The following is a 72089-nucleotide window of genomic DNA, read 5'->3' on the forward strand; positions in this document are numbered from 1 at the left end:
TTCCCAGTCAGCTTTTTGAAAGAATTCTCTTGTTTTATCAAAAAAAATTCATACATCAATCTTCCCTCTCTATATTGTTCATTTTTTTTTTCCTCTTTTAGTTCCAGTTCAACCAATATGTGGTCACTTTTACTTATTGGTGTCTTATATTCAATCTTGTCCACTATTTCGGATTCTGATGTGATTATTAGGTCCAGTCTCGATGATTCTTCCTCATTTCTATACCTAGTATTCTCTTGTATCCATTGCGTCATTGTATGTTCTATAATCATATCAAGTAGTACATTTCCCCATAGGTCGTCTCCATCCTTCACTGTCATCTCTTCCCAGCAGATTTCTTTACAATTAAAGTCACCCGTTATAACTATTCTTCCTCTTTGTGTCTTCTAACATATTTTTGTGTTCTTTCTCTTCCCATGAAGCCGTTTTAGGAGGCACATAATTTACTACAAACTTCCTGCTCTTCCCATCCTTGTCCTCCACTTCTATCGTGATCACCTCTACTCTATTCTTTCCATATGTGACATTCCTCACATTTATATCCTTCTTAGGAACATAACTCCACCCCCTTGTTTTACCTCTCAGTTTCTAGTCCAATAATTATATGCACCATGTCCTACACTGTTGGGTGGTAGTGAACCTTTCAATTTTGCCTCTATAATTCCCATTATGTCCGGTTCTTTTTCCTTCAGAAAATCATTCAGTTCGTTCAATCCTGTTATTAAGCCATCTTTATTTGTGTAAGACACTTTTAATTTTCTGCTACTTCCATTGTGTTTTCCGTTTCCCTTCTGTTTTCCTCTGCTATGAACTATTTCCTCACTTTCATATTCACTACTCTCCAATAGAATTTCTCTTTTTCTGACTCTGTTCTTTTCTCGTTTTTTTCCTTGGCTTCTAGTCTTTTTGTTTTCTCATCCTCTCTTTCCTCTTTATTCATTTCTCTTTTTATCCATACCTGTTTATATTTCTCACTGTTTGCTAGTTTCCCTATTTTTGCTAAGATATTCTCTGCTGTCGTTTGTGACCTAAATTTAACCTTAATTGCTCTGGTCTTATCTGTATTGTATTTCCTTAATCTATATATTTCTTCTATCTGTTTCCCTATTTCTGGTTCATCTTCTTGAACTACTTCTAATATCTTATCTATTTTTTCCTTTTCCTCCTTCATTCTTGTAGTCCTATTTTGATTATACTTCTCTTCCATCCCTAATATAATTATACATTTCTTTTTGTCCGCTAAGTCTCTTACTATATTCCCCTTCTCCCTCATCACTTTAATAATTGTGTCCGTAGTTTGTTCTTTCATCTGCTGTTCCATTATACCTCTAAATTCAATTTTATTGTTCTCTTGTACTTTTTTTCCAACCACTTACCTCTTTTGCTATGGACTTTTTATTGTCTTTATTATTCCTCTTTAATTCCTCATTCTCTTCCTTTACTTCTTAACTGTCTTTTTAATTCTTCTATTTCTTTAGTTAAATTTTGATTATCTTTCCTTAGTTCTTCCAGTTTATCAACTTTCTCGGCAACTAGAGTTAATTGGTCAAACCTAACCTCCCATTCTTCGTTCTCTTTTTTTTCTAGTTTCTCCTCTAGATTTACTAGTCGGGGGAGGTTGTCACCTCCCTCATTAAATCCATAAAATCAGTTATCTTCTCTTTCCATTGAGCTGCTATTATCTATATATCTGCTCTTGACACCTCTGCTTCCTTGTTGTTCGTCTGTGTATTCTGCCCCCCGTTTGTTTACGCTTCTCCTAAGATCCGGGGCCCGTTCGTCCCCCTCCTCATTTCCTTCCATTTTCTTCAGTAATCCCTTCCCTTCTCCTTTTTTCACCTTCCCACTTCACCACGAGCTTTCCCCTTCCCTATTAATACAACACAGGTACTTCCTTGTCGTTGTGATCCTCGTATGTGGAAAAAAGCACAAACCCTTTGATACCCACAGAACCTTGATATCACTAGAATATCATTCCGCGTCCCACAATCCAATTTCTTACAGCATTAAAACCTCAGCTGCCTCTCATGATTTTATATACTGTACACGATCTCCATTCACGTGCATAAAACAAATGTGGACCTGCTATCTGTATTGGGAACTAGCAAGAAAATTCTTCCCATAACACCCTACCAAGCTCCCTGGTCACTTCCTCCACAACAACCGTTTTGCCTTATAAATATTAATTTGTTGAAAAGGAAAGAGTGTAAGCAATAGCTTATAAAATGTTCTCCCCTACTCTGTCTTCAAACAACAATGACCCTGATCTAAACCAAACCTATTACCTAGGGCGACAAAACACCAATACCTTCATCTATCCACAACTTCCTGAAAAGGGACTTTCAACCAAACCATCGACTAATTTAACTAATGTATGGAATACAAGCTTTAAGAATCATTTAGATAAACACCTAAGCAAGATGCTGTAATGATTACCATTTATTTTATACTATTTGTTATTGTTCTGTTATCATTTGTCTGTTTGATTCTCATTTATTATTAGTTATATGTCAGGTTATTATTTTCTATTTACCTGTTTGTTTAATATCTAACTATACCTATGCATTTATATATGAATTTTATTTGTTATTTACATTATCATAGTTTTTATTTATTCATTTATTATTATTATTATTTTTTTCGCATCCGACCTAGATATGGACCAAAAGGTCTCCTGTCGGCATGCTCCGCCTTTGTAATCCTTTGTAATTTTAAAGATTTCACCGGAGTCCAGACTTCGCTGCCACCCCGACCGACGCGTGCGTGCGTGTGCGTGCGTGTGTGTGTGTGTGTGTGTGTGTGTATGTGTGTGTGTGTGTGTGTGTGTGTGTAGTCTGTGTAAAAAATTCACAAGTGTCTGAAATCTTATCGTGTAAGCTTTAACTCAAGTGGTCTTGTGGTACTGTTATAAATTTTCAAAACTGAAACCATGAAATTCAATTTTGCAAAACTCATGGAAGCAATGTACAGTATATATATAAGCTAATGAGACTTTTTTTTTCTAAAATATCCATCATGGCTGAGTTAGTAACAATATGACAACAACAAAGTTAATTTGAATGATACCATTCTAAGACCCAAAAGTTCAGCAACTAGAAAAGGTTCCTCCCGCAAACTCCAACACCATGAGAAAGATGAGTAACTTACCTGTTGTGTTAGGGAAGGCCTTGATTGCATGGTTGGGTTGTTGGGTGAATACTGTGGGCCACTAGGACTCATCATTGCAGTCGACAAGGTCATAGGCCTTTGGAATCTACCTCGTTGTGGATTGGGCGGAGGGCAATTACCACCAGGCGGTGACGTTGGCGAGACTGTCTGTGTGTGTCCTTTGGGGCAAGTTTGGGCCAAATTGCCCGACCTGACGATTTCGGTCAAAATTTATAGGTACCCTTAGTTTTTGTATGTGTATATGTGAGAGTGTGCGCGCCATGTGTATCTGTGCTTGTCGAATGCGTGTGCGCATGCCGTGTATGTGTATGTGCATGCCGTGTGTGGGTGGGGGTTCTTAGATCATGTGTTGGGCTCGTGATCGACAGCTATATTCCTTCCGGATGAGAGCTCAGAGCTCATATATGGCTCGATTTATGGGTAACGCTGTGACCTTGCAAAGCACACGCACACAACTCCTTGCTCACAAGAGTTGTGAAGAGCAGCGATACTGAAATTATTTCAACCCTGAGCGGGAATAGAACTCGGTCCGCTGGATTAGTGGCCGCGATCGGTACTACTGTGCCGTCGAGTTGTGTGTAAATGTAGTGATATTGAAATATGGCAGAAGTGCATAATTTATGTGCACATTAGCGTGTTCTTATTCATGCAAATGCGTCAGCGCCACGTGACATTATGTCATGTCACGTGTGCTTAAATATATTCTTTTAATCAGGTCATTTGTAGCCTTAGAGTACTAGTGTTTTCTCTAATGATTTCTTTATAAGATCATGAGAGGCTCTCTACCTTTATGTATGAAGTGCAAGGTTTCCAATCCAAGCAATAATCTACGGATGTGAAACTTCGAAACTGACGAAGGCGATGGAGACAACTAAGGAGTGCACCGAGGAGAATGGAGAGAGCAATGGTGGGAATAACGTTGAGGGACCGAAAGAGATCAAGTTGGGTGAGAAACCAGACTGGAGTGAAAGATATTGTGGAGGCAGTAAGAAAGAGGAAGTGGAATTGGCCAGGTAAGGGAGAAGGTAGGAGACAGGGGTGAGTGGAGAGTGGCTGTGTATGGATGATACTGTTATGCAGGGAAGGGAAATGCGGAGGAGTGGGGGATAGGTGCTTATGTGTGAATGATATTTTGACACAGCCTGAAGGGATTTCTCCCTGTCTTCTCCTTTTCTGCATGAGGGAACGGTGAGGTGGGGTAGTCGTTTAAGTGAAGCAGCATTGCTGTGGATGTACTGTGTTTTGCTACATTGCTTCTGACCCAGGGCAGTGGGTAGGTTACAGGGATAACCCATCATCCATGAGGAGCTAAGATGAGAGGGGGGAAAGGGTGGTGGGAGTAGGTACGTGCCTTTGACTTGGCTAACTCCCTTATAAGGGGAAAAAGCTCTTATTATACAGATAGAAGACAGTGCAAACGATTGATGAGCAATGGAGCAGGTATGTTACTGAGTGGATGCCGCGAGATGGGTAACATCCAAGAGGGAGACCAGACTGAAGGTGGAGAGACGAGATAGAGAAATTTGGAGGAGTGACGTGGCAGACGTTGGCTCAGTCATGTGAGACGCCTTTGTTCAACAGTGGACTCAGGATGGCTGATTGATTGATTGACTATACCTAAAGCCTCAATTAGCCAACCACAACCAGTGGAACCACAGTTCTTCATTATTTCTAAATCTACTGTTTTCTTTTACCCATTGTGTCATTGTATGTTCTATAGCCATTGATTTTCTCTACTGTTTTCTTTTACCCATTGTGTCATTTTATGTTCTATAGCCATTGATTTTCTCCACCTTTCACTGTCACCTCTTCCCAACAGGTTTCTTTGCAGCTAAAATCTCCCATAAGTACCAGGTTACTTCTATCCTTCAGTATCACGTTTAATGAAAGTCTCATATCTAACGTTTTGGAATAATCTCTCCAAGACCCCGTTATTGGGGCACATAAATCACTGCAAACTTTCTGCTTTTCATGTCACTATTTTCAACTCTTACTGTGATCATTCCACCCTGTTCTCTCCATATGTGACTTTCGTCACATTTAGGTTTTTCTTAACCAGGAACATGACTCCACCCTGTTTCTCCTCTCTATTTCTAAGCCAGTGATAATACAATCCATGCCCAACATTGGTAATCGAGGACCCCTTAATTTTGTCTCCACAATTCCCATTATGTTATGTTTTTCTTCTGACAGGCAATCACTTAGTTCGTTTAATCCTCAGATTAATCCTTCCATATTGGTATAAGCTAGTTTTAATTTTCTACTCCATCTCGTTCTCTGAACCTTTCGTTTTCTTCGTCTTTTTGAATATACCATTTTTCAGTCTCATTTCTAACACTCCAATAGAACTGCGTTTCCTTGGTCTCCGTTTTTTTTTCTCTCTCTCTAGCTTCGCTTTCATAATGTCTTATCTCTTTCTCTTTCCTCATCATTTCTGTCTCTTTTTATCCATTTACTTGTGTAGTGTTCGCTTTTTGCTAACTTTCCTGTTTTTTTTTTTCTTTCAAATTTCGCTGTCATTTGTGACCTTAATTTGATCTTTAGGGGTCGACTTTTTCCTTCTGTATATTTACCCATTCTGTACACTTCCTCTCTTTCCTTTTCTATTTCTTGCTCTTCATCTTGTACTGCTTTTAGACCTTTCCCTGTCAATTCTTTCTCTTCTTTATCTCTCAGGAACCAATTTAATTTGTTTTTCCTTTAGACCATATACTACTATACATTTTTTTCTACTGTATCTCTTACTAGATTATTTTCTTCGCTTTAATGAGTGCATCTTCGCCATTCTCCTGCATTTGTTGATTGGCTATTTCTTTAAAAATTATCTAATCTTTTTCTTAGTCCGTCTTCCATTCATTCCTGAGTTGTTATAAATCATCCTCTCAGTTTTCACGGTCATTGTTTTTATCTGCTCGTTTTCTTCTTTATGGTCTCACTATTCGTGTTATCATTATTTTTCAACCTTTCATTTTCGCATATTAATTCGGCCAGTTCTTTTTTTAGTGCACTTATCTCTTCTTTTATTTCAGTATTTACTTTTTAAAAGTTACTCACTTCTTTGTTTTTTCATGATTCGCCTTCCGTAGATCATAAGTCTCTTGCTTCCATGATTCGTTCATAAATCTCATCTCCCTCTCTATGTCTATAATTCTACTATTTTTTTTTATATCCACTGTGTGTGTGTGTGTGTCTACCAAGTTGTATTATACGGGAAGGGGAGCTATGCTCGTAGTGACCCATCTTTGTATCTTGCAACATCTAGTTTGTTCTTAAATTCTTGTATGGTGTTTGCACACGCTATTGTTTCATCCAATTTGTTCCAGACATCCACCACTCTGTGTGGATTTTTTTTTTTTTTTTTTTTTCAGATCTCTTCTATAACTATTCTTTTGGGTTTCTTTTCGCGTCCCCTTGTTTTTCTTTTATCCACTTTAATAAGTCTTCTCTGTCAAGGACTTCCATGTCTTTTATGATTCTGGAAATGGTAAATAGATCTCTTTCTCTTCTTTGTTCCAGGGTTGGTAGCTTCAGGATGTATTTATCCACTACAAAAATTATGAAAGTGTTGGGGCCATCTTTGTCAATGCCCTTTTGATTCTCTCTCTCTCTCTCTCTCTCTCTTTTTTTTCTGGGTGTCCTAGTGTCGCAGCGCACTCAAATTTTGATCTCATTAGTGTTACTAATATACATATGTATATTTTACCATCACCTCATCCACGTAATTAAAAGCCACCTTTATTGATCTTAGTAAATTGTAGGTTTCTCTATTTTGTTTATATGCTTGTCTGGGGACATGCGTTTGGTGATAAATACTCATAGGTCCTTTTTGGAACTAACTTTCTTTACTTCCTTTGTACAGATTTGATTTTGTCCTGATTTTTTTTTTTTTCAAACTCCATTATACATTTCTTAATGTTGAAGTTCACTTTCCACTCTTGGCTCCATTCCCAGACTTCATCCAGGTCTCTCTGTAGCGATTCTTTTTCTGTGCTTTATTAGTTTTGCGTCGTCTGCAAAGTAGTTCATATATTCTACACCTTCATCCATGTCATATATATTTATATATATAATTTTTATTATTATTATTTTTTTTTTCATGCAAGAAATCCTCCATCCATATCAATAATTTTCCTTGTACACCTGTTGTTTCGAGTTTTCTTAATACGTTTTGTGGTACTTTATCAAATGCCTTTTGTAAATCCAGGAAAGCACAATCTGCCTATCCATCCCTTTCTTGCATTATATCTATTAACTTGAATAAAAAACAAATCAAGTTTGTGACACATGATCTTCCTTGTCTAAAACCGAATTGTTTTGGATTCATTATATTGTTCTCTTCTAGATGTTTTGTTCATCTACTTTTGATGACTTTTTCACAAATTTTAGCCATTGTACTTGTAAGGGAGACTGATCTATAGTTTGTTGGGTCTTCCTTGTCTCCACCTTTATATATTGGCATTTTTCCAGTCTTGCAATACCTTTCCTCCTTTGAGTGATCAATCTATTATCTTATATATTTTGTCTGTTAGTTCATCTATACTTTCTTTTATTATCCAGTTTGCAATTCCGTCCGGGCCATGCGATTTTCTGACATTAAGGTTCATTATTTGGTCCCTTATTTCTTTCTGCATCACAATTATTTTTTTCATCGGGGAGGATCTTTCTCCCTTTCCTTCATCCCAAATGTGTGTATTTTCATTTGCAAATAGAGATATGAAATATTTGTTCATAATTTCAGCCATTTCTATATCTTCTATATATTCCATATTCCCTTGACATAGTTTCACTATTTCCTGTTTATTTTTTAATTTACCATATAAATATCTGTAGAATAATTTAGGCTGATCCTTACATTTGTCTATTATGTCTTTTTTCATATTTCTTTTTTCTGCCCTGCATATTTTCACATATTCATTTCTTAGTGTAATGTATGCCACTTACCCTTTTTTTCCCTTTTTTTCCATCTTTTCCAAGCTTTGTCTCTTCTATCTTTTGCCAAACTACATTTTCTGTTGTACCAGCACTTAATGTATACCTTTACCTGTTTTTGTTTTATTATGTATTTATCCACTCCATTATAGATTTCTTTGAATATTGTCTATTTCTCTTCCACCTGTGTTATTTCATTAAAAAAATTCCCAAATCACTTTTTGAAAGAATTTTCACAAAATCCATTTTGTTATACATTAGTCTTCCTTTTCTGTGTTTCTCGTTCCCAAATAAATTTCCTCTTTTAGTTCAAGCTCAAGTAGTATGTGGTCACTCTTCCCAATTGCTGTCTTGTATTCCATTTTATACACAATTTCTGCTCTGACATAGATATTAAGTCTAGTCTCAACGGTTCTTCATTATTTCTATATCTGGTATTCTCTTTTACCCATTGAGTCATTGTGTATTCAATGGTCATGTCCAGTATGCTTTCCCAAAGGTCCTCTCCACCTTTCACTGTCATCTCCTTACAGCATATTTCTTTAGAGTTAAAATCACCCATAATTACTAGATTTCCTCCTTCCAGTATTTCATGAAATGCATGCCTTCTGTCTTCCAACATTTTGGAAGGGTCATTCACTTTCCAAGAACATGTTTTCGGGGGCACATAGATTACCACAAATTTTCTACTTTTCTTGTCACTACTTTAAACTTTCTTCATGACCAATTCCACATTGTTTCCTCCTTCTGTGATATTCGTCACATTTAATCCCTTCTTAGTCAAAACATGACTCATCCACTCTGTTTTTCCTCTCTATTTTTTATCCAGTGATTATATAAACCTTGCCCAACACTATTTGGTGGTGGTGGACCTTTTAATTTCGTCTCCACAATTCCCACTATACCTGGTTTTTCTTCCGCCAGATAATCATTTAATTCATCTAATCCTGAAATCAGACCATCTATATTGATATAAGTTACTTTTAATTTTGTTTCCTTTTCCTCGTTTTCCGTTTCCTGTTTTTCCTTTCTTTTGATATACCATTTTCTCAGCCTCAAGTGTGTGTGTATGTGTGCCATGTGAGATCAAATAGGAGGAGCTAAGGGAACAGATTCCATTTAAAGAATTAGGCTAGCTAGGCCAGAGTTGAACTTTTATATAATTGCAGGTTATCTGGCTACAAGCTCATGTGACTTCTCCAGACTGAATGTGGAATGTAGTCAAATATTCTATTTTTTTTTACTATATTCATTTTTTATACTTACTGGCAAGATCTCATCTCTTTTATGGGAATTATGCTAAAGGATGTGTTTCCACTCTTGGTAACAAAGGCTATATAATCCAGACTGAAGATTTTATGAGTCACACCTGTGTAGGACACCATCCCAGAAAGTATGTGGGTAGCATTTCTCAGTTTGAGTAGTATATACATAAAATAGGTAGCTAATATTGAAGTGGATGCTCACTGGCCAAGCAGGTTAGGGCATCGTTACTTGCAGTGAAGGTCGAGATGATGACAATTTGAATCCTGCTTGGGGCAAGTTGAACCAAGGGCATGGTTCATTAAATTCCACACTACAAAGTCCACTGTTAGGGGTATCATCCTAGCCTCCTGATAGGGTGAGTTTGTGACATTAAACCAAATCAGTCATCAATATTGAAGCCACTCTAGAGAGAGGCAAAATCAGATAACTGAGTTCCAGACATGCATGATATTTCTGTACCTCTTAAATACTAAAACTGTCTCCTTCAGAAGCTAAAAAGGGATATTAGCATTCTTGACATATACATATATATATTGTGTATTTGTGTGTGTGTGGTACCTGCATTGTTCCACACCCAGGCTGTGGGGCAGGAGACAGGGATGACCCTTCATCAACAAGGAGCTAAGATAGAAGGGAATTGGCTGACGGATGGGAGTGGGATGGGTGAAGGCAGGCAGATGCCCCTTTGATGGCTACCTTCCTTAAGGAGAAGCTTATTGGTATATAGATATTCATATATTCATATTTGTGTGTATAAATTATTTGGGGGGCTGATATACGAGAGAAAAGGATAATACTAAAGGCACAAGTAATATCATCTGCTATATACATTTACTTGTTATCTTTATAAATATACACAACTAACAAAATCACAATCATGAGTGAAACTGATCCATGGTAACAATTCTTATTGGATATCCTTTCAAGACTTGAGAATTGGCCTCCGTTATTTGTACTTCTACATACTCTCCAGATGTTGGATTCTTGAGACAATTTCCACCTTCAACCGGTGTCTCCATATCAGGAAAAATTACCTGTGAGAAAATAAACATGTGATTAATGTGGTATTATCTTTAAAACTTATCTACATATACAGTAAACCTTTAATAAATATACATACATATACCAACAGCTTTTTCTCCCTTACAGGGAGGTAGCCAACAAAAAAATGTAATTTTTGCAGGAAAATTAATTTTTCCCTGATACAAACCTGAGGTACTCCTTACAATAGGATACTTCACGTAGCGCAAATATTTCTACTGCTAAATTAAAATCTTCACTCTGTGGGTCTGGGCAATGCTTATCCTCAGTAAGGGGCCCTATTGGGGCAAGGGGGCCCTTGCCCTCCACCACAAGTCTCGCACACTATATTCCATTCTCTGAGCCAGGTATGAAATTAATCACAAGGTTTGTCAGGCAAGGAGAAGGAACTTTTTAGGGGGGTGGTTGAGAAGAGCCATTAGAGGTAAGGAGTACCTCAGGTTTGTATCAGGGAAAAATAAATTTTCCTGCGAAAATTACATTTGTTCCAAAGAATACAAACTCTTCGGTACTCCTTACCCAAGGAGACTCGGACTTATGAGGGAAGGAAGTTGTTATCTAGCCTGGAAAACCCCCGTAAGGAAAATTTAGTGTGCTAAGACTACGTTGACCAGACCCCTATACATTCCCCTAAACTTTGAAGTGCACCCCTTTCTGTTCCCAGGAGTGGAGACAGACAGGTTATACTCACTTTTGTACCACTGAAGGGTTTGAATTGATTCCCTTGGAATGCTTGAGAGCCCTCGGGTGAGGTAAGGGAATGTAGGAGTATGAGAAGGACTTTGGAAAGTTATCACCGTGGATGAGTTGTCAGGGTCGGCTGTGTGCTATTGGGGAGGGGTATGTCATCTCAGGACTTCTTGGGCGGCCACTATGGGGCCCAAAGAGAAGTTCCCTAAAGATTCCCACATTACTTCTTTGAGGTAAAAGGAAGTGAACGTATTCTGGCACTTCCATATACCTGCTTGAAGAACCTGGTTGACTGACAGATTCTTTCTGAAGACTAGGGAGGTCCCCACTGCCCTCAGGTCATGGGCTTTCGCTTTAGAGCAATCTGTGTGGTTCATGTCATAGGCTCTGCAGATGACTTCCTTGATCCACTAAGAAATTGAATTCTTAGTGATGGGCTTCGGCTTAACTTTAGCAGAGACAAACAACTTCTTTAATTCTGGTCTAAGATGTTCAGTTCTCTTGAGATAGGTCCGGATGGCTCGTACCGGGCATAGTAGTGTTTCAGTCTGTTCTCCCCCTACAAATTTGTCCAAGGACAGAACACTAAAGGACCAGAATCTAGGGTCGGATTTGGCAATGAATTGAGGCATGAAAGTGAAGGAGACCTCTTTCCATCCTTTGGAATGGGCGATTCTATAAGAGATGGCGTGTAACTCCCCTACTCTCTTGGAAGATGCTAGGGCTAGCAGAAAAACTGTCTTCAAGGTGAGGTCCTTCAGATGTGCCTCTCGGAGGGGTTCGTAAGGGGGACCCCTCAGAGAGTTCAGGACTAATGCCACATCCCACGGAGGAGAACCGATTTCCCTGGGGGGGCACGATCTTTTGAAGTGCCTGAAGAGCATGGAAATTTCTGGTGAAAGGGCTAGGTCCATTCCCTTCAGAGAAAACACCTGATTTAGAGCTGCCCTATAGCCTTGCACTGCCGAGAGGGAGATCTTCTTGGACTTCCTGAGGAAGTGGAAGAAGGAGGCAATCTCAGGAATGGTGGCTTGATCTGGGACTATTTTCCTGGAGTGCCACCATTCTACTAAGGCATTCCATTTCCCTTGATAAAGGTTAGCTGAGGAAGAGCGAATAGGAGCGGACATGTCCTCCGCCACCTCTCTGGGAAAACCCTTCTTTAGGAGGATCCGGACCATAGTCTGAACGCGTGAAGATTGAGTGCTGAAGGGTTCTTGTGCCAAGCCCCGTTGATGGGTTGATGTAGAAGGTCTGGTCTTCCCTGAAGGGCCAGGGGCTCTTCTACTGCTAGATCTGCATCTGATCTGATCTGCATCTACTGCATCTGGAAACCATGGGGCTTTTGGCCACCAAGGAGTGATCAAAGTCATCCGAAGGTTGGATGCGTTTCTTGCTCTCTGGAGTACCTTCTGGAGCAAAGGAAACAGTGGGAAAGCGTAGGTGTCCAGGCTGTCCCAACTTTGTAGAAGAGCGTCTTCTCCTGCTGCCAGAGGATCCGGGAGAGGGCTGAAATATATTGGGAGTTGGTGATTCCATCTCGTGGCGAAAAGGTCCACTACTGTAGAGGGGAGACCCATTTGCTGAGGATGAAGTTCACTACTTCTTGATGGAGGGACCATTCTGTGCTGATTATCTGATTCTTCCTGCTGAGGTGGTCCGCCCAGACATTCCTCTTCCCTGGGATGTAGCAGGCTTTGAGTGACACTTGGAGATTCTCGGCTAGATTGAGGATGTCCATAGTCAGAAGGCATAGGTCCAGGGAGACTGTGCCCCCTTGCTTGTTCAGGTAGGCTACTAACGAGGAATTGTCTGACATTATGCCCACTACTTTCCCCGAGACTTGATCCTTCAAGTGACGGAGAGCCAGGAGTACTGCTTTCAACTCTAGCCAGTTGATATGGGCTGTCCGGTCGACTGTGGACCAGGAACCGCTGACGTGATCGTCGTTGAGGTGGGCTCCCCAGCCCTCCTTGGAGGCATCGGAGAACAGGAGGACTTCGGGGGGAGATGGGCTGAGGGGCATCCCCACAAGCAGGTTGCACGGGTCCTTCCACCAGAGAAGAGAATCCTTGACTTCTTCGGTGAGGGAGATGTGTTGTAGGGGTTCTCCCTCTTGCAGGGCCCACTGAGACTTGAGGAGCCACTGTAGTGGTCGCATTCTTTGTCTGCTTCTGGGGATTAATCTCTCTATGGAGGCCATATGGCCCAGGAGGATTTGGCATTGTTTTGCTGTCAGGAACCCGGTCGATAGTGCCTGTGCAACTAGAGAAGTGAGATTCTGGATCCTCTTTTCTACTGGGAAGGACTTCATTAGGGAGGAGTCCAGGACCATACCCAGGTACGTGACTCTCTGTTTTGGTAAGAAATCTGACTTCTCTGGGTTTACTACAGTGCCCAATTTCCAGACGAAGGTTAGGACCATTCTCAGATGTTCTTGGCATAGCTAGGCGGAATGTGCAAGGATCAGCCAATCGTCCAGGTAACGGAGTAGGCAAATTCCCCTGGAGTGGGACCACGCTGAAACGAGTTTGAACACTCTGGTGAAGACTTGGGGTGCTGTGGAAAGTCCGAAGCATAGGTAGGTGAACTGGAAGGTGTTGCCCTTGTGGACGATTCTGAGGAATTTCCTGGAGGAGGGATGCAATGATATTTGGAAATAGGCATCTTGGAGGTCCAGTGACACCATGAAGTCCCCTTCCCTGATAGACGCCCTTACGGACTCTGGGGTGTCCATTCGGAACTTCATCAGGGAAAGGAACTTGTTGAGTGGAGACAAATCGATGACTGGTCTCCACCCCCTTGTTGTCTTTTCTACTAGGAATAGCCTTGAGTAGAACCCTGGGTCCGGAGTCGAGACTTCCTCTAAAGCTCCTTTCTGGAGCAGAATGGAGATTTCCTCCGCTAGGGCCCCCCCGCGAGCCGAGTCCAGGTGGTAGCTGCTGACTTGGATGGGATAGGGGGAGAGGTTTGGGATAGCATGAAAGGGAAGACAATAGCCTGTATTGATGACGTGTAGGGTCCAGTCTTCCGCCCCAGCCTCTTCCCATGCTCTCCAGTAGAGAGAGAGGTAACCCCCTATCTTGTGCGGATGGGCTGGCGAATTCCTAGAATTTTCTGTGGGGGGGGGGGGGTGGAGCCTCTATGGTGTTTGCGTCTAGGTTCTCTATTCGGAAAGGGGCGGGGCTTTTCTGTCTGCATTTTCGACTTGGAGGGGTGGCCTTTCTTCTTTCTTAGAGTGAGGAAATGGCTGTCTTTGCATCTGAGGGGTCCCCGGGGCTGATGGGGGGAGGGGGGGGAGGTTGGCCTTGGCCTCGGCCTCGAGGTAGGGACGGCTTCTCTCTCGAAGGCTCTGTTATGCATCAGTTGGTTTTTGCTTGTGATTGCTGAATCCACCATGTCCGGGGGAATCAGCATGTGGGTTAGAGCATAAATTTCCCTGAGGAGGGGGTCACTGGGGTCCTCTAGGATGGTGTCTCTCCTGCGTGACTCGATGTTGGCCCAAGACGTTGAGAGGCAGGCCGCTTGATGCTTCAGGGCTCTGCTCGAGCTTTCCAATAGAGCCAGGAGGTTGCATTCCTCCAGGGGTTGCAGCTCGGGTAAAAACTCCCTTACTGAAGCCAAGACGCGTTCCAGCCAGGAGTACACCACGAGAGAGAGAGCCAGGCCCTGAACGAGGTCCCTGGATTCTCTGCCGGAAAGAATGACGTCTCTTCTGAGTAGTGAATCCACGTCCGCTTTGACAAGCTCTGGTAACCTAACCGGGATCGAGGCTTCTTTGAGATTTGTCCCTGATGGGATGTAGAAGCGTTTTTTATTTTCCACTGGAACAGAGCACCAGCGCGCTTTCTCAGTTGTCCGTTTTGTAAGTGTGTCGGAGGCCTGGCTCATGGCTCTTACCGTCTGTGTACTCCATGGGAGTTGGATAGGAGGTGGTTTTGTTGTCTGAGAATTGCCCATCCTGAAGATTTCTGACTCGAACGTGGCTTCCTCTTCTTGTGGAGGGCCCAGTTGAATAGCTCTCCTAACTTTAGAGAGGATCTCTGAGAAGGAGGGTTTAACAGCCATCTGGGATTCCGACTGGGAATCCTGCGAGGTTTGGTAACTTGCCCTCTCATCCCAGGTGCTTTGGACGTCGTCGTCGTCGTAGCCGGAGTCTGTCTGGTCAGCGAGAAACACCGCATCTTCATCCTCATCCCTGATTGGTTCGGGGGGGGTTCTAATCAGCTGGAACATGTTCTAGGGGGGCTCTTGTGGGCGTTGAATCCTTTCAAACTTCGGAGTTCAACAGGAACTTTTCTTGAGTTGCCCGGATGAATTCGCGTTGTTCATCCATCATCTGTTCTTTCATTGTGTGAAAGAGGGAATAGATAGTGGGGAGAAGTTCCTGTAAATGCCCGCTTGGAGAGTCGCGATTAGGTTCAGATGGTCCGGGGGACCCTAAGGAGAGGCTCTCTCTTCTGGTAGAGGTGGTTTTACCCGCAAGTAACGCACGCGTAGGCTCACCTCTGTCCTCGTGATCAAAGGGCATGGAAAGGTCTCCGTTGATCACCCGGCTCTTCCTAGGATGGGTTTTATGCGTACTGCGGGATTCCTGAGTAGAAGAGGCTGAGGGGCTCTTTGTCTTCGAACCCGGGTTCTTTGTCCGTTTCGGCGTCGAGTTTCCGGGAAGGGTCGAGGGCAAGCCACAAACGACCTCATCCGGGAAAAATCTCGTACAGGAGCGGTAGCTAGATGTGGCCGGAGGCGCATGTCCGTCTAAGCTAACTGCCCTGGTTGAGGGAATAAAGGACAACTTGCCCTGAGAATGACTCGAGGTGGACATTGTACAGCCTTCTTGTCTTCTACGCTTTGGAGGAGGGAGAGAATTGCTCGTCTCCTCTGAAGTCGTAGTCTGCCTTTTCTTGGTTTTGGGGGATGAAGGTGGAAGCCATTTTCTATGCTTGCACACCTTTTTCCCTGCATGCACTTTCCTGTGAACATGAAAGTACACGGACCACTGACTATCATCCCATTGAATGCACATCTCACATGGGGATGAAGGTGAACACTTGAGAGCTATTCACTTTAAACACCAAATATGAGGGTCCGCTTGTGCTGGCGGTAACGGGGTGAGGCAGGGATATCTCCCTTCGGTGAAGGCACACAACCTATCTTGAACAACAACAACACTGGAACAAGATTCCATACTGACAGTGAGGGGTAGGATACCCAGTGGCGGTTAGGGGAATAATACAGGAAAGGGAGAGGGCACTCAAGAAATTCCAGGACACAGGATGGGTAGGTAAACCCCGATGAAATTGAAGGACGACAGACTCCTTAGCGTCCTGGGAGTGAGCTGGTGACGATCGAAGCAGGTTGCTTGATTTTCGGCACACAACTTAAATATTGAACCGTTGATTAATTAACGGTTTGCTGCCGTGCTAATAAGGGACTTTGACTTAAAATTGGCCCAATAAGGGGGAAACCGATAAAAGCTAAATAAGATCAGGTATAGTTGAGAGATGTTGACTACCGCAAAGAGAATGGTGTATAGTGTGCGAGACTTGTGGTGGAGGGCAAGAGCCCCCTTGCCCCAATAGGGCCCCTTACTGAGGATAAGCGTTGCCCAGGCCCACAGAGTGAGAATTTTAATTTAGCAGTAGAAATATTTGCACTACGCGAAGTATCCTATTGTAAGGAGTACCGAAGAGTTTGTATCAGGGAAAATTTAATTTTCCTGCAAAAACAAAGGCATAAAATCCATTCTCACTCATTCCATCCCCAAATACTCCACTTCCATTCACCTCCCTCCCTCCATCTTATCTTGGCTCCTGGATGATGTGTCATCCCTACATCTTGCCCACTGCCTTGGATCAGAAGCAATGCAGCAAAACACAGCACATCCACAGTAAGGCTTCATTTAATAAATATGATATTCATAAATCAGACATCAGGTATTTTCAGGGTACCACACACACATTCCCAGACCTGCACAACTTAAAACAACAGCACTCATTGGCAGTCCTATGCCATCTTGAACTTGCAGATAAGAACAAGTTACAGTGTAAAAAGACTATCATCTAGAAATAGCAGTAATACAAGTAAAAATGTAGAAATACAGTACTGCAGTACATGTATCATATAAGAGTATATCAGATATATAAGAACATAAGTATGAAGGACACTCCAAGAGACCATAAGGCCTACAATAGGCAGTTCCATGTCCATTACCACCTATCATCCCCATCCATAATGTTATCTAACTTCCTCTTAAAATAACCAATAGTTGCTGCACTTATTATGTGGTTACCAACTCTATCACATTCATTAACCACTATCAGGTACTGTACTGAGTAAGAGTAACTTACAATCAAGTTCCAAGTTTTATCGTCACTGTGCTTCTGAGACCAAATTGAAAGAAAACAACCAAAATTATCCCAAGCCTGCCTGATAAGATATATGAAGAGAGAGACATATACACACACAGAATTATGAGAGGTGTGGAAGTCCTTGATAGAGATGACTTACTAAATTGGGATAAGAGAAACACAAGAGGACATGGAAAGAAACTCAAAAAGGACATTTATAGAAGAGACATGAACAAACAGCTTTCCCCACAGAGTGGCGGACGTATAGAACATACTAAACGTAATGATAATGTGTGAAAAACAATACAAGAATTTAAGAGCAAATTATATGGTGAGTTACAGAGACGGGACACCATGAGCGTAGCTCCTCTTCCCATAAGATACAACTAGGTAAATACACACACACACAAAATAAATAAAATAAAAATAACATGATAATGATATTTAGAACTGAAAAAATGAGTAGAAAAAAATATAAAAAAACCTGCTGGTTTGGGATAAAAAGTATGAATTTAACCACTTCCATACGGTGCCGCACACGTCGGCATCATGAGGAGCAAGTGGGTACGTGATGATGCCGACGTCGGCCTTTTGATTATATTTATTGTAGTCGTACCTACGTAAGCTTCATTCTCTCTAAACTGGCTTCATCATATTTTCTATGGTTATCAAAATTCACGGGTGAAAGAGAACGAACAATTAAGCACTGACTTTATTTTTTATAATGCGATTATTATGACGCAACATCGCACATCGGGCAGCTAATGCTACCAGACGTGCGATGTGCCCCGTATTGAAGGGGTTAAAAAGTTAGGTAAAAATACAACCCAGGCAGAAAACATGAATGAATTTAAAGCAAATTTTGAGAAAAGGACACAGAGATAAGACCCCAAGAGTACAGTTCCAAAATGCGTACTCAAAATAAGGTAATAGGGAGGAATGACTGACCTTAGTGTTGCCATCATTACGACCAGCAAAGTCCTTGGCACTTCGTTTACTATGCCCCTCAACTAACACTAGCTGCTTCTCTCCAATCTGAAAATGAATTGTTCTTCATCAGACATCCAGTGTGACAATTATATGAGCCAGCTATATTACCACCTTTCATCTTTTTCACACTGTCACATTCAAAGTGTCAGATCAATTGTAAAACCCCCACACACACACACTGATCAATAAAGGTTTGAAGTGCTCCACCATCGCTCAGGTCATGGTAATATTTTTCTTATTACTCAATTTAGAATTTGGGAGCATTCATGGCCAGGTTCGGTTACTATCATTACCATTACGGTCAGGCACATGCCGTCAACCAGGTCATGGTAACATTTTTTTTAATAACTCAATTTATAGTTTGAGAGCATTAATGATGGTGATAACAACCTAACCTACTCTAACAATTAATGATTCCAAACTGTAAATTAAGTAATAATTTTTTTTTTACCATGACCTGAGTGACAGTGCAGTGACAATGGAGCACTTCAGATCTTTATTAAACAGTGTGTGTGTGGGAAATTCTACAATTGATCCAAAGCCTATCCTCCTTTCCATTCAACAAATTGAAATATTGTACATATTGTCATTAACATCTGTCCAACTGCACCCTTTATCCTTCCCTCACTCTTTTCACTTCCCAAACATCTTTTTATTCTTTTCATAACCTTCTATCCAACACCTTCCCCACCTCACATCTACTCTCCTTTTGACCTCCCTAACATTACATTTTGCTTCCACCCTCTGTAATCTGCTCTCATTTGCCTCTTCATTTCTTCTTTTCAACCATTCTTCATATGTTTGTTTCTTTTCTGCCACCACTCCCTTGACCTCTTCATCCCACCATTCTACTGCTGCTTCTTCTGTTCCCTACTATCCTCCTCATTTCTCACACCATCTCAGTGTACTTTAGCACTTCCTCCTTGAAACATACCCATTATACTGGTAATCATTTATACGGATTAGTCATTCTAAACATTCACTTAGTAAAGTACACATCTTATTACAATAAAACATATATATAATCTTACTTGTGCCTGATTAAGTTTAAGGGCCTCTTGGCGAAACAACTTTATCATACGATCCAGTCTGTCTAGTTTGACATTAGAAGGAACATCGTCTTCAAACCTTCGGTGAGCTGGGGTCTTCTCTCGTAAGCTTAAAATGAAAAATATATCCAATATAATTAAAATCTAAACACTGGTTGGACAGAAAAATAAATATATGCTCATACCAAACTGCCTTTTCCTCCTTATGTATATTTATTTACCTAGTTGTATTATACAAGAAGGGACCTATGCTTATAGAGACCCATCTTTGTATCTTTCAGCATCTAGTTTGCTCTTAAATTCTTGTATGGTTTTTGCACACACTATTTTTTCATCCAATTTGTTCCAAACATCTATCACTCTTTGTGGAAAACTATTCTTTTTCAGATCTTGAGAAGCCACAGTTGATTTACCCCCACCATTTCCTGATATATTGACCCCCCTTCCCCCTCATCAGTTTGAGACGACATGAAAAATTTCTCTTTGGACCATGTCACTTCTTCTCCATGTCATGTCATCTGACACTCCTCAAGTTCCAAAGGTGTTGTATTAGTAACAGCCTACCTGCATATGAAAAAATCAATACATGCATTTCATATATCATACAAGAATTAAGAAATTCACCTGTATGGGAAGAGGTAGCAGTAGTTGTATCTAACTTCCTTTATTAAACTTAATGTATCCTGGAATTCTTCTTCAGTTTCTGAGCAGAAGCCACAAATGAAGTCTGAGGACAGGGAAACTCCTGGGATTATATCTCTGATATGAGAGACCTAAAAAAGACATTATGAAAATGAAAAACAAATGACAAATTTAATTTTATCTGTCTGAACATACAGTATGGGTAATTCTGCCAGTGTATATATCTTGTTAACATTAACATATTTAAATCAAACATTAAAATTGCTGAGTTTGTTACATTTTACCAATGGTAATAATGCTTACCAGCTCCAGGTAAGAATCTCTTGAATATCCTCTTCTCATAAGATCAAGAACTCTCGTGTTTCCACTTTGAGCAGGTAAGTGTATATTGCTGCAAATATTATTTCTCTCTTTTATAAGATACAACACCTCATCAGGAAAGTCTTTCGGATGTGGAGATGTGAACCTTATTCTTATTTCAGGGTTGATTTGGCTGACTTTATCTAATAAATCTGCAAACCTTAGTCCACCTTTTTTAGTTTTATAAATAGTTTTGAATCCTTTGGCAAGAGTAGTTTCTTGAGAAGTAAATGATTGGCTATATTCTGAAATATCTCTATAGCTGTTAACATTTTGACCAAGCAGTGTTATTTCCTTAATGCCCTGATCAGACAGAAACCTGACTTCTTCTAGTATAGATTCCACAGATCTAGACCTCTCTCTTCCTCTCGTATGAGGAACAATACAATATGTACACATATTGTCACACCCCCTCATAATGGAGAGAAAGGCTGACATCCTGTTTTCGGATAAGCTTAATGGCATAATATCTCCATACGTTTCTTCAAGTGACAACAAGACGTTTATTGCTTTCTGACCATGTTCAGTAAGGGCTAAGAGTCTTGGTAGGTCTCTGTAGCTATCGGGACCAACAACAAGGTCTACTGCTCTGCTCTTTTCTAGTAGCTGTTGCTTTAATCTTTCTGCCATACATCCTAAGACACCAATTTTCAATGGAGTTTGATTCTTCTTTTTCATTCTTTTATTTTTCAAGCCATTATATAAATCTAACTTATTCCAAATCTTTTGTTCTGCCCCTTCCCTTATGGAACATGTCACTACTAGAATAATATCAGCATCTTCAATTCTTTCAGTTCTTTGAAAGTCATGAGACTTAAGAATTGACCAAGCAATTTCAGTATCGCTTACATTCATTTGACAGCCATATACATCAAAATAAACTTTCCTTTGATGACCACTGACATCCTCAAACTTTATATAAGGATGTGATACTTTTTCGGCCAGTTTCTTTGTATAACGATTATCTAAAGATTGGCTGTTAGCCAGGAAATGAGATAATCCTGGACCATTCATATATTTGAGCCTTTTGTCCTCTGAAGCAGCAGTTTTACTTCTGATAGCTTTAGAGGATGAATATTGAGTACGATGTAATGGTTCACAGTATCCCAATCTATTTTTTAATAGTATTCGTTGGATACTAAATATCTGCAATATACCTGCCCTTGATGGTGATCTCATTGTTACAGTGATGAAGAGGAATACTTCTGAAATAGAAAAAAAATTCTGTTCAGACATGTTTATTATTCTTATCCTAAAATAAGATCACCTATATTTACCCTCTATTTCTCCTTTACCCCCCACTCCAATTTATATTGATTTTTAATCCATATAAAAAAATAATCTTAATAGTGTAATATTTTTGGAAAGGGTGTGTTTTATTAATGATATGGGTGTGTAATTTGATCTGGCTAATTCGGATCACATGAAGAATCGTCACCCCAGATTTTGACAGGGTGACAATTCTTCATGTGGCTTATCCTAGGGTGACAATATTTTATGTGGGTCATCCTGGGTTTATGATTCTTTGATTGTATAAGTTGATGACAATAAGCATAACCCTCATTCAACCTAGCCTAACCTATCCTAATCTTTATTCCTCTGTTGATATTTGGCATACTGGGGTGACAGTTCTTCAGGTGGGATCTAATGGCATGACGATTCTTCATTTAGGCATTCTGGGGTGGCAATTCTTCCCTTTATAAGGGGAACCATGCTGTGGAAGTATAGTAGATAGAAATTTATTTTTGCCGTCCAAAGCCTTTGCTTGCAATTGATTTTAGTACATCTCTTTGATTTATTCTCACTGTAAGTTCTTTGATGTGTGGGCTGAAGTTCTTACATCTAAGTGAGAGCCACAATTTTTGGGCTCTTTTCCAATGGAAGGGTTTGGCCATGTAGCTTTACTTTACTACTGGATGTTTCTCTGATTCATGATTGTGTGCAGTGAATAACATTACTGGTGATTTTTGAGAAGAGGTAGTCATTATATTATTTCTAAACCACTATTCTAGTTTGTTTAAATAGGCTTAGGTGTTATTAAAAGCTATTTTTTTATTCCTAAGCTAGGTTATCATCACTAGGTCATGTGTGTGGGTGAGCATTTTGGTACTAGGAGATCACACACAAAGAGTTGGAGTAATACAGTATCACCATCAGTACTACAGTATTCTGTAAACCCCATTCAATACTTGGCATTACCTACCCTATCCTAGCTTAAAATAATCTAGTCTAGCATAACCTAACTGGAGACCTGAGAAAATCATATAATGGAGATAATTATGTAATTCTAATGGTGATACTTTCATCTTAATTTACCAAGTAGACCCATGTTAGGACTGTGAGGTAAGTTGCAGTTACCAGTTGCCTTTAGGAATGGTACTCGTTAAAATCTGCAGCCCCTGGGGACCACCCTACTCCCTCAGCCTTTCATAACATCTTAAAATAAACGCCTATCTAGTGTAATATCAACATAATATTGTCTTTAACATAAAATCATAAATCATTGAGTTAAAACTAGAAGTTCCAAGGTTAATATTGTTAGATATTCCCTCCTTATTTCAGTACTTTTAAAACCTAAAGCAGCAATTTAGACCTACCCCGAAAACTACATCAAAGCAACTTCCATCCGTATAAAGAATTATCTCATTCAAGTTGCCTATCTATACACTATACAGTACACCACAATGATTGTTCTCCCTTTCAAGGGGGAATATATATTGTAATATATTTTGCCATTAATGAAGAAAAACCTTACTAGGAAAATTATCTCTTGAAATTTTACTTATCACGTATGTATATTACCAAAAAATTAACATACAATATTTGCTTTTCTTCTATCACCTATAATTGGAAAACTTATACCAGGCGAGTCAATCACAATAGTGATTTATATAATTAATCATTATGATACAGTGGCAATTTTAGGGGTCTCTAAGGCTCCTCTAGTTCCTTTTCCTAGCATTTCTAACAAAAATGTAACCACATTTTCAGTGAGTTACTGAGTACTCTTAACTCTATCAGTTTAGTTTTTCTTGATTCTTTGCCTGTTCGTTATTAATCAAGTTACTTCAATATTCAAGGGTAGTTTCTGGATTTTTCCTGTGGGGGATGGGGGTTCATTATACTTTATTTCCCGCTTCTAATTGACATTTCTAGACTAAATTTTCAGTGGTTATACTACTATCATAAAGTAAACTTTATATATACTGCATAATACTTCGTTACACTATCATCTATCTATGTTAGTATGTGCAAGGATAGTTTTCTGGGGAGGAGGTTTTAAGTCATTTAATGGCCACTTCTACCTTTTCCAAATAAAGACTGCTGACTAGATACTCATGAAGTGTACAGGTTACCCTATCAAACCTACTGCACGATATCAATGTTGGTTTAAGATATTTCAATGTTTACATTTACTTTTTTGTGGCTCCGAACTTACAATGTACTTCTTTCGAATCTAACACAAAATCTTTAGACACATTAGTTATGAATCGGGAAGTAGATTTGGAAGATTTCACAGCCAATATTGGAGAAATCAACTGTGGAACTACAACAGTCATACCAAGATGTTGAACAATTAGAAAATATTTTACTTTACAAAGGTTGAAAAAGTGAGAAAATTATGTATGCGTTCTAACAAAAAAGTTCTTAAATGTGTCATCGTCATTGCCTCGTGTTATCTATAGGTAAATGTCTTGCTATACATACCAAGTGCAAAATTGTTTGTTTGTCCATTTCCCACCAAAATGAAAATATACATCTGTGGTCGGCTTACCGATATAAAAAAAAAATGTATGTATATATATATATATATATATATATATATATATATATATATATATATATCTATATATATATATATATACATTATATATATATATATATACACATAAACAGATAAACACACACAATTGTTTTATATATTTATATATATATATATATATATATATATATATAAGTCTAAATAAAAATATTCTTCTAAAAAAGGCTGTGGAAGTCGGGAAAAGGTGGTATTTCGGTGACACTTTGTCCTAAAAATATTCTTGAAAAAGAGCTTGGGTAAGTCGGGGTCAGGTGGTATTCTTCTTCTTCTTCATCATCTTCTTCTTCTTCTTCTTCGCGTTCCTCTTCTTCTTCTTCGCGTTCCTCTTCTTCTTCTTCGCGTTCTTCTTCTTCTTCTTCTTCGCGTTCTTCTTCTTCTTAGCGTTCTTCTTCGCGTTCTTCTTCTTCTTCTTCTTCTTCTTCTTCTTCGCGTTCTTCTTCTTCTTCTTCGCGTTCTTCTTCCTCTTCTTCGCGTTCTTCTTCTTCTTCGCGTTCTTCTTCTTCTTCTTTGCGTTCTTCTTCTTCTTTGCGTTCTTCTTCTTCTTTGCGTTCTTCTTCGCGTTCTTCTTCTTCGCGTTCTTCTTCTTCTTCTTCTTCTTCTTCTTCTTCTTCTTCTTCTTCGCGTTCTTCTTCTTCTTCTTCGCGTTCTTCTTCTTCTTCTTCGCGTTCTTCGTCTTCTTCGCGTTCTTCTTCTTTTTCTTCGCGTTCTTCTTCTTCTTCTTCGCGTTCTTCTTCTTCTTCGCGTTATTCTTCTTCTTCTTCGCGTTATTCTTCTTCTTCTTCTTTCTCGCGTTCTTCTTCGCGTTTTTCTTCGCGTTCTTCTTTGCGTTCTTCTTCGCATTCTTCTTCGCATTCTTCTTCGCGTTCTTCTTCTTCTTCGCGTTCTTCTTCGCATTCTACTTCGTGTTCTTCTTCGCGTTCTTCTTCGTGCTGGGGATCCCGTATTGGGGTTCCGCCCCGAGGCCGAGGCCGAAGGGGAAAACGAGGGATTAGAGTGCGGAAAGCTGCGGCCGTAGGCCGCCGTTTGCGCAGCCAAGCCTCCGGCGAAGCCGGGAATGGCAAAGCCCGCGGCTTGTATATATACATACATATATATATATATATATATATATATATATATATATATATATATATATATAAGGTATTTTTATAAGTGCACACATACGCTATATAGCATTAGAAAATGAAATGTTGATTTTCTAAATTATAATAAATCAGTGTAATATATTTTTATCTTACATTTTTTCTATCCTTGGCAGTTGTAATTGTTATTTCGAACTATGTGTTGTTTTCATTATCTGTACTTCATGTATATGGATTCAATACCAAATAAACTTATTCCTCACAGGTAGACAGCAGCGGGTGCTGGTCAATGGCGCTCTCTCCAACTGGTCCAGGGTCACCAGTGGAGTTCTTCAGGGTTCTGTTTTGGGCCCCCTCCTCTTCACGATGTTTGTATCGGATGTTCCCGATCTCCTCAAGATGACACAAAAATCTATCAAGTAATAGAAGTACTCGACAACAGCAGTCTCCAAGAAGATCTAGTAAGACTGGAGTCATGGGCACAGAAAATGCAGATGCTGTTTCACCCAGAGAAATGTAAGATTATGCATGTGGGAACAAACAACCCACTATATGAATATACAATGAATGGATCTGATGGATCACCACACACGCTGGTGTCAGTGGAAGAAGAAAGGGATCTGGGGGTCACGGTGGATCAGCGGCTGCAATTCTCAAGCCATATTCAAGCACAGGTCAGCAAGCCCAATAGAGTACTTGGAGCAATCAAACACTTTTATGGCCATGGTCAAAACTGCCTTCCTCCACCTGTACAAAAGCCTAGTTCGCCCTCACCTGAGTTTGCCTCGGTAATTTGGTCCCCAAAGCTGAAAAGAGACGAGGCTGCACTTGAAAGAGTACAGAGACGGGCAACACGATTGGTTACAGGACTGTCTCACTTATCCTACTCAGAGCGACTTGCTAGTCTTCAACTCCCAACACTCCAGTTTAGAAGACATAGAGCGGACCTTATACAAGCTTTCAAGATTATGAAGAACATTGATCTGATAGATTACAGGAGGGAATGCAACAGCTGTGAAAGAGCGATGTTCAACTCAACACTTAGTACAGCGACCAGAGGTCACAACTTAAAGCTACAATTACAACACCAAACTAGCTACAGAAAAACTTCCTACCTGCAAGAATTACAGAACCATGAAACAAGCTGAGCCAAGAAACCATTAGTGCCAAAACCGTAGAATCTTTTAAAAGTAAAATCGCGAAAGAATTGTCTACTAGAGAAGAACTCCACAAGTACATTAATCCTGCTGACCTCTCGGTGCTTAGGGGCTGCAACCTGCACACTAACACCGCTATAGCGTCCAACCTTGGCATGTGGTCTTGTTACCCTTCGGGGTACCTAATGACCAATACTAAAGGTAATTATTATTATTATTATTATTATTATTATTATTATTATTAACAACGTTGCTAAAATTATACACAAGCGAACGAAGTCGCGTCGAGTCCTTTAGATGCAATTTTTGTTTTGATAAGATCCGGAGGTCAAAGACGACGGACGACCCAGATGACCTCTAGAATTACAGGTACTGCATTAAATACAGGTTAGGTTAGAATAGACGAACTGATCATGCTTCAATTTTCTTCGATCTCCGCAGCAACCAAAACAAAGATGGTGTCTCAAGTAGCCGAGGCTGTTTGTTTCTGTATCGCTTTTAGTATTTTTTTCTTTTACTGATTTCCGCCAAGAAAAACGTATATTACGTTGGTGTATTATAAGTTATAAAGTTAATATTTAATTTTCTATTGCTTTGGCGCGTAGGGTCTCCGGAAAAGGTCAGTAATTGTTTTCCCCAACCTTTATTTTTTATTTATTTTTATGGACTAGCATTGTTTATACCGGCTATGTGGTGAAAGTATACGACGGAGTAGTAGTTTCACTCACTGACACCATTAAACACTATTTCTCAGGGGAGGCTCCCATACAGGCACCTTTCCCATTCCAAATACTCAAAGGATTACAAAGGCGGAGCATGCCGACAGGAGACCTTTTGGTCCATATCAAGGACGGATGAGAAAAAATATATAATAATGATAAGTAAATAAAAACTACAATAAAGTAAGTAATAATAAACACTCTCGGATGGTTATTTTTTTGTGAAGATAATTTTGTGAATCGTGGCAACATATTGAAGAAGAAGCAAAGGCAGTTTCTGTAGCCGAAGCGAGCTCGCCGAGATATACACATAAGCGGAAGTTTTCACTAGTTACGAGTAGGCTGATAATTTTGTCTCATGGAACGATTGTTAAATTCATACCAGTAATTTTTAACGTATTGATGACTCCAGACCCCCAATAGATTGGCTAATATGATCCCAATCTTCCTTCATTTGACTGTCGAAATAATCACCACCATTCCTATTAGTTGCCAGTATGACTTCCAAATATATCAATAACTTGAATTTACTGTATCATATGAATAGCTAAGAATAGAAATTAGATAAAATCATAAGCATCATTAACTTTATCATAACAGCAAAACAAAAAATGAGAAATGACAAATATGCACAGCTATAACTCAACAACATATGGTGAGATATTTACTGATTAATGCAAAACATGGAATGGATGTGATGATGATGGTTTAATGTCTCTATAGAAGAGACTTGAAAAAGAACAGCTTTCCTCACAGAGTAATAAACAGTTGGAACAAGTTAGATGAGAAAGTGGTGTGTGCAAAAATAATACATGAATTTAGAAACAGTTTAGATAAAATGAGATATGAAGACGGGACCCCACGAGCATAGCTCCCCTTCCCGTAAAATACAACTAGGTACAACTAGGTAAATACACACACACACACACACACATATATGTATATATAATATATATATATGTGTGTGTGTGTATTTACCTAGTTGTATTTTACGGGAAGGGGAGCTATGCTCGTGGGGTCCCGTCTTCATATCTCATTTTATCTAAACTATTTTTAAATTTATGTATTGTTTTTGCACACACCACTTTCTCATCTAACTTGTTCCAACTGTCTATTGCTCTGTGAGGAAAGCTGTTCTTTTTCACATCTCTTCTATAGCTGTCTTTCTTGATTTTCTTTCCGTGTCCTCTTGTATTTCTATCATCCCATTTTATCAGATTCTCTCTATCAATAATTTCTATGCCTTTCATGATTCTGTAAATAGCTATCAAATCTCCTCTCTCTTCTTTGCTCTAGTGTCTGTAGTTCAAGTTTTGCTAGTCTCTCTTCATATGATAGTTTTGAGAGTGTTGGTGCCAATTTTGTAATTGCTCTTTGTATTCTTTCAAGTTTTTTTATACATTTTTTTGTACTTGGTGACCATATCGTTGCTGCATATTCCAATCTTGGTCTTATCAGAGTGATTAGAATTTTCTTCACCATTTCTTCATCCAGGTATGTAAATGTCACTTTGATTGTTCTTATTAAATTATAAGTTTCTCCAAAAATCTTATTCATATGTTTCTCAGGTGACATATTATTCATAACAATGACTCCCAGGTCCTTCTCATTTTCTACTTTTTTTATTCCTTCTTCTCCCAATTTATATGATCCTGTTATTCTGTTTTTGTTTTTTCCAAATTCCATTATACTACACTTTTTAGTGTTGAACTCCATCTCCCACTTCCTACTCCATTCCTGTACTTTATTTAGATCACTCTGTAGTGACTCACAATCTTCTTCCGTGTTCACTTTTTTTAACAGTTTTGCATCATCTGCAAAGAAGCTCATATAACTTTCAATTCCGTCATCCATATCATTAATATATATAGCAAACATTATTGGGGCCAGAACTGTTCCTTGTGGAACACCGCTTATTACTTCATCCCATTTTGAGTGTTTGTCTCTTATCACTACTCTCATTTTTCTTGCAAAAAGTTTTCCATCCTTTTAAGCAGTTTGCCCTGTATTCCTCCTTCAGTTTCTAATTTATTAAGCAACTTCTTATGTGGAACTTTGTCAAAAGCTTTTTTTAGGTCTAGAAATGCACAATCAGCCCATCCATCTCTTTCTTGTATTATATCTATTAGCCTTGAATAGAAACATATTAAATTGGTGACGCATGATCGTCCTTGTCTGAATCCAAATTGCCCTGGATTTAGCACGTTTTTTTTTTTTTTCTAAATATTTTACCCATCTACTTTTGACAATTATTTCACAAATTTTTGCTATTGTACTTGTTAGAGAGACTGGTCTGTAGTTGGTAGGGTCTTCTTTATTTCCCCCTTTATATATAGGTACTATATTTGTTTTTTCCAATATTCTGGGACTTTTCCTTCTTTCAAGTAACTGTTTATTATGCTATGTATTGTCTGCCAGTTCATTCCTGCATTCTTTCAAAATCCAGTTTGCTATTTCATCTGGTCCATGCGATTTTCTGACATCAAGATTACTCAAATGTTTCAATATTTCATTCTTAGTTACTTCTATTTCTTTCATGGGGGGACTTTCTCTTTCCATTCGATCTCTTCAGGTTGTATGTTCTCCCTTGTAAACACTGATTTAAAATGCTTGTTCATAATTTCCGCCATTTCAATTTCCTCTGTGTATTCAACTCCTTGTCTTAATTTCTCCAAATCTTGTTTGTTTTTCAGTTTGCTGTTTACAAATCTGTAAAATAGTTTGGTTGATCTTTACATTTTTCTATGACGTCTTTTTCATATTTTCTCTTTTCCTCTCTGCACGCTTGTACATATTCATTTCTATAACAAGTATATATTTTCCATTTTTCAGGTCTTCTGTCTTTTTTCCATCTGGTCCAGGCTTTGTCTCTTTTGTCTTTTAACTCCCTACAACTTTTGTTGTACCAGCACTTTATATATTCTTTTTCTTGTTTTTGTCTTGGGACATACTTTTCCACTCCTTTTTTTTTGTAAATTTTTGTCAAAATATTCAATTTCTCTTCCACTGTTCTTTCTTCTTTGTATATTCCTTCCCAGTTTTCTTTTTGAAATAATTCCCTTATTTGATCAAAGTTTGTTTTTTCATACATCATTCTTTCTTTTCTATATTGTTAATTTCTTTTCATGTATTTTTCTTCATTTAGTTCCAGTTCAATCAGTATATGGTCACTTTTACTTATTGGTGTTTTATATTCAATCTTTTCTACTATTCTAGGTTCAGATGTGATTATTAGGTCTAGTCTCGATGGTTCTTCTACATTTCTATACCTAATGTTCTCCTGTATCCACTGTGTCATTGTATGGTCAATAATCATCTCGAGTAGAACATTTCCCCATGAGCCGTCTCCACCCTTTACTGTCATCTCTTCCCAGCAGACTTCTTTGCAATTGAAGTCACCCATCATAACTATTCTTCCTCCATCTTCCATTATCTTATTTAATGTTATCTTTGTGTCCTCTAACATACTTTTATGTTCACTCTCTTCCCATGAGGCTGTTTTTGGAGTCACATAATTTATCACAAACTTTCTGTTCTTCTTATCTCTGTCTTCCACTTCTATCATAATCATCTCTACTGTATTCTTTCCATATGTGACACTCTTCACGTTTATATCCTTCTTAGTCAGGAACATAACTCCACCCCCTTGCTTTGTCTCTCTGTTTCTAATCCAATAATTATATGCGTCATGTCCTATACTGTTGGGTGGTAGTGGACCTTTTAATTTCGTTTCTACAATTCCTATTATGTCCGGTTCTTTTTCCTTCAGATAATCATTCAGCTCATTCAATCCTGTTATTAATCCATCTATATTTGTGTAAGACACTCTTAGTTTTCTGCCACTTCCATTGTATTCTCTGTTTCCCTTTTGTTTTTCTCTAGTATTTCGAATTTTCTTTCTTTCATATTCACTACTCTCCTATAGAATTTCTCTTTTTCTGACTGTTCTGTTCTCGTTTTTTTTCCTTAGCTTCTTGTCTTTTAATTTTTTCCTCCTCTCTTTCCTATTTATTCATTTCCCTTGTTCACTTGCTGCTAGTTTCCCTGTTCTTGATAAGATATTCTCTGCTGTCGTTTGTGACCTGAATTTAATCTTAATTGGTCTGGTCTTATCTGTATTATACTTTCCGAGTCTAAACTTCTCTTCAATTTGTTTCATGATTTCAGGTTCATCTTCCTGAACTAATTCTAGTAATCTGCTTACTTTTTCATTTTCCTCATTCATTCTTGTGGTTCTATCTGGGTTGTGTTTATCTTCCATTCCTAATATAATTATACATTTCTTTTTATCTTCTTAGTCTCTTACTATATTCTCCTTCTGTCTCATCACTTTAATAACTGAGTCTTCAGTTTGTTCTTTCATTTGCTGTTTAATTATGTCAGTAAATGCAACTTTACTGTTTTCTTGGATTGTCTTCCAACCCTTAGCCTCTTTATTTTCTTTATTATTCCTCTTTAATTCTTATTCTCCTCTTTTACTTCTTTTAACTGTCTTTTTAGTTCTTCTATTTCCTTGGTTAAGTTTTTGTTCGCCTTCTCTAGTTCTTCCAATCTTTCAACCCTTTGCGCAATTTTTGACATTCTACCGAACCTACTCTCCCAATGTTCGGTCATTTGTTCAAGTTTTTCCTCTAGTCTTGCCAGTCGGGGGAGGTTGGTATCCGCCCCCCCCCCTCATTAAATCCATGGAAATTATTATCCTCACTTTCTATTGTGCTGTTCATATCTATGTTTCTAATCTTTACATTTTCGTTAGACCCTTCATCGTCACTAAATTGATCCGGCCCGCGTTTGTTTACATGGCGTCTGCCTGCCTGGACCAAGTCCTCTCCTTCCTCATTTCCTTCCATTTCCCTCAGTAATCCCTCCCCTTCTCCTTTTTCCTCACTTTCCCACTACACCACGAGCAATCCCCTTCCCTGCAAATACAATAGGTACTTCCTTTGTGTTGAGATCCACGAAAATTTCACTTTTTCTTCAGGACGTCAATCCTCGCCGTCTGTCCGACGTAAGTGTGTGAGTGTGTGTGTGTGTGTGTTGGAGCAGCTAATCACACAACATTGGCTATAGCAGCCGACAATCGTAAATCGTATGAAATCAAGGTCAACAACCACCTGCAGAGAACTTCGTCAGTCAACCCCACGATAGCAACAGGCATAGGGTTATCACGCTCCGCTCCCTCCATTCAGCAAATGGAGTTCCTTTCCTTCACGATCATGTACACCACTTTCTTCATGAATCCATCAAGTTAAAATATGTGGATAATGATGAAATGGAAACAGCAGACCTTTCACATATGACATTAAACCATCCGTTATTTCAGACAATGTGGAATCGCAGGACAGTGTGTAGTGGCGGGGCTCCACCCACCAACACCAACCGCGTCTTGGACACCCGTCTCCCATGCAGACCGAGCCGGGACTGATGACGTCACCAACGCGAGTGGAAGCGCTCTCACTCACCAGGGCTCGCAATTGGCCCATAGCCAAAGGGAAGGAGGCCAATCAAAAGACTAGTCAGGAACCAGGACCTGACTGTGAGCCGCTTACCTTACCTTACCTTACCGGGGTGCCGTATCGACTTGGACGTTGGCCACTATGGATCTCCATTCCTGTCTGCACATGGCTCTTCTTAACAAGATGGCATTTATTTCTTCTTCTACAGACGTCCTTAATCCGTCCACATATTATCTGCGTGGTCTTCCTCTTGCCCTCTTTCCTTCTATTTTTCCTGTTAGGCACGTATGTTCTAATTGTTTTCTCATGTGAGCCGCTGCCAGGATTTAAAAGACGGCCTCTTGCCAACGGAGGGCAGAGCAGCAGCAACTCGACTAGCTCCAAGACCGTCTCTCTCCTTGCATCGGATCGAGGATCTACAGGCTCTCTCCCCTAACACCGGATCGAGGACCTACGGACTCTCGTCCATCCTTTGTACTCACACTTTTCTAGATGTTATATAAAAAAAAGAGAGTCATCTTCCCGAGCAAGAAGTTTTAGTTCTTCCTTGGTTGCTCATCCTAGAACACAACAAATTAGTGACCCGGAGTGTGGCAATTAGGAAAAATGGCAGACTCAAAGCTCAAGCTTCCCATCTTTTCCCATGATGTGGACAACTGGCTCATCCACGCTCAAGAATATTTGGTCATTCAGCAGGGGGTGACCGATCAACAAGCATTCGGGGTGTATATCGCCGCACTTCCAACGGAAGTTATCTCCCTCGTCCAGAGCGTCATTCTAGCAAGCGTCGACTTACACCACACTCTCATGAAGGAGAAACACTACAGTAAACAGCGTTCGTGATAACAATCATGGGCTTCCTAAAAAAAGAAGAAAAAAACAACAACAACAGTGTAGTGAACACAGAGTGTAGTGACATTACGCGTGCTAATTATCACCCCTCGACCAACCAAACCTCAGTCAATAGTGCAGTGAGCAGGACCGTTCATTCGCCGACCAGTGCCGAGAACCAAAGTGTGTAGCAGCTACGGGAGGAAATAAACGAAATTAGAAAATTGTTGAATCAGTTAACTGACATGTCACGAAGTGTCGTCCCAGATAGAAATGGTGGTACCTGCTGGTACCATGCCCGCTTTGGTGAGAGAGCACTCAGATGTACCGAGCCCTGCAGCTGGTCGGGAAATGCCAGACACGGGGGACGGTACTCGGTAGGCACCGCCAACCACGCCTCCACCCTCTCGGTGCGTAATGATCATTCTGGATTCTCCTTCCTGGTGGACACGGGCTCTGCCGTAAACATCATGCCTCCTGCAGCAGCCCCAAGACAAGGGAAAGACATCTCATCATGCGACCTGCTCGCAACCAACGGAGCTCGTTTAGTTGTTGCTGTTGCAATCGAAGAGGCTGTTCTTGCGACTTGCTTGGTAAGACCACCCGCTCGCGCGGGATCAGTTTTTGTGGGAGTGGAAGAATGTCTGTAAGAAAATGAAAAGATGATAGTAGTTGTGTATAAAAGAGGGCTTTTGCCACCGGGAGATTAGGGATATTTATTTCGTGGTGTCGTGGCTTTGGAGGTATGAGCTGGAGACTGGGATTTATGTGTAACCGTTAGGTTACGTGGGAATATTTATTCTTCTTATCCTCATCCAACAAAGTTAAAAAAAAAAAAACAAGTAGGAGGCTCAGTCATAGGGATAGAGAAATTGGGAATAATTTTAGTGGTAGATAACCTGAAATGAAAAGATGTAGTAGGAGAGAACGTTATAAATGAAAATAATTTCTGTAAAAGAAAAAGTTTTTGTAGTTGTGTTAGTTTTGTTTGCGATATGGTTGTGTGTGTATTCTACACATAGGCCTCCAACGTGTATCCTTATAGCCTGACAAGGGAATACGAGCCAGCCTGCACATTTGTAGTATTACCATCATGACCAGAGAGTGACATTTTGAGGGCCTGGTTGACTGTCTCTCAAGGACCAGAGGATTTTTCAAGTGTATCCATAGAGATATTTTGTTATTTAATTGGCTCCAGGGACCACACCATTTACTAGTGTATCTTAAACAATGTGATTTGCATCACTTATTTGAGTAAAGTGAGTGAGATGAATAAACCTTCCAAGAGTAGGTCACATAAAGATTTAGATCTTATGAACCCAAACTTGGACTGTTAGGGTGTTATGTTAAATATGACTGATGTGGCCAGTTGGGCCATTCCCCACTTCCAAATCTTGTGTTGTGATTTGATGAAGAAAGTTTAGAACAAAATTTGAGTCACTCTGGACCCACACAGGAAAGGAGATTGGTAGAATTATATATATAATATATATATACAGTAAAACTTTTATCCGACCTTTGAACATCCGACTAGTCCAAACATCCGACTTTTTTCTTCAGTGTCCCAAGTTGGATAAAAGTTAAATTTGTCCAAACATCCGAACGTCGAGTGGTTCTTTAGTTGCTGCTCTCGCCACTACCGGCTCATGGCACTCAGGCAGGTTATTTTCGCAGACATTTCAGTGTTTGTTTGTTTGGCCTTTTGAGATTATTTCTCCTTGTTTATAATGCTTTATTATATCGTAAACAAGTAAAATTGTCTCAAACCAGTGAGTTTTTTTTTTTTTTTTTCTTTTTAGTGTATGTTCAAACATCCGACTTTTCCAAACATCTGATCTAGGGTAGGTCCCACCAAGGTCGGATAAAAGGAATTTTACTGTATATACACACACACACACGCACGTCGGTCGAAGTGACAACGAAGTTTAGAACTCCCAAAAAACTTCAAGTTTCATCGATCTCAACGAGGGAGCACCTTTGTTGTATTAATAGGGAAGGGGAAGCTCGTGGTATAGTGAGAAAGTGAAGAAAAAGGAGAGAGGGAGGGATTACTGAGGGAAATGGAAGGAATTGAGGAAGGTGACGAACGGGTTTCCCCGGACGTCGGGAGAAATGTCAACAAGAGGGCTGCAGACGACGCAGGCGAAGTTGAAATTATCGGTAAAAGTATTAAGTGGAGATAATAATTTCCATTGATTTAATGAGGGGGGGGTGCCAACCTCCCCCGATTAGCAAGTCTAGAGAAAAAACTAGAGAAAATGACAAAATATTGGGAGGCTAGGTTCAGCCAACTTACATGGATTACGGAAAGAGTTGATAAATTGGAAAAAATGTATAATTATATTAGGAGTGGAAGAGAAGTATAATCTAAATAGGACCACAAGAGTAAAAAAGGAAAAGGTAAACAACATATTAGAAGTAGTTCAAGAGGATGGACAAGAAACAGGGAAATTGAAGAGATATATAGACTAGGGAAATATAATACAGATAAGACCACACCAATTAAGATCAAATTCAGGTCACAAACGACAGTAGAGAATATCTTAGAAAAAACAAACAGGGAAACTAGCAGACAGTGAACAATATAAACAGGTATGGATAAAAAGAGAAATGAATAAAGAGAAAAGAAAGGAGAAAACAAAAAGACTTGAAGCTAAGGGAAAAAAACGAGATAAGAACAGAGAAAAAGAGAAATTCTATTGGAGAGTAGTGAATATGAAAGTGAAGAAATGGTTCATAGCAGAGAAAAACAAAAGGGAAACAGAAAACCTAATGAAAGTAGCAGAAAATTAAAAGTGTCTTATACAAATATAGATGGCTTAATAATAGGCTTGAAAGAACTGAATGATTACCTGAAGGAAAAAGAACCAGACATAATGGGAATTGTTGAGACAAAATTGAAAGGTCCACTACTACCCAACAGTGTAGGACATGGTGCATATAATTATTGGATTACAAACAGAGAGTTAAAACAAGGGGGTGGAGTTATGTTCCTGACTAAGAAAGATATAAATGTGAGGAATGTCACATATGGAAAGAATAGAGATGATTACGATGGAAGTGGAGGACAAGGATGGAAAGAGCAGGAAGTTTGTAGTAAATTATGTACCTCCTAAAACGGCTTCGTGGGAAGAGAAAGAACACAAAAATATGTTAGAAGACACAAGGATAACACCAAATAAAATAATGGATGATGGAGGAAGAATAGTCATAATGGGTGACTTTAATTGTAAAGAAATCTGCTGGGAAGAGATGACAGCGAAGGGTGGAGACGACCTATGGGGAAATGTACTACTTGATATGATTATAGAACATACAATGACGCAATGGATACAAGAGAATACTAGGTATAGAAATGAGGAAGAACCATCGAGACTGGACCTAATAATCACATCAGAACCTGAAATAGTGGACAAGATTGAATATTAGACACCAGTAAGTAAAAGTGACCATATACTGGTTGAACTGGAACTAAAAGAGGAAAAATACACGAAAAAAATGAACAATATAGAAAAGGAAGATTGATGTATGAAAAAAGATGGTCAAATAAGAGAATTCTTTCAAAAAGCTGACTGGGAAAGAATACACAGGAGGAAACAACAGTAGAAGAGAAATGGAATATTTTGACAAAAATTTATAAAGGAGTGGATAAGTATGTTCCAAGACAAAAACAAGAAAAAAATTATGTTTAGTGCTAATACAACAAAAGATGTAGGGAGTTAAAAGACAAAAGGGATAAGGCTTCGATAAAATGGAAAAAAGACAAAAGACCTAAAAAATGGGAAATATATACTAGTTATAGAAATGAATATGTACAAGTGTGCAGAGAAGAAGAGAGAAAATACGAATAAGATGTCATAGAATAATGTAAAGATCAACCAAAACTATTTTACAGATTTGTAAACAACAAACTGAAAAGCAAACAAGAATTAGAGAAATTACGACAAGTATTGTATTCTAAGGTTTGTTAGCATTATGTTCCTTGTAGATTCAGATAAATGCGTCGTTAGAATTCTGTATGTGTATGTACCAAGATCTATATATACCAGGTCTAACCACTTCTGACCGAATTTCGAGAGTGTTGGCGCAGCGGGCCCGTGACATCACCTGGCTGCTCAAAGTGGGGTTCGCGCGTCCCGTCGCTGTTAGTGGTATCTGGTTCATCGTGCGGGCATGTCGCTGCCTCCGCTCGCACCGCTCCACGCAATTAGTTATATTCTGACAATGAAGATCTATATATACCGGTATATGTAGATCTTGACAATATGGCTTATTGTACCATTAAGGGTTGTGGCTCAAACCAAAGAGGAATTAAGCCAAATGTTAATTTTCATCGTTTCCCTGCAAATACACGCACATGTGAACGTGTACACATATAAGCACACACGACGATATCTCCCCGTAAAATACAAATACATAAACACACACACACACACACACACACACACATATGTGAACGTGTACACATATAAGTACACACAATGATATCTCCCCTTTCCGTAAAATAAAACCATATAAATACACACATACACATTTAACAGGTCATACGTCTCGGTGGCGCAACAGGTTAAAAGGCTGCCTGTAAATGCTCAGATATTGGGTATACCTGGTTCGAATCCTTCCCAGGTTCAATTTTTTTTCAGTCTCGCTGCGTTTCGAGTCGTTACTCCAACTCTCGTGGGCGGGGAGTTGGAGATATGTGTGCGTGTAAGTTCATAAATCGGACATACGAGCTCCGAGCTCTCTTCCGGGAGGGAAATTGCTGTCGATCACGAGTCCAATACGTGATCCAAAAGACAAAGATGAATCACACACACGCATGTGAACATGTACACATATAAGCACACGCGACGATATATCCCCTTCCCATAAAATACACACACACACACACACACACATATACACACACACACACATATATGAACGTGTACACATATAAGTACACACGATATCTCCCCTTTCCGTAAAATAAAACCATACAAATACACACACACCCTTTCATTGTTGCAAATAGCTCGGTGGCCCAATTGGTTGAGAGGCTTGCATGTAAAGTCTAGGTATCAGAGGTACCTGGTTCAAATCCTGTCCAAGTTTAATTTTTTTCAGTCTCGCTGCGTTTCGAGTCGTTACTCCAACTCTCGTGGGCGAGGAGTTGGAGATATGTGTGCGTGTAACTTCATAGAGCTCTCTTCCGGGAGGGAAATAGCTGTCGATCACGAGTCCAATACGTGATGATCCAAAAGACAAAGATGAATCACACACACATGTGAACATGTACACATATAAGCACACACGACGATATATCCCCTTCCCATAAAATACACACACACACACACACACACACACACACACTGATAATAGCAATGAGCTAGAGAGAGAGATAACGGGGGGGGGGGAAATATAATAGTTCCAGTCTTCCTTAGCGTTTCACAGTTTTCTTCAGTGTTTCAGAAAGAGAAAACGGAAGCAGCCAGATGACGTCAGAAGCTGCGCAGAACGGCTCAAGCGGTTAGACCTGGTGTATATAGATCTTGGTATGTACATGCGTGTCAGCGTGAATGTTCGAGAACTTACTAATTGCCATTTTTGTCTATTAAGTAATTATCAATTTATTTGTAATGCGAAAGTTGAATGAATGGGATATAGATCATTATTACTATCAAATTTAAGTTGTGTAACTGAAAGGTGTATGAATGTAAATTTCTGTGCGCGGGTGAATAATCGTAATAATTGTAGAAATTCATTATTAGCAACAGTTTTGGGCACGCTATCCAGGCGTCAGTTCACGTGAGCGAGCTGTGAGTGAGTTCAAGTCTGCGAAAAGGTCCACTAGAGGGGAGCCCTATTTGTTGAGGATGAAGTTCGCTACTTCTTGATGGAGGGACCATTCTGTGCTGATTATCTGATTCCTCCTGCTGAGGTGGTCCGCCCAGACATTCCTCTTCCCTGGGATGTAGCGGGCTTTGAGTGACACTTGAAGATTCTCGGCTAGATTGAGGATGTCCATAGTCAGAAGGCATAGGTCCTGGGAGACTGTGCCCCCTTGCTTGTTCAGGTAGGCTACTACCGAGGAATCGTCCGACATTATGCCCACTACTTTCCCCGAGACTTGATCCTTGAAGTGACGGAGAGCCAGGAGTACTGCTTTCAACTCTAGACAGTTGATATGGGCTGTCCGCATCGGAGAACAGGAGGACTTCGGGGGGAGATGGGCCGAGGGGCATCCCCACGAGCAGGTTGCACGGGTCCTTCCACCAGAGAAGAGAATCCTTGACTTCTTCGGTGAGGGAGATGTGTTGCAGGGGTTCTCCCTCTTGCGGGGACCGCTGAGACTTGAGGAGCCACAGTAGCGGTCGCATTCTTTATCTGCTCCTGGGGATTAATCTCTCTACGGAGGTCATATGGCCTAGGAGGATTTGGCATTGTTTCGCCGTCAGGAACCCGGATGATAGTGCCTGTGCAACTAGAGAACTGAGATTCTGGATCCTCTTTTCTACTGGGAAGGACTTCATTAGGGAGGAGTCCAGGACCATACCCAGGCACGTGGCCCTCTGTTTTGGTAAGAAATTTTACTTCTCCGGGTTTACTACGGTGCCCAATTTTCGGACGAAGGTTAGGACCATTCTCAGGTGTTCTTGGCATAGCTGGGCGGAATGTGCAAGGATCAGCCAATCGTCCAGGTAACGGAGTAGGCGAATTCCCTTGGAGTGGGACCACGCTGAAACGAGTTTGAACACTCTGGTGAAGACTTGGGGTGCTGTGGAAAGTCCGAAGCATAGGCAGGTGAACTGGAAGGTGTTGCCCTTGTGGACGATTCTGAGGAATTTCCTGGAGGAGGGATGCACTGGTATTTGGAAATAGGCATCTTGGAGGTCCAGTGACACCATGAAGTCCCCTTCCCTGATAGACGCCCTTACGGACTCTGGGGTGTCCATTCGGAACTTCGTCAGGGAAAGGAACTTGTTGAGTGGAGACAAATCGATGACTGGTCTCCACCCCCCTGTTGTCTTTTCTACTAGGAATAGTCTTGAGTAGAACCCTGGGCCAGAGTCGAGACTTCCTCTAGAGCTCCTTTCTGGAGCAGAATGGAGATTTCCTCCGCTAGGGCCCCCCCGCGAGCCGAGTCCGGATGGTAGCTGCTGGCTTGGATGGGATAGGGGGAGAGGTTTGGGACAGCGTGAAAGGGAAGACGATAGCTTGTCTTGATGACTTGTAGGGTCCAGTCTTCCGCCCCGGCCTCTTCCCATGCTCTCCAGTAGAGAGAGAGGCAACCCCCTATCTTGTGCGGACGGGCTGGTGAGTTCCTAGAATTTTCTGTGTGTGTGTGGGGGGGGGGGGGTCCGGAGCCTCTATGATGTTTGCGTCTAGGTTCTCTAGTCGGAAAGGGGCGGGGCTTTTCTGTCTGCATTTTCGACTTGGAGTGGAGGGGTGGCCTTTCTTAGAGTGAGGAAACGGCTGTATTTGTGTCTGAGGGGTCCTCGGGGCTGATGGGGGGTTGGCCTTGGCCTCGAGGTAGGGACGGCTACTCTCTCGATGGCTCTGTTATGCATCAGTTGGTTTTTGCTTGTGATTGCTGAATCCACCATGTCCGGGGGAATCAGCATGTGGGTTAGAAGGGGGGCCCTCTTCAATGGAGCATAAATTTCTCTGAGGAGGGGGTCACTGGGGTCCCCTTGGATGGTGTCTCTCCTGCGTGACTCGATGTTGGCCCAAGACGTTGAGAGGCAGGCCGCTTGATGCTTCAGGGCTCTGCTCGAGCTTTCCAATAGAGCCTAGAGGTTGTATTCCTCCTGGGATTGCAGCTCGGGTAAAAACTCCCTTACTGAAGCCAAGACGCGTTCCAGCCAGGAGTTCACCGCGAGAGAGAGAGCCAGGCCCTGAACGAGGTCCCTGGATCCTCTGCCGGAAAGGATGACGTCTCTTCAGAGTAGTGAATCCACGTCCGCTTTGACAAGCTCTGGTAACCTAACCGGGATCGAGGTTTCTTTGAGGTTTGTCCCTGATGGGATGTAGAAGCGTTTTTTATTTTCCAATGGGATAGAGCGCTAGCGCGGTTTCTCGGTTGTCCGTTTTGTGAGTGCGTCGGAGGCCTGGCTCATGGCTCTTACCGTCTGTGTACTCCATGGGAGTTGGATAGGAGGTGGTTTTGTTGTCTGAGAATTGCCCGTCCTGAAGATTTCCGACTCGAACGTGGCTTCCTCATCTTGCGGAGGGCCCAGTTGATTAGCTCTCCTAACTTTAGAGAGGATCTCTGAGAAGGAGGGTTTAACAACCATCGGGGATTCCGACTGGGAATCCTGCGAGGTTTGGTAATTTGCCCTCTCATCCCCGGTGCTGTCGACGTCGTCGTCGTCGTAGCTGGAGTCTGTCCGGTCGCACTCACGTCAAAAGTGAGGCAAACCCGTGTGCGTTTCTCGCTGTGTAGGTGTTACTGCCAGTGAACAGTTGCCAGATGTCGCTAGCCATTTATAGAATCGTCCTGTTTTCAAAAAAGGATGTGTTTGTTGGATAATCATTTCACTTTGTGTTCAATTAATAATTAACAATTAGACTTTATAGGTATCTTTTCTTCTAGTTCTAATTAGGTATATAATTTCAAATATGATAATGATGCCATAAGATAGCGCTGTGCAGGAATTTGCAAATTGAAGTACGTGTATCTGCAAACACATAGTCACGTGCTGGGAGGTTGGTACGATGCATTGCATGTACCTAGATAATGTAGGCCCTTGTGGACACTTAGTTGTAAGCCGAGGTATTTAATATATACTATAATAAGGAGCAATGTGCCTCTGTGTATACTTCTTTCTGTGTGTGGTTGTGTACGTAATGTCTGTCAAATAAGATACGCCGGAAAAACGATCTTCTAGAAAAAGTGAAGATGAAAATAGTGTGATTCAAAACTTAAACATTAAAAAAGACTAGGTAATAAAATCCTTATATGTCATTTGACAGTGACTTGGATGCGCTTTTGGTTTAAACCTTAGCGTTATATACCTATTAAATTTTACTCCTGATTTTGGATTGCAGCAACTCCACTTCACTACGGGACTTAAATCTCGCGGGCAGCATTAGCTGCCAGACGTACGACGTGTCGTAATAATACTCGCATCATAAAATATAGTCACCGCTTATATCGATCGTTCTCTCTTTCACCCGTGAATTTGAAAACCACAGAGAATGGGATTAAGAGCAGATTAGGGAGAATGTAAAAACACAGGGGCGACTACAATAAATATAATCAAGACTCCGATATGGCAGTATCGCTAATCCACTTGTTCCTCATGACGCCTACGTGTGCGGCACCGTATGGTAGGGGTTAACCCTGTCGAGAGGGCGGCGCCTTGCACGACTGAGGGCGAAGACTTTTTGGCGAAATTTGATGGCCAGAAGTGGGAAGTAGAGTGGTACCCTGTAGGATAAGTTGGGCTCCAGGCAGGCACCACTACCGTGCCTACCCACTGTACCCACGCCGGTCGCCAGTAGGCGTCACTCATCAATAAAGAGTACACTATTCACTCGCCTATCACTCTTCACTCGCCTATCATATATGGCGCAGTGACCGGTTCACGACCTACGCACTCAACATGGCCGGACGTCGTCTTCGGCTACCTGCTCAGACCCCACGGTCCAGCCGTGGGTCCCCTCAAGCATCCGCAGCCCTGGGGCAAGCTCATCGGCTTCTCTTAGCACAGTCGGAAGCCATCACAGCCCTGCAACGCCAGGTAGCGGCACAGCCCAGACACCACTCATCGGCTCCTCGGTCCTCAGCACCCGAGAAATGTGACGGCAGCTTTCCGATCCTGGAGGCGCTCCATGGAGTACTGGCTGGCCCTCAGCGACTTTGCACCTGCTGAGGCGGTCCTTCATATCCGTCTCCTCTGCACGCCGACCCTACAACGCTCTTTGGACTCTAGATTCACCACGCAGCAATGGGAGGCTCTCTCCATCCAAGGAGCACTGGACGCTATTGGGTGCATGGCCGTGCAGGCGTCCAACCAGGCGGCGGAGTGGCTCAAGTTCTTCTCGGCGGTGCAAGAACCCAGTGAGTCCATAAGTGATTACTTTACTCGTTCCACACAGTGTGCGGCGGATTGCGAGTTTTCGTGTCCCCAGTGTCAGTGTAGCCTTTCTGAGTACATGCTCCTCCGTAAGCTAGTGTGTGGGTTACATAGTGTGGGGTTGAAAGAGGAAGTATTTCGTCAGTGTGAATCCTTCAATGATGTGGATTCGTTACGCAGGTTCTGTGTTGCCTTCGAGGCGGCACAAAAGGACGCCCGCCATAACACATTGGGCGGGAGTTTCAGGCGGGAAAATCTGGCCGCGGTGGCTGGGGTGACGCCGCTGCCAGACGCGCAAGCAGATTCCTACCCTCAGGTAGCTGGAGCCCGCCACCAACAACCCACTCGCATGCCGCAGGCAGCCCGCCAACAGCAGCAGGTTTTGAAACGCTGTGGCAACTGTGGTTTAAAACACAAGCAAGGCAGAGGGCTGTGTTACGCGGAGACACTAGCCTACCACAGCTGCGGTAGAGTTGGGCACGTGCAGAAAATGTGAAGGAGTAAAGTGAAACCAGCAGCAGCAGCGGCAGCTGAAGATCTGGAAGCGTCTGGCATCGTGATTGCAGCTGCAGGCGCAGCTCGAAGTCAACCACGCATCTGGGTGACGGTCAGTCATGCGAAAGGGAAGAACAAATCCGCAAAAATCCAGGCCGTACCTGACACGGGAGCTCAGGTGTGTGTGGCTGGGTTGGAGTTACTGACTTCATTGGGCGTCAAGGTAGCATCGCTGACACATCGGGGAGGACTGCGAGATGTGGCGAACGTCAAGCTGCAACCTCTGGGCTCTTTTCCCTGTCGACTGCAGTATGGTGACAAGTCGACACTGCAGGAGATTTTTGTGGTGAAGACAGCCACACAGTGCTACATATCGCTACAGGCGTGCAGGGAGTTGGGATTGGTGCATGAGACCTTCCCTCATCACACTGTCGTCGCAGGAGCGGCTATTGGCGGCGTTGGCGACGCTGCCACACAGTCAGCTGACACCATGCACCCACGCCCATCCTCCCCTCCGTTCCCCCCCCTTGAAGAAAACGTGTCCAGATTGGAGGAATGGCTCCTCTGTCATTTTTCGGGATCTACATTTAACACAGACAGAAGTCCCCTTCCAACAATGGCGGGTGAACCGCACACCATCCACCTGCTTCCAGACGCCAAGCCCTACGCATGTCACACACCGGCCTCGGTACCTAGACACTGGGAGGCAGAGGTGAAGAGGCAACTCGACGACGACGTCAGGATGGGAATTATAGAGCCAGTGCCTGTGGGGGAGGCCACGGAGTGGTGCGCGAGAATGGTAGTTGTGGCTAAGAAGTCAGGTCAACCTAGGCGCACCATTGATTACCAAAAGCTCAACGCTGCATGCAGAAGGGAGACCCATCACACCCCTACACCATTTGACATGGTATCCGGCATCCCGCGCCACACATACAAGACCATCGCGGACGCACATTGGGGCTTTCACCAGGTCGAGCTTCAGGAAGCCAGTAAGAAACTCACAACCTTCATCACACCCTGGGGCCGTTACAGATACTGCAGGACCCCCATGGGTCACTGTGCCGCCCCCGACGCTTACACTCGAAGGTTTGACGAGGCCATTGCAGGGATTCAGAGAAAAGTGAAGTGTGTTGACGACACCCTACTGTTTGACGCTAGCGTTGAGGACGCATTCTGGCATACGTATAACTTCCTTGAAACCTGCGCCACGAAAGGAGTGACCCTCAAACCCGAGAAGTTCAAGTTCGGAAGGAGAGAGGTGGACTTCGTCGGGTTTCATGTCGGGTGGGACGCCTACAAGCCGACAGACGAAATACTGGCTGCCATCAGGAACTTCAGTATGCCTGCGGAGCCATCACTGACGGACGTTCGCTCCTGGCATGGGTTCGTCAATCAAATGGCACCTTTCCTCGCTACTGCACCAATTATGGAGCCGTTTCGTGAGCTGCTACGGAAACCTCAAGGCAGGAAGGTGTACTGGGATGGAAATCTGCAAGAGAAATTCCAGCAGGCAAAGGAGGTTATCTGTAGCCTTGCTAAGGAGGGCCTAACCTATTACGATATGAACAAGCCCACAGCGGTGATTACCGATTGGAGTAAGGTGGGCATCGGGTTTGTGGTGCTGCAGCAGCATTGTCAGTGCCCGATGAGAGAGAGTCCATTCTGCTGCAAGAGTGGGTGGCGCCTCGCACTTTGTGGCAGCCGCCACCTCACACCTGCGGAGGCGGGTTACGCCCCGGTAGAGGGGGAGGCGTTGGCGGTCGCTTGGTGTCTCCGTAAGGCCCGCCTGTTCCTGCTCGGATGCCCCAACCTCCTGATCGTCACTGATCATCGCCCGCTAGTCAAGCTTCTTGGGGACAGGGCGCTGAAAGACATAGTGAACCCAAGGTTATTCTCCTTGAAGGAAAAAACCCTTCCTTACCGATTTCAGATCAAGTACCTGCCCGGGAAGCGGAACTGTGCAGCAGACTTTTTGTCCCGCTATCCTGCGCTCTGTGCACCACCAGAGGCTGGGGACGAAGAGGATTCAAATGACATGGAGGCCGCTGTGGCAGCAGCAGCAGTTGCCGCGCTCGATGTCGCTGACTCTATCGTACTCGATAATGCAGCGGTGGTGCGGGCAGCTGCAGATGATCCAGACTACCAGCTACTAGTGGCTAAGGTGACAGCAGGCGATTGGCATCCTCACCGAGCACAAGAGTTGACCAGCCTTCGGCAGTACTATGCCGTCAGGGAGAGGTTGGCAGTGTCACACGGGTTGGTGACGTACACATACGACCAAGGCGCCGTGCGATTAGTGATCCCGGAAGTTCTACGACGACGCATTGCAAGTAATCTCCACGCGGGTCACCAAGGCCTAGACGGAATGTTACGAAGGGCGAGGCAATCGGTATATTGGCCTGACATGGTTGGCGACCTGCAACAACATCGGGATGCTTGTGCTACCTGCAACACTCACTCGCCTTCACAAGCCGCGGAACCCTTTGCCTTCACCCCTACGCCTGAGTACCCGTTCCAGCACACCGTGGCAGACCTGTTCCAACTTGACGAGAGAATGTATATGGCATACGCCGACAGGCTCACCGGGTGGATGGAGTTAGCACACTTCCCAAGTGGAGCCACGTCAAACAAGTTAGCATCAGTGTTCCGGCAGTTCTTCCACAGGTGGGGTGCGCCCGTGTCTATTTCTACAGACGGAGGGACAAACCTCACCAGTGAAGAGATGCGTGCCTTCTTCAGAAAATGGGGTGTAGAGAGACGGATCTCGTCCGCTCACTTCCCTCAGTCAAACGGGAGGGCAGAAACAGCTGTGAAGTCCGCCAAGAGACTGCTCCGAGACAACACAGGTCCGGGCGGCAGCCTGGATGCTGATAAGGTATCAGTAGCCCTACTGCAGTATCACAACACACCTCTGCGCGGGGTGGACAAGTCACCAGCGCAGCTAGCCATGGGCAGACAGCTACGAGATGGGATACCGGTGCACAAGCAGCACTACAAGGTGGATGTGCACTGGCAGCAGGCGCTACGCGCATGGGAAATCGAGGCGGCGAGGCAACAGGAAGCTTGGATGATCAGCCAAGGGACACCTAAGACTCTTCCCACATTATCGATTGGCACCCAAGTGCTGATACAGGACCAGGCCAGTAAGTTGTGGGACAGGCGAGGCGTGGTCACAGAGGTCCTACCATTCCGCCAATACTCTGTCAAGTTGGATGGGAGTGGACGCATTACCTTACGCAACCGCAGGCACCTGCGGGTCGCTGCGGACACCAGTTTACAAGAAACGCTGTCACCGTCACCAGCACCACAGACGTCCAATCCGCCGTCATCCAACACGCCTCATAGCCGCCCTAAAAGGAGCTCAAGGAAGCCGATGTGGCTGCGAGATTATGCAACCGACGATTGTGACTGATTGCCTGGTGTGTGTGCGTGTGTGTATGTGTGTGTGTGTGTGTGTGTGTGTATGTGTTCCTCTCACGAAGGAACAGTAGATATCCCTCACTTTTGCTTTTGTGTTGAACATATTGTTTTCTCGGAATTGTGAACACTTAACATTGCTAGTTTTGTTATATACCATATGGTACATTTAATTGTCTTGGGAGGGGGATGTAGGATAAGTTGGGCTCCAGGCAGGCACCACTACCGTGCCTACCCACTGTACCCACGCCAGTCGCCAGTAGGCGTCACTCATCAATAAAGAGTACACTATTCACTCGCCTATCACTCTTCACTCGCCTATCATATATACCCGAAAGAAGGCTCATCTCTAAAGAACAAAGTCGACTGCTACAGACTCTCGGAGAGGGGGTGAGGGACGACTTTGACCTCGAAGTAGAGCGGTGGATTGATGAGGGGAGTTTGAGTCCTTGGGAGAAACCGGTGGATGATGGAATCTTGTCCTTGATGGCAGTGGTACAGCCAACCAAGACCAAAGCACGGACGGTGTTGGATTTCCGAGAACTAAACCAATTTGTGAGGTGTCATACCGACGATGATTTTGTAGACGTATGTACCGAGATCCTAAGCAGATGGCGCCAAATGAGGTGAGCGTCCACGACTGTAGACCTGCAGGCGGCTTACCCACAAATTCACGTGGCAAAGAAGCTATGGAAATACCAACTAGTAAAATATAAAGGTAAAACGTATTGCTTAAGCAAACCGGGGTTTGGGTTGTGCTCAGCCCCGAGGATCATGACAAGGATCCTAAAGACAATACTGGAGAAGACTGAAACGACGAAGGAAGGCACTGACTCGTACCTCGAAGAGATGCTGGTGGGTGGTACTGTGGTATCGGTGTCGGACGTAGTGGGTCATTTGCCTCAGTAAATCAGGACTGACTTGGGATCCTGTAGGAGTTACTAGACGAGTTTGGCATGAAGATAACCAGAGTGAAGAAAAGCTGGCTGAAAATGAAGGAAGAACATGACGAGGAGAAGTCCCTCTGCGCGAAAGAGTTGCATGGAACTAGGTGTCGATAGGTCATTGTTCTTGGCAAGGAAGGTTGACCCGAATATATCGAGGGAGGAAGTTCGGCGGGCGGTGAGAGCGTGCGTCCGATGTCAGTCAATAGACCCCGCCCCCAGACCGCATGGGGCGGGGGAACTTAGAGTGGGAGAAAAGTGGAGGCTGGCGGTTGATGTAACCCACTAACGGCGAGGCATGTACTTATCGATGGTTGACTGCGGCCCGGGACGGTTCGCCGTCTGGTGGGAGCCGAGGACGGAGACTGGAGAGGAGATTGTACGGGTGATGAACGAGATTTTGCCGGAACGGGGCCCAGTGGATGAAGTCTTGATGGATAATAGCACTTCATTTTGGCCGGGGGCACCGAAAGACATGTTGGGCAAGTGGAACACGAAACGCTTCTTTCGGGATGCTTACCTGCCGAGCGGAAATGAAATATTAGAACGACACCATCAACAAAGAAGTAGTCTTCTGGTATAATATGTCCTTCAAGTCGGGCCACGACGAAGGCTGGGACCACAAAGAGCCTTATTTGAATATGATTGGCGACATCCCCGGGTAGGGCCGGTGCTACCAGCCAATACTAAAGAGGGCCTCGCCTCAGTACATGTGGGAGAGGTGGTATGGGTGAGGCCAAAGGATGGAAAGTACACGTCACAGTGGACGAGAGGGATCGTGACGGAGGTGAATTCGAGGAACAACGTCCCTATCGAGGGAATGCCGCGACATAGCTTGGATCTTCGCGTGGTGAATGGAGAAAATGAGGAAGAAGGTGACGGAGAAAATGAGGAAGAGTCACGACTTGGTGGTGAATGAGGGGGCTGTGTCGCGGAGACCCCACCGCGACACGCGTCCTCCGAGAAGGCTACAGGACTATGAGGGAGATGGAGACGAATAGGTTGATCTCGAGATCAAGGGGTGTGTGGTGTGAATGTGGCACAGATGGGGACGCGCGGTTGGCACCCCTAGATGGGGGGGGGGGCAAAGGCGCACGGAGTTGGTGACCCCGGGAGGGGGGAGGGAATGCCCACGGGTTGTGCGTGGGCAGTGTAGTAGGAGGCCACGGATATGTGTGTGTGTGTGGAATGAAGGGGGGGCGCGGCTTGGCTGTGTTAGAAGTTAGACGATAGGAAAAGAAAATAGCATAGGGACTGCGTGATGTTAATCCAAGGAGGATTAAAGACTGAAGTAAAAGTAACAGCAGGAATGGGATTTCAACATAAATCAAGTAAATTGCCGTTCTTATTCACACTGTAATTATTATTCCTATACATTTATGTTATGCTTAACACCTTTTTGCATGTGTATTATTATTTGTTCTTATCCTTATTTTTTTTGCTGGAGGGCCCGCTGCTTTCCATACCCCCTGCGCACATGCGTACTGTAGACTCTTATTTTCTGCATATTTAGTTCCCACAGAATTTTTTTTTACTCTATAACTACTGCTGTATTGAAAAAATAAAACATAAGCATGACGGAGAGGGGGGGGTCACCGATTTAATGAAGCGGCCTTGCTGTGGATGTGTTGTGTCTTGCGACACTGCTTCTGACCCAGGGCAGAGGACAAGGTGCAGGGATGACCCGTCATCCAGGAGGTGCTAAGATAAGAGGGAGGGTGGAGGGGTGTGGTGTGTATTCAGGGATGGAATGGGTGGGAGTGATTTTATGCCTTTTCCTTTTTGGCTACCTCCCTTGTAAGGGGGAAAAAGCCTTGGTATATGTATGATGAACAAGTTAAGCAAAATAATAAAACAATAGCACTAACACCTTGATTCTCTATGTCAATGCTGCCAGGCACATGATAAAACCCAGGTTCATTTACAAATCACAGAACCCATGTGCATTCAAGCACTGCAGCAAGAATCTCCTACCTGTTCATTGGATGAGTAACAAGAAGGCATGGGCCACCAGCACCATATTCCTTGACTGGGTGCACAACTACTTGTTGCCAGAGGTGCGTTTGTACCTGGAGGGGGTTGGGTCTGCCGATGAAGATTCAGGTCGTCATGAATAACACCAAGCCACCCACAGTCCCTGGAGGGAACGTTTCTTTCTCACGAGACGCTAGGTAGGCTATGCCTGTCATTGTCCGGCCTCTATGAATCTTCACCAAAGGTTCAGCAGCTTCTTCCACTCCCCTATGTCCATCGTTTCCTAGGGCATTCTACCGGCCTCTTACCAGGAGGAACCCATTCCATGAATTTCTCGGCATGTCTTGTGTCTTCCATTCTTAGAACATGCCCACACCATCTCAATTTGTTCTTTTCAATTATCTTTAGCACAGATGTTACTCTTGATCTCTCCATAATTACTTAATTTCTAATTCTATCACGTCTAGTCACTCCTTGGATCATTCTCAAGACTCGTTTCTGCTGCTTGTATTTACAAAGATGTTCTTGTTGTTAGTGTCCAAGTTTTTGACCCATAAAGAAGTACTGGTCTTAATACTGTTGTAAATATAATGGTTTTGGCCTTTGTTTGGATATTTTTATCCCTAAGTATGAGATATAAAGCATTGACATTTATATTTCTTTATTCTATTTGATATTTCTGTTTTGCCTGTTTTCCTCATCAAAAAGCACTTCAAGATAGCTAAATTTCTCCATCTGCTTCAGTTTGATGTTTTCAATATAAATATTACATTCCTCCTTGATTCTACCTACTTTAATTATTTACGTCTTATATTCATTCTCATCCCCCAGCCTGTTTAAGGTGTCATTCCATCTTAACAAGGCTTCTTGGAGATCTTGTTGGTTTCCTGTCACAACAGCTACACCATCTGCATAAGCCAGTGTAAGCTCCTTTTCCTCCAGTATACACACTTCCTTCAGGTATCTGTCCATGTATACCTGTATTATGAAAAAAAATTGGGGAGAGCACTCCCCCTTGCCTCACTCCTGTCTTTATGCTAGACCAGCGTTTCTCAACCTTTTTACCCTTGTGTAACCTTTAAAGTAAATTGCATGTTTGAAGTGAGAACCCCTATGCAAAAAAAAAGTACCATCTTTATTTTATTTTCATTGTAATAATAGGTTATATAGGATGATGTCTATATTACATTATTACAATAACCAAGAATACATCATACGTGTTCAATTATATTACATACATGAAATTAAATAAAAAACCAAAAGTGCATTAGCTTATCTCACTTGTTCTTGCAGAACCCTTGGGGACCTTTTGCGGAACCTTAGGGTTCCAGGGAACCCTGGTTGAGAAACGCTGTGCGAAACTATTCCCTCACTAGCTCTCTGTATTCTCATATATACTCTTAATTATTCTTATAATTTTAGGATTTTAGGTTACATAAGAGAAGAAGCGAGCTTTCACAGATTGGTTACAAGATAGGACAAGGGATGATGAGAGAGGGTGGGGCACCTGGATTGGATGGATGTCATGCAGAATGTCTGAAAAAAGAAGGTGCAGTGGTGGTGGACTGGCTGGTGGGGTTATTTAATGTTTGTTTAAGAGAGGGTAGAGTGCAGGAGGACTGGAGGAATACCTGTGTAGTTCCACTTTAAAAGGGAGGAGGGGATGGGTGTGAGCGTAGTGGTTTCAGAGAGATCAGCTTGTTAAGTGTAGTTGGGATGGCTTATGGAAGGGTCTTGACTAAGAGGATTAGGAGAGGAACATAGGGAGTAGTTGGTGAGGAACAGTGTGGATTTAGGGGTTACATAGATCAGATTTTTGTGGGAAGACATATGTGAGAAAGCTATGGGAAAAAGTAAGGATGTTTTTTGGGCTTTTATGGATCTGGAAAAGGCTTACAACAGGGTAGACAGGAAGGCACTGTGGGAGGTGTTGCAGATATATAGGATAGGAGGAAAATTGTTAAGAGCAGTCAAGAGTTTTTACGAGAGTAGTAGAACAAGTGTTAGGATTAGAAATGGAGAGAGTGAGTGGTTTGAGGTAAAGGTGGGACTTTGTCAGGGATGTGTTATGTTGCCCTGGCTGTTCAATTTTTACATGGATGGGGTGGTGCAAGAGGTAAATGCAAGGCTAATGGGTCAGGGATTGGAGATAGTTAAAGAAAATTGGAGAAAAGTGGGAGATAAGCCGCTGTTGTTTGTGGATGACACTGCGCTTGTAGCTGGATCTGAGGAGGAGTTAGTGACTGAGTTTGGTAAGGTGTGCAAAAGAAGGAAGTTAAAGATAAGTGTGGGCAAAAGTAAGGTGATGAGATGTACAAGGGGAGAAAGTGGCAGCAGATTGGAAGTGAGTATTAAAGGAGAGAGGCTGGAGGAAGTGGATAGTTTTAGATACTTGGGTGCAAATGTGGCAGGAAATGGTGGAGTGGAGGTGGAGGTAGAATGTAGATTGAGAAGTAAATGCCTTGGGGGGTTAAAAAGTGTAATAAGAAATAAGACATTTGGGAATGGATATTAAGAGGAGATTGTATGAAGGGCAGAAACATGGAACATAAGAGAGGAGTTTGAATGTGTTTGAGACGAGATGCCTGAGAAGTATGATAGGGGTTACTAGGCTGGATAGAGTGAGAAATGAGATGAGGAGAATGGGGATAGAAAAGGAGTTGGGAGACAGGGTTGATGATAGAGTAATGGGATGGTTTGGACACATGGAAAGAATGAGTGAAGAAAGACTAGTAAAAGAGCTGTGGAAGGCAGAGGTGGAAGAGTGAACATAAGGGGGCAACATAGGATGAGATATATAGATGGGGTAAAAGGGGCACTGGGAAAGAGGGGAATGTTGGTTGAGGAAGGACAGGAGAGAACAGAAGATAGGGGTGAATAGAGAATTGTTATGTATGGATGATGTTGTGTTGCATTAGGTGGAGTGGGAGGGGGACGGGATGAGTGAGAAATAAATTGACGCAGCCCGAAGGGATTTCTCCCCATCTTTTCTGCACGAGGGGTTGGAGAGGATGGGATTGCCGATTTAATGAAGCGGCCTTGCTGTGGATGTGCTGTGTCTTGGGTCACTGCTTCTGACCCAGGGCAGTGGGTGTGATGCAGGGATGACCCATCATCCAGGAGGTGCCAAGGTGAGAGGGAGAGAAGATGGTGGAGGAGAGTATGTTAGGGATGGAATGGGTGGGAGTGGTTTTTGTGCCTTTGTTTTTTGCCTACCTCCCTTATAAGGAGGAAAAAGCCTTTGTTATATGTATTTTAGGATTCATGCCATAATCTTGATGTAGTACGACTCTCCACAGGCTGTTTCTATTAATTCTATCGAAGTTTTTTTTTTCCCCAGGGAATGTTCAATCATGAATTGGAGGTTGTCTTCCTGTCCTAATTTAGCAGCTGGACCAGGGTGTTATTTGGCCATTTAAGGCATAACTACACCAGGCTGTCAATGTCCCAAATGCACTCAGTCCCTGATGACAATCCAGAACTTACCATCAAGAAGTACTGGATGTCCTTCACAATAGCTGACTGCCTCACTATTGTCAAAGGGGCAACAGAGGAAGTGAAACCACAGTGAACTTATGCTGAAAGAATCTGTGGCCAGGCTGTGTGCACACCTTTCAGGGCTTTTCAGTGAACAATCTGGTGGAGAGGCTGTCAAGAAGACTGTGTTGTTAGCAAGGCAAGTTGGCAGTGAAGGTTTTGCTGACATGGAGGAAGAGGAAGTGATGGATCTTGCTTGTGGGCATGCAGTTGAGCTGTCTGAGGAAGTGGTGGAACTCATTCAGTCGGCCAGTGAGGAGGACAATGGCAAGGAAGAAATGAAGCCACAGGAAGGCCTAACACTGGAGTCATTGGTAGCTTTGATGCAGCAGGCCTCCACCCTCAAATCTGCCATATATGAGACAGACCCATCCATGGTGAGGGCAACTGCAGCTCAAAATGCTATTGACACTTATGGCACCCTACAAGGCAGTGTTGAATGACATGAAGACGCACCAAACACAATTGCCCATCATCATCTTCCTCCAACATAATAACATACCTGGTCCTGTGAGTGGAGACAAGGAGTCCGACTAGACATACTGTATTCCTTCTGTATTGTGTTTTTGTTCTATATGGTATTGTGGTGTGGCAATAAAATTGTGTTCAAGTGGTTGTTTCTGTATATATGCCATGGGTGCAAAATTCTATGCAGATTTTTTATTTTCACGGGGGTCTGTGGTCCCTAAATCCCGTGGAATTAAGGGTCTACTGTACTGGTACAAAATACACTAAACCTAATCTCTGTGCATCAGGATTCTTCTAAGTAGACTGATGTGGAAAAATACATTTTAAGTTGAAATACATTAAGCATTTTAGTTACATGTTACCTTAATCCAGGCCCCATCAATTTACCTTATTGCTTGGGCCTCAACATGAAAGTTTAGACCAGTAGTTCTTGACCTTTTGATGACTCCAGACCCCCAATGGATTGCCCAATATGGTCCCATATCCACTTCACTTGACTGTCGAACTAATCATCACCATTTCTATTAGTTGCCAGTATGGCTTCCATATACGTCAATAGCTTGAATTTCTTGTACTATAGATATAGATTGCTAGAAATAAAACATAAAATAAAATTATAAGCATTGATAACTTTATCATACAGTCAAACCTCGGTTTTCGAACATAATCCGTTCGAGAAGGCTGTTCGAAAAGCGATTTGTTCGAAAACCGAAAAAAAATTCCCATTATAATCAATGTAAATAATTTTAATCCGTTCCAAGTCTAAAAAACAACTTTTTCTATTTTTTTTTTTTTTTTACTATTTTACACCATAAACTGCACTTGCTGCTTCCCCATGACGAACAATGGAGTGTATCCCACTTCTTTTCTTAAACTTTTCAAACCACCCTCTGCTTGCTTTAAAATCAAACCCTTCCGGAATAATGCTAGGATCTTTTTTTTTATCAAACAAGCCCACCGGCTGCGCCGGCCCAGCTACGCCGGGGGCCTTGGCCTGCGGCGCTGCGCGCCCTGGGCTACGCCCCTTTTTTGGAAAATAAAGAGTTCTTCGAGTTCTTCTTCGAGTTCTTCTTCGAGTTCTTTTTCGAGTTCTTCGAGTTCTTCTTTTTCGAGTTCTTCAAGTTCTTCTTCTTCGAGTTTTTCGATTTCTTCTTCGAGTTCTACTTCTTCTTCTTCTTCGAGTTTTTCGATTTCTTCTTCGAGTTCTACTTCTTCTTCTTCGAGTTCTTCGAGTTCTTCTTCTTCCTCTTCTTCGAGTTCTTCTTCTTCTTCGAGTTCTTCTTCTTCTTCTTCGAGTTCTTCTTCGAGTTCTTCCTCTTCTTCTTCTTCGATTTCTTCGAGTTCTTCTTCTTCACCGTAGTTGGCGGTGTAACCGATTTACCACCAAACGCGAAGGTGTGACCGAATTACCACCGGACGGCGTAAGCAACCATTAAATTTTTTTATATTAGATCTTCATACAATTGTCTTGCTTTGGCACAAATTGCATCTTCACTAAGAGTATCACCTGCTAACTGTTTCTCATTTACGAAAATCAGCAAAAGTTTCTCCACTTCCTCCAATACCTGTGGCCTTTGTTTGCTAAAAACACTTGATCCTTTAGCCACATCACTTGCTTTAACCTGGTCTTTATTTTTTAGGATGGTGCTTATCGTCGATTTCGCCATCCCAAACTCCTTAGCCAACGCAGACACACGAACGCCAGATTCATATTTCGCTATCAATTCTTTTTTAAATTCAATAGTTTTGCGCACTACTTTCCTCTTTTCTTCACCACTTGAACTTGCTTTCTTTGGACCCATGATGAAAAAAGTCAGATTTACGTAAATAAGAACGAACACGTCTGCTCGGAATGAACTTTGATTGCAAATGCGCTACGGAGGAAGCGTCCTTAGCGTTCGAGTTCTCTCGGCTCGCGAGTGAGCCGCGTTCGGGTACGCTCGGCTTCTTTCGGTTTGTTCGAGAGCCGAAATTTGGTCGAGTTCTGAGACATAAAATTCTCGAACTTTTTGGTCGAAAACCGATTTGGTCGAGAACAGAAGCGTTCGATAACCGAGGTTTGACTGTACTTGCAAAAAGCAGACTAAAACAGATGGGATGACTACTATACTAACAGCTACAATTTAAAACACCAGGAAGTGTCAACCGAGGTCCATGTAGGGTTACCAGACTTTTGGTGGTTTGATGTTTATCCTCCGCATTTGTAATCCTTAGTCACTTAAATGTTTTCCTAACCTTATTTATATGGAATGCAGGTAAGTGCTAATTTGTGATAAAGCTTTAGGTAGTACTTCTGGTTTTAAAATATGGAATGACTGCTAGTTTATCTAACATACTACCCAAGTATAAATTCATACATTAAATAAAATAAATATACCCACAGATCAAGTCCCATACCCCCCATTAAGAACCCCTGCTACAGTAATTTTGCTTTATAAAAAAGGAGACCAGAAAGACCTTGGTAACTACTGACCAATTAGCTTATCAAATTTACATATTATCAAAGATCCTTACAAATAGACCAAGTTAAGTTTTAGATGGAAACCAAGAGAATAGGCAAACCTTAGTAGCAGACATTCAACTCTTAGACTATTAGCAGGCAATGAATCCTAATTGAGAAAATGACATTACATTATACCTTTGCTTAGCTTTTGTAGATTACAAGAAGGCCTTTGACTTAGAACAAACTGCAATACTAAACTTGCCATACAAGCAGCGTGCAAATGAACTGCTGTAATCCAACCACAAAGATACAGAAAACACAAAAATTGAGATAGGAATATAACAAGCGATACAATTTCACTTTAATTATCTACAACTTACCTGGAAGAGTTGGGAGATAGAGTTGATGATAGAGTATTGGGATGGTTTGGATATATGGCAAGAATGCGTGAAGATTAATAAAAGAGTTGTGGAAGGCAGAGATGGAGAGAGTGAACATGAGAGGGCAACCAAGGATGAGATGGATGGATGGGGTAAAAGGGGCATTGGGAAAGAGGGGAATGTCTGTTCAAGAAGGTAGAAGATAGGGGTTAGTGAAGAATGGTTGAGTATGGATGATGCCGTGATACATGGAAGGGAGTGGGTGTGAGGGAGTACATGTTAATATTTTGATGCAGCCCTAGGGGATTTCTCCTGGTCTTTTTTTCTGCATAATAGGACAGAGGGGGTCACTGATTAAATTAAGCAGCCTTGCTGTGGATGTGCTGTCTTGCTGCATTGTTTCTCACCCAGAGCAATGGGTGAGATGCAGGGATGACCAGTCATCCAGGAGCCAAGAAAAGAGGGAGAGAGGGGTGGTGAATGGGAGTGGAGTACGTGGGGATGAAATGGTGGGAGTGGATGTATGCCTTTGACTTTGGCTACCTCCCCTGTAAGCGGGAAAAAGCCCTTGGCATATGTATGTACTTGGTGAGATTTTCAGAAGGTTAAGTTGGGAAGAGAAAGGTTTGCAATGTAATGGATACTTTAATAACCTAAGATTTGCTGAAACTCCAAAGACTTGCAAGATATGTTGAGCAATCAGAACAAGAAAAGTTTCAAAGTAGGACTGAATATGAATGAGTAAAACTAAATTAATGTTCAACATGAAAGTTCAAAGTAGAGCAAAAGTCTTGAAGTTGAAGAGTATTGTTATTTAGTCCAATGGTGAAAATTACTAAAGATCATGATGACAAAAAGGTGTATTACAATAGGTTGGAAAATGTTTGGTAAGTACACGATCATGGAAGGCTCTCTACTTTCGTGTTTGAAATGCAGTTTACAATTAATATGTACTGCCAGCAATAATCTACGGACTTAAAAATGTATGAAAGTGATGGAGACAAAGCTAAGAGCACAGAGGAAAATGGAGACCAAATGATATTGTGGAGGTGGTAAAAGAAAGGAAGTGGAATTGGGCAGGTTAGTGCAGACAAATGATGAGCGATGAAACGTGTGTTACTAAGTGGACGCTACGAGATGGGAAGTGAGCAAGTAAACCAGACAGGTGGGGAGTTGAGACAGTGGAGAGTGTGAATGTGTGTGAACTGCAAACTGTGAACCCAACAAGTCGAGTTCTCTCAATGTCATACACAATGTGCTCACCCTCTTTCCAAACAAAAAGTTCCCTTCAATTAAGGTAATTATAACTAAAGGGAAAATGCAACCAGCATACACAAGAATTTCCATAAACAACAAAGGCAACTTAATATGAATATACAATGGAAATAGAAAAGAATTCTGTGACCTTTATAAACTGGTTCCTATCCATCGATAGACCAGTTGATGAGATAATGGAAACTATTCAGAAGCTGGTATATTTCGAATTGCAGAGGATTTCTTGTTTGCAGAGGGATATTGAGCCCTTAGCCCTTTACAGAGGACCCAGTACAGAGGAGTATACACCGACATTTGAAACGGTATGGGGTATAGGTAATGTCTTACATTAAATGGTATCCTACCTGAGAGTTGTGTGGGATCAATGTCGGACTGACAATCTCTCACCATCGGGTTTGTTATAGGTCACTATCATTGTTGGGGGTAATATCTTTCCATTTGTTTTCTTAGTTCAGCAGAATATGGTTTCTTTTTTATAAAAAAAAATAATAATAATAAAATAAAAATCACTGTTCCTGTGTACTTTTGAAATTATGGAATAGCGACCACTCTCACACTATCCTTTGTTGTACATTGTTTTGTTTGGACTGTGCTATCAGTAAGGCTCCAGAGAAACTGCTCCACCAGTCCTAATACCATGCGACCACTGGGACCGCACTACTTTTGTGGGGTCAGCAAGAAGATTCCAGATATCACCTGCCCTGATCACACACCACTAGTATGACTGTTAGAATTCATTTGTTGGGTTAGAGGAAATAACGGCAGTTTTTATACCATTTTTTTTGGATACCTCCCTTGTAAGGGTGAAAAAGCCTTTGGTATATATATGAATATAGGGTCAGATGGCCAATCATTACCTCAAACTTGGCATGGACTTCCCTGGCAGGGATACATCACTCAGGGGATCCAACATCAAACTGGTGAGGCAGCAGTTGGATTAGGTCAATAGTGTTGTTATAGAGTAGAGAAGAAAAAAAAAAAAAAAAAAAAAAAAGTTCCAGAAATCATTTATACTGTTTGTCTCTGCCACTACATCACTTTTCATCATTCCTGGTGCAAGACAACGACAGGGTGAGCATCACAAGTAGGCAGTGAGGTAACATTTACATCCTTTTGGAAGAGTGATGCTAACCTCCCTCCACTACATCAAGTGTAACACCACTAATCAAGTATACTGACACAGTCAAAGGTTATTCAATGAAAATATCGGTACCACTTTTTATTGATCCAATTAGACAATTTTAAAATATTTATGTACAGTACGAATACAGGAGGACTACAAATTTGAACTTAAATAGAAAAAATAAAAATATGTGCGAAACACTTATTCTGCAGGCTTTTTGGGGAACGCACCTTCATAGAAAAATTGTAAACACATAAACAGACCTACACCATTAAGGCCAATGGTGCCAGTGAAGAGCAGCTTGTCAAACACTCCACCTTTCAGATGAATTGGCAAACCATCATCCACCTATCATGGGAATGATGCAACAAGCATTAGGAACAGAAGATATTTCAACAATAACACTTTTTACTTTGGTTAAATTCACATTTTACTAGGTTTCTGTGCTAACCTGGTAAGATCGCATCTTGCTACGAATCTTCAGATAACCTGGGTGGACATCTGTAGTTGTTCGGCGAGATGAGGTTGTGAAAGCACGCACCAATTGCTGAAATTGTTAAAAAAGAAATTACCCTCTACTCCAATATACAGCTCAATGCATGAAACAGTATGATCATGCTGGAATAAATATACATCAATCTTAACAGGTTTGACCACTTATTGAATGTACTTTCAATATCTATTCTATAATTCATTTTTCCCATACAACCTATTAAAAATATCAAATAACAAGCATAGGTAACCCATTTCCCTAGCCACGACAGCACCAGTCTTTAATGGTGCATGAAATTATGGATAACTAGTTACATACAAAATATTTGTTCTCTTCATATTAATTTGAACTCATTGACAATTATGAAACATCCATTATCATAATGAGATGCAGAAGTAATACTCTACCACTTAGGGATTGAAATATGTAATTTTCGCAGGAAAATTAATTTTTCCCTGATACAAACCTGAGGTACTCCTTACCCAAGGATACTTTCGCGTAGCATAAAAGTTTCTACCGCTAACACTGTGTGTTGTTTGAAAAACACCTCACTCCGTGGGTCTGGGCAACCATTATCCTCAGTAAGGGGCCCTCCTGGGGCAAGGGGCCCCCCCACTTTCCCCACAAGTGTAGCACGCTACCCCCATTGTCTGAGCCAGGTATGAAATTAATCACGAGGTTTGACAGGCCAGGGAGAAGGAACTATTAGAGGGGTGGCTGAGAAGGGCCATTAGAGGCAAGGAGTACCTCAGGTTTGTATAAGGGAAAAATTAATTTTCCTGCAAAAATTACATTTGTTCCAAAGAATACAAACTCTTCGGTACTCCTTACCCAAGGAGACTTGGACTTAGGAGGGAAGGAAGTAGTTATCTAGCCTGGGAAACCTCCGTAAGGAAAACATTTAGTGTGCTAAGACCTACGTTGACCAGACCCTTATACATTCCCCTAAACTGTGAAGGGCACCTAGTTCTGTTCCCAGGAGTGGAGACAGACAGGGTATACTCACTTTGTACCACTTGCAGGGCTTCAATTGATTCCCTTGGAATGCTTGAGAGCCCTCGGTGAGGTAAGGGAATGTAGGAGTATGAGAAGGACTTTGGATAGTTATCACCGTGGTTGTCGAGCCAGAACCTGGATGAGGTTCCAGGGTTGGCTGTGGGCTATTGGTAAGGGATATGTCATCTCAGGACTTCTTGGGCGGCCACTACTGGGCCCAGAGAGAAGGTCCCTAAAGATTCCCACATGACTTCTTTGAGGTAAAAGGAAGTGAACGTAGTCTGGGACTTCCATGTACCTGCTTGAAGGACCTGGTTGACAGACAGATTCTTTTGGAAGACTAGGGAGGTCCCTATTGCCCTGAGGTCATGAGCTTTTGCTCTAGGGCAATCCATGGGGCTCATGGCGTAGGCCCTGCGGATGACTTCCTTGATCCAGTAAGAAATGAAAGTCTTAGTGACGGGCTTGGGCTTACCCTTGGTAGAGACGAACAACCTCGGCAAGTCTGGTCCAAGATGTTTAGTCCTCTTGAGGTAGGTCCGGATAGCACGAACCGGGCATTTTCCGCATGTTCGCCCCCTACAAAGTTGTCCAAGGAAGGAATACTAAAGGACCAGAATCTAGGGTCGGCTTTGGCCGGATCCTGGTTCTTGGCAATAAATTGGGGCAGAAAAGAGAAGGAGACCTCTTGCCATCCTTTCAAGCGGGCGACTCTATAAGAGATGGCATGTAACTCCCCTACTCTCTTGGAAGACGCAAGGGCCAAGAGAAAAACTGTCTTCAAGGTGAGGTCCTTCAAATGAGCATCTCGGAGGGGTTCGTAAGGGGGACCCCGCAGAGAGTTCAGGACTAATGCCACATCCCACTTGAGTGTGTGGATCCACGTCAGCTCACGGGAGCGAAGCCCGGCAGAGAAATTCCCCTTGGGCGAAGGCACACACCCTATTTCGAACAACACTAGGACCAGATTCCATACTTACAGAGAAGTGTAGAATACTCGGTGGAGGTTATGGAAATGAAGCGGGATAAGAAGAGGGCGCTCAAGAAATTCCAGGCGACCGGATGGCTTCGATGCAAGACGCTCAAACAAAGGACGCCATTGGAAGGCTGGAAATGGCCAAAGCAGGTTGCCCTATTTTCGTCACTATCGAAAGAGGCTGGGGATGGTGCAGATAGTGAACCGTGGAATACGAAAATCAAAGCACTTCACTAGTATAGAGCAGGGAATTGTACCGTTCCCAAACTGAACTTAGGAAAATTTTAGCAAGTAATGTGAGAGATGTTGACTCGTTGACTACCGCGAAGACAATGAGGGTAGCATGCTACACTTGTGGGGGAAGGGGGGGCCCCCTTGCCCCAGAAGGGCCCCTTACTGAGGATAATGGTTGCCCAGACCCACGGAGTGAGGTGTTTTTCAAACAACACACAGTGTTAGCGGTAGAAACTTTTATGCTACACGAAAGTATCCTTGGGTAAGGAGTACCGATGCGAAAGTATCCTTGGGTAAGGAGTACCGAAGAGTTTGTATTCTTCGGAACAAAGATTAGTAAAGGAAAATATTGTCTCCTATGCAACAAACAAGAAATTTTAAACAAATTGATTTCATATTGGACTAAGCATACCAACACATCAGACAACTATTCCAAACTTGGAGTAACACCCTAACATAAAAAGATTAAATAGTAAATGTACTATTGACAAACAACAAAGATAACCCAGAACTTAAGAAACTGATGTAAAGAATGTGGAGAGAAGAACAGATGACACAGCAAAGAAACTGATCAAGCAGTCTAGCAAAAAAGGACTATACAACAGGGCAACCGAAGACTCAAGACGAAAACAAATTGCATATTGATGCTAATCTAAAGGCATCACCCCAAATTTCATCTATTTCAGTAAAATAATTAATGATAGAGCAAAGATTTGTACAAGGGAAATGTACAAGTCCTGGAGAGAGATTTGGAATTCGTGGGCAAGAATAGGATAGTAAATCAGTTGCCAACAATTTTGACAGTCACAAAAGACTGAATTGTCTCCAGTACACAAATATTCATCCTACCAATATCAACTTGTTTCCATTTTAATTCCTTGTAAATACGATCAACACTAACAGGAGTATGCAGTTCCACAGCAGCATATTCAGAAGCTGAGATGTCAGATTGAGGACTTGAACCTAATTGATACATTTTCCACTGCAACTACCTTTCCCTCCCTATCCTCCTTCATATTTACCAACTCCCTAAAATACTCTGACCATCTTCCTCTCACTGCCTTCTCTTCCATTATCATCTCTCCATTTGCTCCTTTTACCTTTTCTTCTCTAATTGATTTGCTTTCTTCTTCTCTCTTAACTTCTTTCAAAAACATTTTTTATTGCTTTCAAAATTTTCTGCCATACTCTTACCCTATTTCACATCTGCTCTCCTCTTTGCCTCCTTTATCTTATGCTTTACTACTCTTCTCTTTACTTTGTACCTCTCGTATGATTCTCTCATCCTAATTTGTAACCAATCTATGAAAGCTGGCTTCTTCTCTTCTAAACCTTTCTTTGCTTCATCCCACCACTCACTACCCTTCCATCTACTTCCTCCCATCCTTCTTGTTCCACACACCATCTTTGCACCATACCCATTCCTCCACTCCTAGTTCTACTTCATCCTTTGCTCCCTCCCACTCCTCTCTCAGCTTCTCATACTACTCCTTTTCATTCTTATTTAAGCAGTTCACTCTAAGTACCTCCCTACCTTGTCCTTTTCTTCTTTCTCCACCTATCCTTCACTCAACTTACCTTCCACCAGAAAATGATCTGATATTCCCCCACTCTCTCTCCTTAGAACATGTGCATTGTTAACTTTTCCTACTATACTCCTGGTTACCACTATATAGTCCATTAATGCTCTACCACCTTTCCATCCACCACCCTCTCCCATGTGTACTTATGCTTGACTTTCTTCCTTAACACTCTATTTGCTATCTAGATGGAATGAAAAAGTGCCTACAACATAGGCATTTGAGGAGTGCAATGAGATGGTTGTATTTACCCAATTGTAGTATATATAGAGGAAAGGAGCAACACTCGTGGGGTGTCATCTACTCTCCAATTTATCATACCTAGTTTCAAATGTGTATTGTTCCAATTCAGTCTATATCCTTAATTTCTAATTATCATATTCAGAATGAAGGAATGATGCTGCAGAGTGAAAACTTGGAATTTATGAGAAAAGGAAAGAAAAGTTTCATACAAGGTGTTGAGCATTACAAAAATGGATAAAGACGTATGAAAGTACAGATGGTGGAAGAAAAGCTGTTGCATTGGTTGGATCAGTGCTGAAGTGACTTCAGCATAAGGAAAGTATACACAAGGAACAACTTGGTGTGAAAATTTGAAGTGGATGGCACGAGATCAAGAACAAGTTAGTTTTTGGGACTTCAGTGGAGTGATGCTGATGGAGATTTGAGACACGGGCCACTTGAGTACCGAGACATCTACTACCGCTTTGAAGACGTAAAATGCGCACTGAAAGCCTTTCCAACATGCACATGAGAGAAATCACTGGGATTGTGGGAATGGTGGGAAGCCTGGAAAAGTGTTCAATATCACAGCAAAAAATAAATATGTAAAATAAGATTAATAATGATATGTCAATGGAGGTGTGGTTCAAAGTTTGAACATGAAAAGCCGTAAAACAGTCAGTGCAGAGGAGAGATAAGGACAGTTTTTAGGGTGGGTAAGAGTTACCTATTACCTTATATGATGGTGGCATCTCCCCATAAGGAAGTTTCTTACAAATTAGGTTTTCTGAGGGAGGGAAATATAGACAGCAAATGGTCAAATGGCAATGTACAAGTATTTGGAACACTAGTTGTAATGACAGGAAATCTGGGCAAACCAAGATTGCTATTCCGTTTCATTTGGCTTCGGATAAAGAGGGTGGGGGCCACATGAGAGGTACAGGTTTTTCATCAATCAATCCAAGGTACAGCCTTTTCACCAATCAATCAATCTGAGGTACAGCCTTTTCATCAATCAATCCAAGGTACAGCCTTTTCATCAATCAATCCATTAACCTTTGTCTTTTGCAAAGCCCCCAAGTAACATTTCTGTGAGGGAGTGTGCAGCTGGGTTTGAACTGCTGGAAGAATTTTCTTTCTTTTTTCCAATTTGGGACAATTCCTCAACAGTTCAATTATAGAACTGGGCATGCATGTTTAGATTGATGAGATACAATTGTTAAATTAGAATGTATGCCAGTGGGGGTTGATGGAGGAGGATGGGGTGTCGCAACAAATGTTCACACGACATATGCACAAGACAAGACAAATGCTCACGCCTTTAATGGAAAAAGCAGCAATTGGTTACACATTTGTTGTGATCTACATGTCATGAACCTACTTTGGTAAGGTATGCAATCTACACTTTATATTCAATATAAAGTGTAAATTTATATAATATAATATAATTTATAATATAATATAATTTATAATATAATTTATAATATAATAATAATTTATAATATAATATTGCATACCAAGTACATCTATATAATTTTTGTCCTGACTCAATATTTCAAATGCAAAAAAATATAAAACTTGCACTGTCCAATAGCTCCTAACATAACTTTACCATACTATTCCACAGAAAAAATAAATATTTCACATCCAAAAAACGAAAGTAAAATATGTGACTAGAATAGAACAAGAGTTGAACCCCATCTCTATCTTTAATGTAAAAACTATGACTGTGTGGTAGTTGCATGAATTAATCAAATCCATAGGCCTCCAGCATACTATCTGAATAGATGGTTTGGAAAATATTTATAAAAAAAAATTATCAAAATTTTCCAAACAGGATTTTTTAAACAAATCCTTTTAAACAATTTCAGATATACACCCGGCACATCTTAGCATTTTTATTATATTACCGCGAATACCTATGCTGAGCCTCAGGGAAAGGAAATGCCCATAAAACGTTCATACGTAGTCTCACACCTACTCGTGCCAATAATCTACGTGACCTACAGAGATCTACAGCAACACAATTACGTAACTTTGGATGGCCGGTTGCCCTATTTATATTTTCCTTATATTACCCAAATGTATTAGTTCAGTATATTAACTGGCATCCAATATAATGAACTAATGTTTTCTTGAACTTTCCGAAGTGTAGTTTTATCAATATGTTTCGGTTCTGCATCCATGGACCCAAATTCATGAAATCAGCTGACGCCCGGATTGAGTTGCAACAATGTATTTTCCTTTCTACTATGCAAATGGTGAACACTAGTGTAGATTTCACACACCTATCAAAAACTGAATCTCACATTAATAACACAATTAAATTCTAAAGCTAAAAATAAAAATTTCCAGCTTACTCGAGATACGTTCATGATGACAGCGTTGTCTTTCTCCTTTCCCTCCTGTATTCAAGATGGCTGTGTCGTCATCGTCTGACGAAGTTATTGCGACATTTTAGTGCTCAATTATACTAATATTGTCCAGATAATATTTGACAAGCATTATAGTACTTGATTTTGCAGAAATTTATTTATTAAGAATTTATGATACAGTATTAATTATTATTATTACCATCATCCATTTTATCATTATCACTATTACTACTACATTCACTACTATCATGAAGTTTTGTACATCGAAACTTTGCTTGAAAAGACTTAGCAGTCATTTAAACCATCCCTAGTTCAGTTTCTGGATGGCACCTCGGTATATTCTGCCAATGATACAACTTTTCAGTAATATAAATCTACATAATGACTGGCGTAGGCGCAGCTTCCATATACTGTGTAACTGTCATCTGTATGGTTAGTTAAACTAATTAGTTCACATGTGAACTTAACGTTTAGTAAAATTAAGCATTTCATCATAGGAGGGCAGTAGAAAACAGATAGCTGAATTCAAAGGTGATCAGAATTCTTCTTTGAGTGGAGGTTAGTCTCGAATTATTAAAGAATACTGCGTTACTTTGTCCATAGGGATATCATGTCAGTCCCCAATATTGATTTCATAGTTCAGTAAAATCATAAATGTGATGAGTATATGAATTGGAGAAAAAGAATGTTTTTGATTGCTACATAAATCAGTTATTTTGTGCCCTTGAAGCGGGTCAATAATTAAGCCTTACATTGGCCTACATCCCCGAATGGAGAAAAAATAATCTGTAGAGACGATATTTACGAATCTAGTATCAAACGATAGAGAAATCAACACAATAAATATAACGCACGGGAGAAAAATAAAGAATTGTAGAAATAGATAACTTCGGCAAGTCAGTCCGTTTTTTTTTTCAGAACAAATATTATACTGAAATAAATTAGTATGAATATTAAATGAAAATACGTAATGGCATGAACGCCCTTTTTACGTATGATATTGCATCTAAACAAACCGGTGCATTGGCTCGCCCAAGTTATTGATCATCTGATGATACTTGAATTCTATGCGGTAAATGTGAGACTTCTGATGGCTGACCTAATAAAGTATTGGGAATTATACAGCAACAAATCGGATGCCGCCCCTTCAAATCTATTCTATAATATGGCTTCTGAAATATGGGTTTATAACCTCAAGATCCACGCATGAATAGGAATCAGTTTCTGGTGCATAGCGATGACAATCCTTTTCAATGAAAGAAATGCATACAAATTACAATAAAATCGTAATTTCTGTGAAATATCACTGTCGAACCTAAACGAAGTGGCTACATTAGAACCATTTTATCTTCTTTACATTCGACTTTTTCTCCCTTTCTCATACTGTTGACCTTATTCTCATTCTCATTTCCTTTGTACACTATCTTGCTGCAGATTACCTATAAGTAGGCCTATTCGGAAACCATCAAAATACCCAAACCGTGCATTTTTACAGCTATTTGATTTGGCGATGTCCAAAATCCTAATATTGTAAAATTAGAAGCCTTCTCAGTAGGTCCCTTCCCCGACTTCGGATCCTTTTCCAATGTTCTTCGGCGACTTCATATTTTATTTTTCCGCGATGTTTTGATGTGGTTACCTATACATTTCGCGTGTAATGCTTATTCTTGGTAGTGTGTGTTCTATTATTATTATTTGATCAGTGCCCTTACGCTGTTATTCCAAATCTATGGAAGGAATCCAAAAATTGGGTAAAGGGTCCGAACTCCGGGAAAAGACAAATTGGAAAAGAATTACTAAGTCTCCATTTACTTCACGGATACCTTGTCGTCTGCTTTCATCCGTCGACCTACTTATTACTGTATGGGCTCTACGGCTGTACGGCAGCCCAACTGACAGAATATGTTAGACCCCGCGCTATTTGAATGGGAGAGTAATTCTGCACATGGTACCATCTCGTTCTTAGTTTCGACATAATAGTTCATTTATTCTTTTCAGGTGATAAATTCAACTTGGATCGAATAAATAATGTAAAAAGTAATAATCAATTTTATGTGGGAAAAACAGGTACATATGAAGTAGCACTCGCACGGAAAACACAACTGTTTGAGGTAAATATACATAGAAATAGAAACAATATACATTTCAACTCCTGACTGGAGTTCTTTTTAATAGATCAGGAAAAGAGAGGGCGTTATGGAAATGCAAACTTCTGATAAGTTATATTGAATAATGACAGAAGAAAATAAGCCGGACATACAGTAAGAGGTCTTGTGTTGGGTCAGGTGGCATATATTCGTTTACGAAATGACTTTCTGGCTCCTGTTTGGTGCTGAATCTGTACTTTTCGATCGTGTCCTCAGGTTGAGTGACTTGTTGAGGATAGGAACATGGTCTTCCTACATACAGCACATGGCCTGTCATGTGCTGTATCTAATTGGTGATTTAGGGTCTTGAATGTTTGTATGATGTCGGCGGTACTGCGATGTCGGTAGTTTTAGGGTGTCCAGTCTTTCAGGGTAAGACATGTGTGATAGTCCTTGCACCGTTCTGGTTGCCCTCCTCTGGACCTGCTCCAGAGCGTCTCTGTCTCTCTTCAGTTTTGGGCTCCACACCACTGAAGCATACTCCAGGTATGGCCTCACCAGACTCTTATAGAGGAGGCAGGTTTCCTTGTCCAGGGAAGGAAAGGTATGTCTTATTTCTCCCAGGACCTTGTTTGCCTTATTGGCCTGGACATGCACATGACTGGAAAAAGACAACTTGCAGTCAATAATTACTCCAAGGTCTTTCTCCTCATCAACTTCCTCCAGCGTATGCTGTGTGCTATCCGGCACTGTCACAGTGTATCAACGTGTGGGGTTGTTGTTGCCAAGGTGCATCCCTTTGCATTTCTTTGAGTGGAACAACATCTGCATCCTAGATGCCCAGTCCTGCAGCTGATCAAGGTCCCCCTGCAAATCCCCGCTCTGCATGTCCAGTTCCTGTATGACCTCGTAGATCTTCGTGTTGTCTGCAAACATCAAAATCAGTTTGTTGAGGAGTTGTGGGATGTTGCATACGACCATGGAGAACAGGTGGGGGCCCAGAACCGATCCTTACGGGACACCGCTACTCACCTCTACCCATTCTGAGTACTCCCCTTCTACCATCACTCGTAGCTTCCTACCTGTGAGGAAGCTCCTCATCCAGCTCAACACATTATCCCTAATCCCAAGAGACTGTATTTGAGAAAACAGTCGCTCATGCGGTACGGTATCAAATGCTTTGGCATAGTCCAGGAACAGAACATCAACAGGCAGGTTATGGCTCAGTGCTTCTGTCCATATGTCGAGAGCCTCTAATAGGTTGGTGACTGTCGACTTCCCTCCTATGAATCCGCTCTGCTGGTCGCACAACAAATAGTTGGATCTGAGATGCTTCAGTATGTCCTCGGAGATTATCCTTTCTATGAGCTTGCAGATGATGGAAGTCAGCTATACAGGTCTATAGTAGGCTGGCAATGACTTGTTACCTTTCTTAAATATCGAGATGACTGTAGCTATTTTCCATTGTTCTGGGACTTCTCCCGTCTCCAGGCTCCTGTTGTATAGCAATGTGGGTGGGAATGTGATGACGTCTGTAATTTCCTGTAGCACCCGTGGATGTATCTGATCTGGTCCTGGCGATTTGTCTGTTTTCAACAGCTTGAGCGATTATGCCAACAACACTGGATGGGGCAAATACATGGAACATAAGAGAGGATGAGTTTAAATGTGTTTTGATGAAATGCCTGAAAAGTATGGTAGGGTTTACAAGGTTAAATAGAGTGAGAGACGAGTAGGTGAGGAGGAGAGCAGGGGTTGATGAAAGAGTATTAGGACGGTTTAGACACATGGAAAGAATGAGTGAAGAAAGATTAGTAAAAGAAGTGTGGAAGGAGTGAACATGAGGGGGCGACTAAAGATGAGATGGATGGATATGGTAAAGGGGACGTTGAGCAAGAGTGAAATGTCTGCTGAGCAAGGAAGGGAGAATGCAGAAGACAGGGATGAGTGGAGAATGGTTGTGTCTTGTCAGTCTGGATGATACCGTGATACATGTATTGTACTCTAAGTTGCTAGCATTATGGAGTGGGTGGGGGATGGGGGGATAGGGAGTGGTTTTATGTGAAGGATCTTGACGCAGACCGAAGGGATTTCTCCCCGTCAATATTTCTACATGAGCAAAGCCCTTACATGCCCAAGTGCCGCCCCCTGCCAAAGTGCCACCCAGGGGCAAAGTTCTCAGTCAGTAATTACTCCATGGTCTTTCTCCTCATCGTATGCTGTGTGCTATCCGGCACTGTCATAGTGTATCAACGTGTGGGGTTGTTGTTGCCAAGGTGCATCCCTTTGCATTTCTTTGAGTGGAACAACCACTGCATCCTAGATGCCCAGTCCTGCAGCTGATCAAGGTCCCCCTGCAAATCCCCGCTCTGCATGTCCAGTTCCTGTATGACCTCGTAGATCTTCGTGTTGTCTGCAAACATCAAAATCAGTTTGTTGAGGAGTTGTGGGATGTTGCATACGACCATGGAGAACAGGTGGGGGCCCAGAACCGATCCTTACGGGACACCGCTACTCACCTCTACCCATTCTGAGTACTCCCCTTCTACCATCACTCGTAGCTTCCTACCTGTGAGGAAGCTCCTCATCCAGCTCAACACATTATCCCTAATCCCAAGAGACTGTATTTGAGAAAACAGTCGCTCATGCGGTACGGTATCAAATGCTTTGGCATAGTCCAGGAACAGAACATCAACAGGCAGGTTATGGCTCAGTGCTTCTGTCCATATGTCGAGAGCCTCTAATAGGTTAGTGACTGTCGACTTCCCTCCTATGAATCCGCTCTGCTGGTCGCACAACAAATAGTTGGATCTGAGATGCTCCAGTATGTCCTCTTGAGATTATCCTTTCCATGACCTTGCAGATGATGGAAGTCAGCGACACAGGTCTGTAGTTGGCTGGTAATGACTTGTTACCCTTCTTAAATATCGGGATGACTGTAGCTATCTTCCATTGTTGTGGGGCTTCTCTCGCCTCTAGACTCCTTCTGTATAGCGAACTGAGTGGGAGTGTGATGACGTCTGCAATTTCCTGTAGCACCCGCGGATGTATCTGATCTGGTCCTGGCGATTTGTCTGTTTTCAACAGTTTGAGCGATTATGCCAACAACACTGGATGGGGCAAATACATGGAACATAAGAGAGGATGAGTTTAAATGTGTTTTGACGAAATGCCTGAAAAGTATGGTAGGGTTTACAAGGTTAAATAGAGTGAGAGACGAGTAGGTGAGGAGGAGAGCAGGGGTTGATGAAAGAGTATTAGGACGGTTTAGACACATGGAAAGAATGAGTGAAGAAAGATTAGTAAAAGAAGTGTGGAAGGAGTGAACATGAGGAGGCGACTAAAGATGAGATGGATGGATAGGGTAAAGGGGACATTAAGCAAGAGCGGGGTGTCTATTGAGAAAGGAAGGGAGAATGCAGAAGACAGGGATGAGTGGAGAATGGTTGTGTCTTG

The 72089-nt window shown here is 41.9% G+C and overlaps 3 protein-coding genes across 6 annotated transcripts; 1 reads left to right on the forward strand and 2 right to left on the reverse strand.

Annotated features, from left to right (window-relative positions):
• Positions 1–10172: 10172 nt before the first annotated feature.
• LOC143028595 (mitochondrial tRNA methylthiotransferase CDK5RAP1-like) lies at positions 10173–23948 on the reverse strand. 4 transcript variants are annotated; one of them, XM_076190925.1, is made up of 6 exons: positions 23925–23948; positions 20429–21690; positions 20108–20256; positions 19466–19592; positions 18393–18479; positions 10173–10397 (listed from the first exon to the last, which is right to left on the reverse strand). In XM_076190925.1, exons 2-6 carry the CDS (start codon positions 21662–21664, stop codon positions 10239–10241), a joined length of 1758 nt encoding a protein of 585 aa, XP_076047040.1. In that variant the 5' UTR covers positions 21665–21690; positions 23925–23948; the 3' UTR covers positions 10173–10238. The 4 variants fall into 4 exon arrangements, with proteins under 4 accessions (XP_076047040.1, XP_076047039.1, XP_076047038.1 ...); XM_076190924.1 differs by lacking the exon at positions 23925–23948 and adding an exon at positions 23897–23916; XM_076190923.1 differs by lacking the exon at positions 23925–23948 and adding an exon at positions 23856–23906.
• A 26425-nt stretch (positions 23949–50373) lies between these two features.
• LOC143027955 (uncharacterized) lies at positions 50374–54542 on the forward strand. Its single transcript, XM_076189600.1, has 2 exons — positions 50374–50641; positions 53785–54542. Exon 2 carries the CDS (start codon positions 54020–54022, stop codon positions 54422–54424), a length of 405 nt encoding a protein of 134 aa, XP_076045715.1. The 5' UTR covers positions 50374–50641; positions 53785–54019; the 3' UTR covers positions 54425–54542.
• Positions 54543–59753: 5211 nt separating this feature from the next.
• LOC143027956 (cytochrome c oxidase subunit 7A, mitochondrial-like) lies at positions 59754–66665 on the reverse strand. The gene is made up of 3 exons (XM_076189601.1): positions 66532–66665; positions 60122–60217; positions 59754–60018 (listed from the first exon to the last, which is right to left on the reverse strand). The coding sequence occupies exons 1-3, from the start codon at positions 66544–66546 to the stop codon at positions 59872–59874; spliced, it is 258 nt and encodes an 85-aa protein (XP_076045716.1). The 5' UTR covers positions 66547–66665; the 3' UTR covers positions 59754–59871.
• Between the last annotated feature and the right edge of the window lie 5424 nt (positions 66666–72089).

The sequence above is a fragment of the Oratosquilla oratoria genome, chromosome 9 (genome assembly GCF_046742065.1).
Source record: "Oratosquilla oratoria isolate Oo_2021 chromosome 9, ASM4674206v1, whole genome shotgun sequence".
NCBI lineage: Eukaryota > Metazoa > Arthropoda > Malacostraca > Stomatopoda > Squillidae > Oratosquilla > Oratosquilla oratoria.

Coding starts and splice junctions, on each gene's coding strand:
- LOC143028595 (XM_076190925.1), bottom strand. CDS start 21,664: ATGAGATCACCATCAAGGGCAGGTATATTGCAGATATTTAGTATCCAA. Junction 19,593..20,107: donor TGCTACCTCTTCCCATACAG/GTGAATTTCTTA, acceptor TTTCATTTTAAG/CTTACGAGAGAAGACCCCAG. Junction 10,398..18,392: donor GTAATGATGGCAACACTAAG/GTCAGTCATTCC, acceptor ATTTTCTCACAG/GTAATTTTTCCTGATATGGA.
- LOC143027955 (XM_076189600.1), top strand. CDS start 54,020: ATGCTGAAAGAATCTGTGGCCAGGCTGTGTGCACACCTTTCAGGGCTT.
- LOC143027956 (XM_076189601.1), bottom strand. Junction 60,019..60,121: donor GCAAGATGCGATCTTACCAG/GTTAGCACAGAA, acceptor TTCCCATGATAG/GTGGATGATGGTTTGCCAAT.